Genomic DNA, 72,089 nt, shown 5'->3' with positions numbered 1-72,089 from the left:
GAAGAATGCGAGACTTGTTTTGTTTCCGGTTCTGCGGAAAACTTGCGCGAGTTCGTAGTTTTCACCAAAGCCTGTACATTTAATGGAAACACACAGGATTCGTATTTCTTTTAATGCACATTTCCCAATGATTCAAATGGAAACATAACTAGTTACAGTCCCTCCAGAGTAAAAAATAAATAAATAAAATAGAGAAGAGTGTGAATTATGTATGTAGATATAAAGTAATAAAATAATATAAAATAGAAATAAAAATGTGCATTATGCTACAATGCTTAACGCCAGTACTTAAACTAAACTCCCTACATTAAATTGGCTATTTGTAGTCATGTAGAAGCAATAGTCACATTTTTGTTTTTGTAATATTTAATGTCTTTCCTGTTATCCCTCCTAATTATTTTTTACATATGAAAAATATAACTTTATGATCTCACTGCCATAAAAACCAGTTTACAACTGGATGAAGAAATAAGTTTTTCAGAAATGTAGCTCAGATGAGTACAGCACATACTTAAGTGTAACCATATGTTGTATTGTATTTCACTTTGTCTGGATAACTGTACAGCGTAATTGAAAACAGCAGGGGACCTCATGTTGGGTGCTTTTAATTTGACATCAGCTGATGGTTGCTAACAATGGAAAAACTTAATCTTCGCTAGATTAAATATTTCAAAGGTTTCTGGTGTTAAAACACTTCTTGGAATAAATGTGACAGTGTGAGGCGTTTTGTCTGGAGTTAATAAAAGAAGCTTCAGCACATTTGTGTTGTTGAAAGACCACGTACAAACAAAAGACATGTGCTAAGTGTTTTTTTTAAGTGATGAGAGGCCTTTCAGGTATTTTAAATGCCTTAAACACAGGAATATTGGATTACATGTGATTCATGAATATTTTAAAAGTACATTTCAGTGAGAGGAGCGCAGGATATTTGGACATCTTTTCAGCATTTTAAGACATTCCTCTGCCATCTGCTTTTGATAGTCATTAAGTTCTGTTTTCACTCTAAATTATGTCTTGCTGTTTTGGTTTGTCTGTTGTGAGACTTGAAAGTTATGTAAATTAAACTAAAAAGGAGTGTTTTATTTAAAAAATGTGAATCTGCAGCTGTGATGTTCCTTTGTAACTCTGACATAAAACACTTGTGCAGATAAAAAGCCAGATTTTTCTTTCCCCCCTTTTTTTTAATTTTACTTTTCACTCACAGAATTCCTGTTTTATGTTATTTATGTCAAAGCCAAAATAATTGGAGTGACTGACATCTCTCTAAAGCCATTTGCTTGTGAACAATGACGCTTCAACTCTTCAAAGGTTCAACAGAGCATGGATTATGTCCAAATTGACTCGGGGTGCAAACAAGAATGCCCCGCTTCAAACATTAATGAGGAAACAGTTTTTAAAGTGTTTTGCTGATTATGCTGCTTATCCAAATGAGGAGTGGGACCTTTCAAAAGAGGAAGCCATTTATCTGTGCAGGGACAGCAGAGCTGGTCTGGAGAGCCTCACTGTGCTTCTCTTATCACGAAAAACTCGAGTAGATTCACTGCACAACGGCACTCATTTGATCTCGATGGGGCGGTGGACTGTCTACTGTCAACTACTGACCCTATCAGTTTTATACATCCAGAGTATTTCACCATTCTGCCAATGTGATAAATTGGACAATTATTATTTTGCAATATGCACACATGGGCCTAACTGTGAAAACGACAGGCAGATTCAAGCTGGAGGAGTCACTTGGCTCGCTGCGGCGAAGTTGTCAATAATAGCGTGAAAGGTTTTCACCCCATGACTAGCAGAGAATATTTCCATGAAATATTCTCCAGATTCAGAATAATAAACCGCATGCCTGCTCTGTCCCCGAGCAACAGCATGCTGTGATCATACACAGGCTTTCTGTCAGTGTAGAAATCATCGTTACCGCAACTGTGCTTCTAAAAAAAGATGAAAGACTGCATCTGGTCCGTCGAGGTGGCCTTTAGCAGGTCTGCTGCACCATTGCGTGCTATCTGCTTCATCTTCTAAAACCTCAAGGTGAAGAGGATGAACAAAAACACATGTGACCTGGGAGTGATTTCACACTGCAGAGCCAGGTCAGGTCATTCTCCATCTTCCTTTGTTTCAGGATGGTGCTTTGAACCCAGGGGCCAGAAGCCTGCTAACTCCATCATAAACACGACATGAATCTTTCAAGCCGTTCTGGTATGCGGCCAGAATATTTCAATAGCTAATACCGTCAGATTTGTAATGTTAGAAGATATTACTATAACTCACAATGCTGTAAATCAACTCACCTGTAAGCCAAAAATGTTTCTGGTGTAAAGAATACTAAAACATAAAAAATAAATGTAAAAAAGATACAGACGTGCGTGCTTTAACCCACTTACTGCAAATAACATGTGACTTCATGTCGCAGCCAAACATTTTTCAAACTCTGCTGCCATGTTTTACGTTTTTTAATGTTTTTTCCCACCTTTCAGGCAGCCATTAGTTTCTATCCATTTTTTTCCTCTTGATGTTCTTGATGATAGGTTACACAACTGCTGACAATAGAAAGTAAGAGGTGGGAGACTCGAGGAGATTTGCTTGACTAAAATTGATACAAGACTCGATTTGATTTGGTATTCAGGACTTGAGTCTTGACTTAGACTTAAGACAGATGACTCGAAAGGATTTAAAAAATATATATATTTGCATTTTCAAGATAAAGAGTGACATTTTGGTTCTGAATCATGATTAGGTGAGTTTGAGTGTAATGCGTGCAAACCTGGCAACCCACTTGGACATGGCAGATTAGCAGTGGCCAGCACACAAGGCAGATATGGAAGGGGCTCGTCAAAAAATAATAAAATCTAGATTCAAGAATTATGTCTTCGATGGCGGTGTAAAGAAGAGAACAACGGTTTGCAAAGTCTGCAGCTCAAATATTAGTGGCACGACCACCACGACATGTTTTTTTTCCTGTTGTTGAAGAACAAACTTTATTTACTACCACGTGTCTGTCATCCTTTCATTTGTGTCATCATCCACATCCTGGTGCAGAAACTGAGCACCACAACATAAACTTCATCCGTCACTACAAAATCAACAAAGAAAGGAACAGGAATATGTATTTTTAGCTAACTTATTAGCTTATTGGCCAGATAAATGTTAGCTACAAAGTACATTTGACCAGATCCTCAGAATGTCATACAACTTGACTTGCGACCTGCTAAACCTGAGCAATGACTTGACTCATCTTGCTTGATTTAAAGCAGGGACTTGACTTGGTTTGATTCTCTCTACAGTAACTTGGGATTTCCCTGAGACTTAAAGGTTAAGACATGAGAACTCCTTGTGAGTTGCACATGTGTGACTTACTCCCACCTGTGCGAAATTCTTAAACATGGCTGCAAGCTGAGTGGCTGACCCTCCATGTTGCAAGTCTGACATGAGGATGTTCCTGTCTGTCTTTCATGAGTGTGTTCTCTTTCTCTGGTCGGGGGGGCAGGTTTGACATGCCTGTAGAAGTGGCTTCTGTTCTCTTTGGAGGCTGATGGTGATATTAGCTGTTTGCTTGGCACACTTCCTCTGGCTTTTGCCAGTCCTGAAAGTGTTGGTTGTTTTGGACTGTTAAAAGGAGAAGTCCGGTATTTTGCACTTTGAGCACCATTTCTGGATTGTTTATGATGACATAGAGTGCCTAAGACCAAAATAGTGACGATTGCTCATTTTGGGAGAATTTGTCTTTCTCCTGCCTGGCCTAACACTGCTGCCTATGGCCACGTGTGGTCCTGTCCTAAAACCACCCTGAACATTTGTTTTCAAAGCCATGAAACTCACCGAGTGGTCAGTGGTGTTCGTAGCAAACTGTGGTTTCCGTTATGATTTATTTGACATTTTGTCTTCCCCATTGGTTTTCTATAGAAGCCTCATTGTCCGTTGGTAGTAATCCACCACCGGAAACGGAAAGGGGGTTGTTTACGTCAAGGTTGTAATCATTGTAGTGTTTTAGCTCAGCAAGTACTGGCTCAACAGTGCTGTGTGTGCTCCTGGAGGAAGAACGAGAACGAACGAAAAAGTTTTGTAATAAGTTTAAACAACTGCACGATGGATTACTCCCTTGTAAACAACCTTCGCAGTACTATGCCTTTGAACACAACGCCAACCTTCTTCTGCTTCTTCTCTGTGTCCCATTACATTCCAATGGTTTCCTGCTGGTTGGCGACACCCACATAAAGGAGCATTATGGCCATCTAGTGGGCTGGAGTGTATAACGCTTCAGGGTCAAACGTATGATCAAGCGGAAGTTTACACACGGGTGTGAGGCAGCTGAAAAAATAGTTCCACAATTGAGGTGAATAGTGAAAACATGGATGGAAACCACAGTTTGCTACGATTTCTATGTCAGAACATCAGCGAACACCACTGACCACTCGGTGAGTTTCATGGCTTTGAAAACAAACGTTCAGGGTGGTTTTAGGACAGGATCACACATGGCCATAGGCAGCAGTGTTAAGCCAGGCAGGGGAAAGACAAATTCTCCAAAAATGAGCAATCGTCACTATTTTGGTCTTAGCCACTCTATTTCATTAGCCTGGAAATCCAGACCCAAATCTAGAAAGATTTAGGGTCTGGCTATGAGCAATGCCAATGGCCCAACTTGAGGGGCAGCACCAAGCATGCATTTGTAAATATCACTGCACGCAATTGGATAACACTACGACCAATCAGAACAATACACGAGGTGACGTATCCAGAGCTTAGCTACCAGCGGAGCTAACTGGTAGATTAGACTCTTGCCATATCCAGTCGGCAAAACAGCAAAAACGTCCTTCTTGCAAAGGAAAGATTCGAGTGCCGTCTTCTGTTCCTCTTTTAGAGAAAAAGCCAAGTCTAACTTGTTCATTGTAGCGGCCAAAGCCGTTTCAAACAACTGGTGTTCATCCGTAGCCATCTTGCAGTGTTTACTGACTGATTTCGGACTTCGTCGTCGCAGCGCTGTCGTCATCTGTTTAGCTCACCTCTGGCCCGCCTATATCAGATACACCGATGTGACTGGTGCAGCTTGGCTTCATCGGCATGGGTAATGAGCATCATTACTGATTGCCAGAGTGACTCGCTGAGCAAATTCAAATTGTGCTCTCGCAATAACTCTGGATTTCCAGGGTACTATTTCATCATAAACAACCCAGAAATGGAGACTCAAAGTGCAAAATACTGGACTTCTCCTTTTAACATGGGAACTTTGCCTACATAAAACTCTTTCTTCTTTGTTTAATGGCAAATTACAACAAAGCTGAGCATCATTGCCACAAACTATTGTAAAGTAGAGTTCTCATATTGTTAACATACCTGTGTCTTGTAAATAACTACAGACATCAGTATGTAAAAACAGAATAAAGTCCTTAAGTTTAGTTCCTCTCAGACCATGAAATCTCCTCCTACACACACCCCACTCTAAAAGTAAAGGACTTAATCACAAAAATATAGATAAAAAAAACTGAATGTGCACAATTAAAAATGTACATATACAACATGCATACTAAGGAGGTAAACCTTTCTAAACCAGTGTCAAGATCCTGCACAGCTACACAGGTGTTTTCACTTAATCTGTCTGATTACAGCTCTGCTCAGGTTGTAGTTAAGTGGAGCTTCTGTATGCTGGAGATTGACTTCGTAGCCCAACAGGTGCAACTAATGGAGATGTCATTCAAACTGTGGGCGATTCTTAAACCCAAGATTGCAAAGAACAAACTTATGTTCTGGTTATGTTCCACCTTCTGTTATAAATGATGTTGTTTGGTCACTTGTTCTGACACACCTGGAGCACTGTACAGTCATCTGCTCGAGTGCTGCTCTAAAACACCTTAGAAAGCTTCAAAGTGCACAGAACAGGGCAGCCAGATTAGTTCCATGCCAAGGTGTGTGACATACATAATCAGCTATTTTGGCTGACTGTGGAGGCTAAACTAAAATATAGTCTTGTTGTTCGTGCATACTGTCATCTTATAAAATACACCTCTGGTTTTCTGGTGGCTCCAAGTCCACAAACAAATTTTATGATGAGAAACGTTATTTATAGAGGAGTCTCAGCCTGGAATGTGCTCCTTACCAGCATTAGACAGATTAATAATAGATGTTTCCTCAAGATGTCACTAAAACTAAAACTGATGAATAACATGTAAATATTGATATGTTTTGGATTTTTTTTTTATCAATTTTGTTTTATTTTTTACTCTGTATACATCACAATTATGTTTTGTTTTGTATTTGTCTTAATTTTGGGCTGATACTGAATGTTATCATCTTAATGATACTGCGTGTTGTTTTGTTAGTGAACCCCAGGACAACTAGCAACCTCTTTGTGGAAGCTAATGGGGATCAAAATAAAGAATAAAGATTATTCTTGAGAAGAACAACTTTGCTAGTGATTTTTGGAAGAATGAACTCGCAAGGTCATGAGCACACAGAACGCTGTCGAGTCCTTGCTGGTGTTGCGCAATACCCCCAGCACAGAGGCCACCTCACCTGCAGTGCTCCAAAATAACAGCCAGGCTTTATCACCAAAAATATGGTGTTGCACAATAGCCTACCCTAAGCTCAGCTGATTACTGCATAGCTGCACATTGACAATGTAATGTGTGTATATTTATAGCAATGAAGCAATGACAGTCCCTTCTATACTGATTGTTGTTGTTATTCTTTTCAAAGTGCTTTAAGTTACATCCAAAGTTTCACAAACCAAGAACTGGAGGTGACATTATGAACCAATACCGGGGGGGAGTAAAGGCTCTTGTTTGTGGTACATGTTTTATCTAAAGATGCATAAACAATTATAGCTGCTGCGCAGCAATGGCTTAGGTCCGGGAATTTTTAGGCAATTCTGAGCAACAAGCAGAAGAACTGGAAGACATTTAGGAATTTGCATCAGCTGAGGCTTGAACTCACAACCTCTGGGACTAAGGATCAATTTCTATTTCACTGAGCTACTTAGTCAGTGACAATTCATGTGTAGCTTCACAAACTGACTAAGCCAGACGTGCAGGTTTAGCAGCCGTCCATGCATGGAAAAGCAGATTTCAAACCACTGTAAAAAAAAATCAGTTATCGAAACAAAAATATGAAAATACACATATTGCATCTAGACAGCATGGAGATGTTGGTAATTTGTTTTAACAATGATTGATTTGCTTCATAAGTGAAAAACTGATGTTTAACTAGTTGAGCTATGTGCAAAGTGAGAAGCCTCAGATGGTTTCACACTGAAGTATTGACACTGGATCTTTGTGCAAAGTTTGGTTTATTTTCAAGCATGAGAAGGCAGATTTTCTAGCAGAAAAAAGACTTGTAGATGCTGCACAGTGATCAGTCACGCTCAGGCAATTTTAAGCAATAAGCTGGAGCACAAGAAGATGATTACATTACAATGTGGATTCTGCACCAGTTGAGGCTCGAACTCGCAACCTCTAAAACCTAAGACAGTCATCTACCGCTCTGAGCTAATTGGCAAGTAGCAACTCAACAGTGGCTTCACAAATTGAGTAAGCCATTCAGTGCTGTGTAGGAAAACAGCCATCCGTGCATGGAAAGGCAGATTTGAAACCACTGTAAAAAATTCAGTTATTAAGACAAAAATCTGAAAATACACATATTGCATCTAGACAGCATGGAGATGTTGGTAATTTGTTTGTTGGTAATTTGTAATTTGTTCAAATTAAAATTCAAAATGCTGTCAAAAATTCAGTTTTTGAGATAAAATTCTGAAATTTGCCACACATCATCTACTGTGACTCTAGAATTTTGTCATTTTTTTCATGAACATAGAAGATTTATTTAGCAAGAATTTGCATGTGTATGTTTACAGTACCGTTTACAGTCAAACATTTTGATGCACTGTAGGCTCAATTATTGATAAATCAAAAATCTGAGAAACGTAGTTTTTGTAGGACAGTCTGAAGATGCTCTGTAGCAAGTTTGGTGTCAATTGAGCAAAAATTGTGGGAGGAGATACAGTACAGGCCAAAAGTTTGGACACACCTTCTCATTCAATACGTTTTCTTTATTTTCATGACTATTTACATTGTAGATTCTCACTGAAGGCATCAAAACTATGAATGAACACATGTGGAGTTATGTACTTAACAAAAAAAGGTGAAATAACTGAAAACATGTTTTATATTCTAGTTTCTTCAAAATAGCCACCCTTTGCTCTGATTACTGCTTTGCACACTCTTGGCATTCTCTCCATGAGCTTCAAGAGGTAGTCACCTGAAATGGTTTTCCAACAGTCTTGAAGGAGTTCCCAGAGGTGTTTAGCACTTGTTGGCCCCTTTGCCTTCACTCTGCGGTCCAGCTCACCCCAAACCATCTCCATTGGGTTCAGGTCCGGTGACTGTGGAGGCCAGGTCATCTGCCGCAGCACTCCATCACTCTCCTTCTTGGTCAAATAGCCCTTACACAGCCTGGAGGTGTGTTTGGGGTCATTGTCCTGTTGAAAAATAAATGATCGTCCAACTAAACGCAAACCGGATGGGATGGCATGTCGCTGCAGGATGCTGTGGTAGCCATGCTGGTTCAGTGTGCCTTCAATTTTGAATAAATCCCCAACAGTGTCACCAGCAAAACACCCCCACACCATCACACCTCCTCCTCCATGCTTCACAGTGGGAACCAGGCATGTGGAATCCATCCGTTCACCTTTTCTGCGTCTCACAAAGACACGGCGGTTGGAACCAAAGATCTCAAATTTGGACTCATCAGACCAAAACACAGATTTCCACTGGTCTAATGTCCATTCCTTGTGTTTCTTGGCCCAAACAAATCTCTTCTGCTTGTTGCCTCTCCTTAGCAGTGGTTTCCTAGCAGCTATTTGACCATGAAGGCCTGATTCGCACAGTCTCCTCTTAACAGTTGTTCTAGAGATGGGTCTGCTGCTAGAACTCTGTGTGGCATTCATCTGGTCTCTGATCTGAGCTGCTGTTAACTTGCCATTTCTGAGGCTGGTGACTCGGATGAACTTATCCTCAGAAGCAGAGCTGACTCTTGGTCTTCCTTTCCTGGGTCGGTCCTCATGTGTGCCAGTTTCGTTGTAGCACTTGATGGTTTTTGCGACTCCACTTGGGGACACATTTAAAGTTTTTGCAATTTTCCGGACTGACTGACATTCATTTCTTAAAGTAATGATGGCCACTCGTTTTTCTTTAGTTAGCTGATTGGTTCTTGCCATAATATGAATTTTAACAGTTGTCCAATAGGGCTGTGGGCTGTGTATTAACCTGACTTCTGCACAACACAACTGATGGTCCCAACCCCATTGATAAAGCAAGAAATTCCACTAATTAACCCTGATAAGGCACACCTGTGAAGTGGAAACCATTTCAGGTGACTACCTCTTGAAGCTCATGGAGAGAATGCCAAGAGTGTGCAAAGCAGTAATCAGAGCAAAGGGTGGCTATTTTGAAGAAACTAGAATATAAAACATGTTTTCAGTTATTTCACCTTTTTTTGTTAAGTACATAACTCCACATGTGTTCATTCATAGTTTTGATGCCTTCAGTGAAAATCTACAATGTAAATAGTCATGAAAATAAAGAAAACGCATTGAATGAGAAGGTGTGTCCAAACTTTTGGCCTGTACTGTAGGTTTAAGAAGTTTTACAGTTTTTGAAAAAAACAGAGTGATGAACTTCATAATTTTAATAGGTTTAAATGTACAAAAGTTGTGAAAGTTGTAGCATGTATGGTTGATTTGTTATGAATTTTCAAAGTTTTGAACTTTAGACACTTGCTGTAGCGCCACCATCAGGACTATTGGCTTGAGTTTACAGCTGAGGATATCTGGCATGTGACTGGACCTTTGTGCAAAGTTTGGTGAGTTTTCACCCATGGGAAGTATGATTTCCTCGGAAGAAGAGAGAAGAAAGAAGAAGAAGAATACCTAGGATTACAATAGTGGCAGCTTAGCTGCCCGGACTCTAATTAATATAAATCAGCTATTAAAATTAAAGATGGACTGGGCAACATTAGTAAATACCATCATTATACTTTATCAAGAAGTAGAAGAGGAGGCTGCTGAGCTGAAATTACACATCTCTTCTGTGAGCTTGACTGGCCAGCTGGCTATAGCTACTCCCACACTAGGTTGTGTAGCTTTTGAACTTTGGAGGATATTTACTGATTTGCCATTCATTTTTGTAAAACTGCCAATATTCAATTCATCTGTGACTTTAGGGTTTAGGTAACATCCGAAAATTGTGAAAAACTTGCTGGCCTGCTTGCTGTTCCTTGCATCAATGCCAAAAGTTTATAGTTTGTACAAAAGTCAAGTTCATACAAGTTACCAACTGATGCAGCCTCTGTGAAATGGGCATGACTCAAGGAAATTTTAGCCATTGTTGGAGATATGGGAAAATATGTTTTGGGACAGGACTTGGGCCACAAAGGATGACATTTGGCAAGAATGCAGACTGAGGCCTGGTCCACACGTACATGAGTATATTTGAAAAGGCAGATTTTTCCATGCATTTTGTCCTTTTGTCCACACGCAAACTATGTTTAAAGTCACTGACAGTGTTGGGCAGTAACCCGTTACTAGAAAGGCATTACAGTAATCATATTACTATTTCCAGTAATGAATAGTGTGACTAATTACTAATAAAATTTCAGTTATAATATTACAGTTACCCCAAAACCAAATGACTTGTACAACATTACTTGTTATCATGTCAACACTGACTTTAAATACAACAATCACATCAGTGGAGTCGTTTTCGTAATCGTCGCACTGTGCAGATACGTCAAAAAGCAGCAAGCTAATTTGGAAGATGGAAACGCTTAGGCTGGAAATATTCCCACGACTTTGATTTTGTCGGGAGGAAAGATGATAAGAACACTGTTGCTGCAGGTAGTCATACTAAGACTCTTTCCACTGTGAAAAACATGTACTCAAACCTCCAGTCTGAAACACCTCAGTTACTATGACCAACAGCCCAACAATGTGAAGCTCCAGGAAATACACCCCACCAAAGGTGAGCCCTCCTATGCTGTCGACATTGGCTGTAGCTTTACATGTACACTGGCAAAACAACCAAAACTGGTTTTTAATGGTGGACAGCTGCACCTTAAAAGCAGTAATGAAGCTTGTGGATAAAATGCTGCTCTACTAGTGGCACTCCGTCTTTGAGGTTGAGCCTTGGGGAAATAAAATCCTTCGCATGCTATCTAGCCTTAACTACACTATCTTCCGATTACCCTGACATTCACGCAGAGGCACATCTGATTTATGGGGAGATACGCAACTACTAATTTTATTGGGTGTAACAGAAAGGTAATATACGATTAGTGCAACGACTTACTGTCAGCAGGGAGTAATAAGTAAATTAATATTATTACTTTTGAAAAGAGTAATGAGTAATGAGTAATATGTCACATTTTTAGAGTAACAAGCCCAACACTGAAAACAGATGTTTGTGAAATACCAACAACTTTGGATTCTTGTTCAGACAGAACCACCAACCCAAAACGCCAGGTTGACAACCTGGGAATGAGACTTAGCAATCAACTATCTTTCCCCAGAATTACATGTTGCACCTTCAAAGTTTCATCTTCCATTTCCTTATTTTAGAAAAAAAACTTCAAAAAAAAGCCCAAGAGATGCAGTTTATAATAGTGGTTTCCTACAAATGTTTGTTGTTGTATAAAAATCACTTGAGCACCTCCAAGAAACCCTAATGTGTTTAGGAAACTGGCTCTTGCCCTTCATATCTCTGCTGGACTCCAGCATCTCTGATATTACTTGCTTTCGTCCACTGTATGCAATCGTGTTATCTCTGACGAGCCCTTCCTTTCCCAGCTGGTTGGCAGAAGCAAGCTTGTAATTGTTTGATGAAAGGCATCCAATTAAGAGGAAACATGTAGGTCCTGATGTTAACGTTTGTGTCCTGACAACGCTGGTGGTCATGGAGGCCTGCTGTACAGCAGACTCTCATAATGTGGGAACTCGACATAACCCTTTGAGACATGGCCGTGGCTCAATATTAATTCCTCCAGTCATTAATGGCCTTTGCGCAAAGTCTTTCGTATATTGTTTTAATAGGGGAGCGGTGCTGACGTAAGGAGGGAGCAGTGTTCTGACTGCTCAAAAGGGAGGGGAGACCAAAAGGTTTCCATTGTCTCAAATGAAGTTGGCAGTGAGAGTGGTTTACTTGGATTCTCCCTGCATGGTGTAATTTGTGAGTATTATATTGATAACCTGCATTCAGCTTCACCCGTGTGTTTGTCTGTACTCTGCTGTAATAAGAAATGATGCCATATGTAACTGAGGCCAAAGGGAATAAGATTTCAGCCAGACGGTTAAGTGAATCACCAACTGTGTTGCATGTGAAGTGTACATTTGCGTGACTTGTTGTTTATTGCCCACATTCAGCCTCGTGACTGTCCTCCATATTTGTGCCAAGTCTGGGGCCATGTTCCTAAATCTCTCTTCATTCGTTGGTGGAGAAAGTGGCTTGTTTTCTATGCTGGATGATTCTGGTCCATTTCACATCCACTATATGTCCTGGGACATATAAATACAGTGCTTACCCAGTGAAGGACTAGAAATCATACCAAGAAGATTTGATTTCTTCCTAGATTCTTCTCCTTGTGTAACATCTTTTTCCTTTTATTTTACGCTCTCATTGTAATAAAAACAGCTAATTTATTATGTCTAAATTTGATTTTCTGAAACATAAGCATCTGTTCCTGATAAAAGCATAGCCTACTAGGACATTAAAGATACATGTAGCTTTTATCATTACCTATTATGACCATATCTTTCAACCTGATCAGGTGCAGAGTGGAGGTTAGGCCTAGAATACAGGTAAAGTTTGGTAACTGTGTGTCTGCAGCTTAACTTCACATGTTGAAACTGAGGAGAAGCTTTGAACCCACTGACAGCTTCATTCAAATCTGTCGGATGCATTATTGTTAGCTGGAGAGCAACACACACGAGTGAAAGAGAACGAAGGAAGTGTAATAACCAAATAAAAGAGGATCAGTCATCACATTTATCACCCTGCACTTGAGTTAGTTAGAAATGTAATCGCTGCGTGAGTGGCTGGCTGATGGAAGACGTTTAGAAGTGCCAAAAAGTGCACATCTCCTTTTCATCTGTTTAATCCTTTCTGCTCTCACTGTTTTCACTCTCTTTCACAAATCCAGACAAAAAGAAGGTTTGTATTTACAAAGCATCCTGTACATTCTATTTTTGTAATAGCTGTTTTCTAATCTTTTAAGATTTCTTTGGGCTGCAGATGCGTAGGCCTCACTTGCACTCTTGTGGATCCATGTGTTGTATTTGGCACACTGGCTGAGCACATAAATGTGCTTGGCAGATCCATGGTGTAGTTTTGTGACTCATTCACAAGTGTTACATGTTAGGTTTGAAGAGGCGAACTTAGCTGGTTTACAATTTGTCAAAGGTGCCCGAGCCAATAGGTCTTTTTAATTTTATGGCAGTGCCAATCAAATTTACAGGAGGCACCTCTGAACACTTGTGTGAATTTAAAAGGGTCAGGCCTGAAAAATGCAGTGTCTTAAAATTTGATGACATGTATATCTTTCCTCAGAGGATTGTACTCTTTGCTTCACTCTGTGCCCTCAAAGGAGGAAGTGGGGCCACATGCCAAAACTAATATCTTAACGATCAATATTGCATGTTAGTGTTTTTCCTGTATATCGTGGCAATGAACAGCTGTTGGACACAACGTAAATACAAAACAATGGACTCAAGAGTGAAGGTGCACAAATACTGTAACTGCATTGGTATCCGTGGTGAGCCTACTCGTACTTCACATCAGCAAACACATTTTTCTTTTTAGCCATGCTGGCAGTATCTCGTCTGTCAGTCCACCACTTTTATGCTGACTGAAATATCTCAACGACGAACTGGATGGACAGCCATGAAATTTTGTACAGACAATCATGGTCCCCAGAGGATGAGTCCTTTCATGTCCTTTAATCATCTCCTGACTTTTTCCTCGAGCACCATAAAGTTCACAGTTTTGATTTAGTGAAATATCTCTACATCTATTGGATGAATTGCGATGGAATTTGGTTATGCTTGCTGGTTCCCTCATTTTACATTATACTAAAAGAATCAGCGCAACACTTTTGTTTTTGCTTCCATTTTTCATAGGTTTAAGTTAAAGACTTTTTTATGCACTCAATAGATCTATTTCTCTCACATTTTGGTCACAAATCTGTTAACATCCGTTTTGGTGAGCACTTCTCCTTTTCCAAGATAATCCATCCACCTGACAGGTGTAGCATATCAATGTGCTGATTAAACAGCATCATTACTACACAGGTGTGCCTTGGAATGGCCACAATAAAAGCCCAAGTGCAGTTTGATCAAACAACACAATGCAACAGATGTCACAAGAGCTGTTGCCTGTGAACTTAATGATCATTTCACTACCAAAAGCTGTCTCCAGTGTTGTTTCCGTGAATTTGGCAGTACATCCGACCATCCTCACCTCAGGTCAAGACCCTGGTGAGGACAATGAGCATGCCGATGAGCTTCCCTGAGACAGTTTCTGACAGTTTGACAGTACTACATCAGATGTTCTTGTGCCTGGTCTCAGATGATCCTGCAGGTAAGGACAGTTGGTTGTACTGCCAAATTCACGGAAACAACATAGGAGTTGGCGTATTGTTACTTACTTAGGCCTGTTACTCCAAGAAGGAGCATAGGCCACTGACAATATTTCTCCACCCCGTCCTGTTCTGTGCCAGCTTCTCCAGATCTTGCCATTTGTATCCAGCTCTTTCCATCTCGGCTGTGACACTCCTCCTCCAGGTGTTTCTTGGTCTCCCTCGACCACGTTTACCCTGTGGGTTCCACTGCAGGGCTTGGCGTGTGATGGAATTCTTCGGTTTATGCAATGTGTGCCCAATCCATCCCCATTTTCGTTTCTTTATGGTCTGCACTTTTCCTGCGATATGCATTGAGCGCACATTCCATGTTCCGATCTTTGTGACAGATTTAGGGTTAAGAAGCTTCCGCCTTGTGGCTTCCTGTCGGCTTTGACCACAAGGCTTCATCCTCCTTCCAGTTGAAGGTCCTCTTCCTAAGGTCCTCTTTCTAAGGTGGTTCTTTTGTTCAGTGTTTCTGTAATCCAAAAAAATTTGACCTTTAGGCGGGGGATTGGCCTACCTAGAGGTTGCTTTTCGGTCGGGGTGTGCTCCCTTTGCCTTATCCCTCCCAGGCCACAAGGCAGTGGTTGAACCATTCTTAGTCTGTTCCCTCTCCCTAGACCAGTTTGCCAAGGGAGACCCTTCCAGGAGCACGAAGCTCCAGACAACATAGCTCTCGGGTTCCCCAGGACACACAAACCGCTCCACCACGATAAGGTGATGGTTTGCGGAGAGTAGTTGTAGTTACATGAATATTCAGTTAAAGGGCAACAGCTCTGGTGGACATATCTGCAGTCAGCTGCCAGTGGCACACTCTCTCGTAACTTGACATCTGTAGCTTTGTGCTGTGTGCAAATAAAATTTGATCAAATGTGTCTATTGAGATATGGATATTAAATATATCTATTGAGTGCAGAAAAAAATCTTGTTTTTTAGTGTATAACAACTTGTCTTGGGCAGGAGCAAGGGTTCTTCAAAGGAAGAATGTCCCGAATATCAAGAAGGCAACAAATTTTGTCGCTAGCCCAGGTCAGGCCTTGATTAATTCTCCGGCTAGCTGCTAGCAACTGTTCATTTTCCGCCTCTTGCTCTCGACACAGACTGTTTAAAGCCCACTCAAATGAAATTGGTCAGTACCACTTGGACCACAAACAGAAACCAGAACACTTCCGATTCCAAAATCTTGTCTAGTTGCTCACAAATAAGCTGATATTTGTTTACATAAGAAACATAACGGATACCAACATTCATGTGTGTTTCTTTTCTTCTTCTTTTATGCTACTGACCGAACATCTGGCAAAAGAAAGGTTTGCCTATTGATAAAACATAAATCAATGCTGTGCATTAGCCAGTCAATTTAATGACAATCTAACTTTAGGGATAAGATGGCGCACACTCTACTGTGACAGCTCAGACTGTACCCTGTTTGAGTTAATGTTACATCCTGTCTTGTAGTGTTGAGTGTTTTATGTTAGTCGAACTCAGCTGATCGAACATAATCAGACTTTACAAGATGATCATCATTTTGATGGCAATGGCTGCAGGTACAGAGCACTGAGATGCAGAAGGGCTTGCTCTGGGAAAAGCCTCAGACAACAGGCCTCGCAGAACAGACCGACAGAGTGTGTGCTGCTGTCTGTCATTGCATGTTGTTACTGTGAACTGTTGTGTATGCTGTTGTCTATAGTGTACATTGCTGGGACAAGAAATTTCCCCTCAGCGATAATAAAGTCTAAAATATGTACTGCATATTTCTTTAAACATGCAAAGTTATTGGCTCCATCTCCTTGCATATAGAGAAATGTGCATAGTTACTGACTCTGCCAAGGAACTTTCTGTGACACATCGGGCTTGTCCTGTTCCACAGCCAAGCAGCTTTGTAACTTCTGGAGCTGAGGGACCACAGCGCACATCAGCAGACGATTGTTAACAGCATCAGCGTGTTTCAGACGACAGTGTCTCTAAGACTGGGAGGAGGTGTTCAGACAGCGACAATTAGAGTCCCATCTGAAGAGTGATCATCATTTCAGTGCCACTTTTATATACTTTCCCACAGCCTGTCCCCTGCCCACTGGGACTGCCGATGCTATCTCCTGCCAAGTGTTTACATAAAATGTTAAAGGAAAAACATCAAGAAAAAACTGAAATGATGTTGACCACATGCAACAAAAATATGTTACTGCATTACACTTAAGCTGTCATATGTCATCTGTAAAATACCAGGTGATTGTTTGGGTTTTGCAGATTTATGGGAGAAAATTAGATGCCACACAAGTCCATATTATCTACAAACTGATACAAGTGGAGCTAATCCAAACACTGACCCACCCTGTGATTGAATATAATTACAGATGGCCTTCCAGACATCTCATTCACTAAAGTGGAATTTGCGTCACATTTTTACCAAGTATAATTAAAAAAGTTAGAAAAGTTGTTTATCATTTATACATTTGATTGGAGGTACTGAATGTGGCTTAGATGACCCAAGTCTCTTTTTTTTTTTTAGGGATTACAGTTTTGTTCGTCAACCCAGACTGACCACGACTGCGAGGTAAGCTTGAGTTCAGCTCGGATCAAGAGGTCACATCCTTCAGTATTTGTCAAGTTGATATACTGCTGGCAGCATAATTGAAAGGCAGGAGGTTGTCGGGCTGGCGGCGCAGGCACTTTACAGAGTGTTGTTTTCTTTGGGCGCATGGTGAATCTTGAACTGCATATTTTTCTTTTTCCTGTATGGATTTCACATTTGCATGGAAAAATCTTTCTTGTGTGTTTGGATTTCCATTGTGTGGACAACATAAAGGGCTCTGGGATGGGATGTGGGAAAAGGGAGTGTGCAGTTTGCCTAAGTGCATGTTTTGATGTCTATTTGACAGCCTTGGTCAGTGGCTGATGTCAGTACATACACAAAGTTAACAGCCATCCCCTTTCCTACTCTTAAATTCACTGAGGGAAACCAGTGAAAGGCTGCTACTGCAGATATCCCACAATATAAAAATGTGGAGCACTTCCAATACATACAATGTTCAATCATTATGCTAAGCCTGGAGCACTTTAAACAACCGAGAAATTAAACATCTGTGGTTGCGATGATATAAAATAACTTGAAAGCTTCAAATTGATCAAGAATCTCTGTAATGTGGACTGTAAACGTGCTTGCCCTTTAATTTGAAAATAAGGGCTGATTTTCGTATTTCAGTGGTTCCTTAAACACTATTTTGAAAGGAAGTATCTCAGTCATAAGATTTGTCCCGACAAATTGTGGTCACGAACCAATTGGGCAAACAATCACTAAAGTATTTTTTTTTCAAACTGGAAATGGATGTCTGCTCAAAATGTATCCGATTTTATCCCCACTGCTAATTATTTGTATAAAGCTCAGATTTTCCCATGACTGCTCTTTGGTCAGTGCTGCAGACAGTGAATCGAATGTGGATATTGGCATTAATTTAAAATAAATCAATAAATTCATATTTTTTTAACAAGCACATCTGTCTTCCTCAGTCATCTGTGTCTTGGCTCTGTGCAGTTGAAGAAAGTTTGCTATGGCTGACCCTCGTGCAAGAAGGAGAGCCTCGTTGCCTCATCTGAGCATGAGAAGTACCTGAGCACTTTGTCACCTCATCAAGTCTGCATCATGACCTTATGTAAAGCATTTGACAAATGCAGGGTGTTGTCTCCAGATTAAACTTCCGAAAAAACTGGCACACTTACTCTCCCCATTCTTCTCTAGGTTCCCCTCTTTATTGCTTTTTCCGGCTTCTTCTCGTTGTTGTACAAATGTCCTGAGCGTGAGGAGTTTAATAAGTGTCCACATTTCCTCTTTAAGAGGAAATAATAAATCCCAACTCACTATTTCAATAAACAAAATGTACTACTATCCCTCAACAGCTAATGAGAGAAAAGTGTGTTTGGCACATGCATGTAACAATGATATGCCAGGTGCTGCTATTCTGTTATTGAGACGGTCTGGCAAAGACGGTTTCTTGGCATAAACCAAGGCAGTCATAATTTTGCTTGACACTTAGCAACTGAGCGTGAGAGTTTTTTTCTGGGTTATAATAGGAACTGACCTTATGGTCATAACTATGGAGTCATTGACTAAATATGGGAGCATGAGGTAAAGAAATGTCAAGCTTACAGTAAACGCCATCAGCCCAGTTGTTCCTGATCATTTCTGCACACCAGTAACTCAGATATGACGAGTTACCTGCAGCCAGCTAGCAGTCAACCCTGACGACATCAAAGGTATGAGGCTGTTGGCTTGAAGGACTGAAATACCTTTCACATCACTGTGACTGATGTCACCTCCACAGGCTAAATAAAGCCATCCTGGGTCTTGTTACACATGCAAGTTATCTGACCGATTAAACTTCATACTGCTCACAAAAGTGAGACGGACTACAGATGACAGTTTTCAATGAGGATATTGCAACAGACTAACTTGTCATTACTTAATTGTGTGTACTGAATATGCAGCAGTGATGGACTCATTACTCAAGAAAAAGTAGCAGTATCACATTGTTAAAATACTCCATTACTGCACAAGTTAAAGTGCTGCATTCAAAATGATACTTTCAAGATGGACGCGGCTGAGCTGGTTGCTAGCAGCTAACAGTGTTAACAACAGCAACAGTGCTGACAAGCTAATGGTGGCACAGAAGGGTGAGCGTTATCCCTCTGCTATGACGCCCTCTGGCCACAGTGGGTTGGGATGGTTATAACGACGGTTCCAGCTGTATGAGTGCAGTGCAACGATTAGCTAGCCAGTGGGATACACACCCAGGGACTCACATGCACTAACATGCATGCACAGCTGGATCGTCTGCCACAACAAAGAACAGAGAAGCTATGATTACAACATACAGAGGGAGCATGACTTCAATCTCTGCTCAGGACGCCATTACTCTATCACTATACCTTTGCATGTTCTTCCCATGTCAGCTTGGGTTTCCTACAGGTAGTCCGGCTTCCTCCCACAGTCCAGAGACATGCAGGCTAGGTTAATTGGTGACTCTAAATTGGCGGTAGGTGTGAATGTGAGTAGACTGGTCTGGTGACCTGTCAAAACAAAACATTTATATTATATAAAAAATGTGAATCTGCAATGTGACAAGCAACGACAGATATCAGATGAATAAAAATTTGTAAATATTTTACTCTGAAAAGTGGTGAAGTAAAGTAGCATAAAATGGAAGCACAATATACTGTAATTGTACAGTTACTTTGTACCACTGTGAATGTTTTTTAGCCATTCAGTCACCAGGTGTGAGCCCCAAGAAATCAGCAAATCAGACAAAAACTCAGACCTTTCTTTGTTCTTGCCCCTCTTCACAGGGAGGTCAACATGCAGAGTCAGCAACAGAGGATTAAGTGTCATCCTCAAGGACTCTGCAGCAGGGTGGATGTTTGCCAAAACCAGAGCCTGGCTTCTCCAGTTAAAGGACAGCTGTCTCCCTCCTAACCGCAGTAACTCTGGCAGCAGCGCCAACATGGGACGGAAAGAGAATCCCTGACCCAAGTGCAAAAAACAATAGAAAATATGACATGGGAACGTCTCAACTCTCTGGTTCTCCAACACTGAACACCACGAGTCAGACCAGCGAGGGGATCCCCAGTTTCAACCTGGGAGCCGTCGTTTTGTTGAGGGAACTGCCCCTCATCCTGTTTTTCCTTCCTGTCCTCCGGGTGAACATGGCCAGGGATCCCCACGCTTTCTTGAAAGTGGAAAATGATGGTCCTGTGTCATTTGTCTGGACAATGACTGACAGTTTCTCCGCGTACTCCAAAGCTGTGAGGGAAAAGGAATTTCCATGAGGGTAAGCAGACATGGGAAGCTCTGTTACAAGTCGGAACCAAACTGGGGAGACGTGGTCACTTAAGCTCACTCTTGAGGTGCTGACTCCCTCAAAACATCTCAATTGTAGGAAAAATTGAATTAATGGATGTCGTAAATCAATCACTAAATTGCTAAAGACATATCAAAAATGTGTTTTTGTGAATAACGTTATGCAGCTGGGATTCTGGATTTAACCCAGTCCTTGCCACAAATTTAACTATTCAACTACAGTAATAACCTTATTCCTTTATGTCTGATTGAAATATTCATACCATTTATCACAATTTGCATAAAATTCAAGCTCAGTTGATGTCAAATATATAGCTTAGAGCTTTTACACATAAAAAGAATTAAAGGGGAATTCTGGTATTTTTCAGCCTGGATTCTGTTTTCCCAATTTGTTGTGTCTTAGGGTGCTTTCATACCTGCCCTGTTTGGTTCGGTTCAACCAAAGTGCAGTATGTTTGGGTAGGTGGGAACACAGGAATCACACTCAGGTGCGCACAAAAAAGAACAAAATGGACTGAGACCTTAAAGGGATAGTGCACCCAAAAATGAAAATTCAGCCATTATCTACTCACCCATATGCCGAGGGAGGCTCAGGTGAAGTTTTAGAGTCCTCACAACACTTGCGGAGATCCAAGGGGAGAGGAGGTAGCAACACAACTCCACCTAATGGAGGCTGATGGCGCCCCAGATTAAAACGTCCAAAAACACATAACTGAAACCATAAAATATCTCCATACTGCTCGTCCATAGTGATCCAAGTGTCCTGAAGCCCCGACATAAAAAGCTGTTTGGAATTTGAATTCTGTTTTGGCCTCATTTTAGACTGTAGCTCTAACTGCTTCTTGTTTGGACGTTTTTCCAAAGTCCACGGAAAGTTCTTGTTTTTGCCACTAACAGAGACACTACAGAGACATTAAACATTTTTAATTATCCTTGTCTCGTACTTGTCTGTTTTGTGTCCAAGTCTTGCTAATGAGAAGTTTTGATCCGAAATCTCACGAAAGGTGACTTGTTGCAGAGTGCCAGTAATATTTTGCTATGTTGGAGCACAGAAAGCGTATTTTACTCTTATCTACAAGTTTTTCAGTGTTCAGTTGAATGTTTAGCTGATTTCAACAATATGAAAAAGTCTGTGAGATTTCAAAATGAGACTTCACCTTTAGCGAGACTGAGAAAACAGAACGGAACGCTAAAGGTAAAAAAAAATCTTTACTTTTTCCGTAATGTTGTCAGACACTTACAGTAACAATCTGAGCTGCTTACTGGCAAAAAAGAAGCACTTTTAGTGGAGCTAAATTGACAGGGCGCACCTGCCCCGAGTGGAAATAAACTAGCTCATAATACCTTTTGTTCCACATCTAAAGGAAAAGGTGTTTATACCTGTTCTGAATGGCCACACTTGGAACCAGAGTAAAAAACCTTGGCATCATAGCCTCCTCCTGCATCACACTTCCTTCCTGATCTCTCTCCAAGAACCCTGTCTCTTTTGTGTGTCTTTGAAATGTTAGTGAGACGATTTATACAAATTGTGATAATGGACAGTCTCTCTTCAGAGGCATTTACAGTGCTGCACTTGGTTTTATGCACAAAAAGCAACAGATGTGGTGAATGAAAACAGAGAGAGAGAAGTAGCCTCACTCTCACACCTGGCCTATGCTGCAGGAAGTGGGCGAGATTATATGTTGGGGAAAATAGCCCCTCACACTGTTTTCAGCATACTGAGGCCTTTGGTGGTGTGTTCTTTGTGTTTTCTTGTGACCTATCTGACTAATCTCCATTTGAGCCCTGTACTCAGGATTTTGCTTTGTTATTTGGAAAGTCTTCCATTCCTCCAATCTCCTCATCATCTATTTGCATTGGACTCCATGGCCGTCTGTAGATACTGGCCTAATAAAAACATAGCTTTCATCATACCAGGGGGTCAGTTCAATGGTCAGGTCACAGGGGTGGACACAAACATCCCACCCCTCAAACCTAATTCTCCTGCCGTTTTCTCTTCCAAGACCCATACAAATCCCACACCCAGCAGCCTCCCACAGTCCTAAAATACGTGCTGCAGGAGCGCAAAAAAAGGAAAAAGAGCTGCCTGACCAGTGGGGCTCTTTCTTTTGTTTATCGAGGTTGGCATTCTTTCTCCCAGCCTGGGCCTGCTCTGTACTACAAGGGTGCAGCTCCAGTGGCTTAGGCCACTGGTGGCACCTGTCTCCTCTTCAGCGCCAGGCCGGGGAGACTGCCCTGCAAGCCTTGATCCCCGCGCTAATTATTTTCAAAGCAGCCTGGATTTATATCACACTCATGCAGGCGCCAGTGGCGCTGCAGCTCCCCCAGGAAGTAGCTTTTCTGGCTTTTCTCTCTTGCTTGGAGGGCAGAGATTGTCACCATGGACGCAAGCAGCTTTTGGGCACCACAGAAGCATCTGGCCAGCTGGTTGGATTTGGATGTTTTCCAGATTGTGAGTGCTTCATGAACAAATAGTCTCAACAGTCATTCCTCAGCAACTCAACAAAGTTATTCAGTAACAGAAATAATTTCTCCTTCTCAGAGAAATGGACGTGTGTTTGCCAGGTATACACTCACACACGATATGGGAGGAGCTACACGGGAATATTATGGTGTACTGCAGTCAAAACAACAGAGGCTGACGTCAGTCATCCGTAGACCGGCAGTCATTTCTTAGTTGTCCATTGTACGGATGCACCCAAGATGAACTTTTTGGTTGCCCTGAGTGGGCACAGTTTCACAGCAGCCTTAAGACTTTCCTGTACTAGACAGCCATTGGTTCTTGTATTAGTGAAGCACCTAATCTATCTTGTCCAGTGTATCTTTGAATCTCAGATTTCAGGGAAGCGCACAAACATGGCCCCTTCAGTAGAGAAATCTTAAAACAGCTCTATAGTGACAAACTTTGCACGGATCCAAGTCAAAATAGTCATGGTCAGACTTTTTTTAGGGACATAGGGAAGTCAGTGGAATCATGACAAAAGTCTAAGACAAGCTTTCTGATCAAGCACTTTGTTAAACTGGTTCTGTTACACAGATTTGTAGAATCAGTTGAACAATCCTGCTTATATGGAGCTGAATGAGAAAGTCAAGTCAGGACCAGCTGTTTAAAAAGAGTGTCCTCAGATGGTGGTATTTTTAATTAACATCTGTCTTCACAAAAAAGTGTTGGAAGAAAAAGTTTGGAAGCAGAAAAAATAAAGTATGACTCTTGTGAATGGATTTGCAACATGTCCTTTAATTGTCCTCTCGGTAAGCCAATGTCAAATTAAAGAAGTTTCCATTTTCTTGGCAGGTGCTCAGATTCTTCCCAAGCTGACGCCACATCCAGGATGTAAAGCCTGCCCATTTTTAAATAGGTGAAACATTATGGTTCAGCAGATTGTAAAACACACAGGAACTTGAACTGTGACCTTCTTCATACAGCAGCCTATTCTCTCCTCTCTTTGTTTTGTGCAGAAGTCAATCTGGATCATTAATTTTACGGGCTCCCCGGGGCTTGCTGCATTCTTTGATGTTTTCTGATACACTGCACTTAACATTCCACATGTACCTGTCGTCACTCTCAGGCCTGACGTGACTGACAAATAAGTTACGTCCAATGCAGCACGCACTTATCTAGATGCAGAGGAAAGTAAGGTAAAAGGCATGTGTTCTTGGATCTTTGCCATCGTACAGTACGTCGCTGAGATAAGGTCTCCATTTGATGATGTTGCTTGAGGTATGAGGCCGACTTAGTGAGGTCAGTCTACTCTTGACACGCATGCAGCCGCACCTACACAGTATAATGGACCAATTGACATAGGTTCAGGTCTATGGTACAAGGAATCCCTTCCTTGTCCTGTGGCAAATGTGGAAGACATATGTTTCTTTCTTTGTCCAACCTGCACAACTCAGGCTGTTCTAATGCAGTGTTCGGACACATACAAACAAAAAAGTATGTATTTATCCCAAGTAATTATAAGCCAATTTGCGTATAACCCATGTAACTGGGAAGGCTGCGATCACGTGACCAAATTGCTGTCAGGAGTTTTTAAGACAGTAGTTGTGTAAAGAGCCAGGTGAGGTTAGTTGATGGGTCACAAAACACAGGGCTTTCACCCAGGAGACTGGTGTTTGGAACCATGTGAAACCAAGTGAACTGTGAGTTATATTAAGGTACGTCATCACCCAACACAATCTCAGTCCAACCTCTTCACATATCAACGTTTGGTCATGGACTTTCCAAGTCCAGATATGATGTGCAAGGTACCCTGGGTGCATTGGTTGTTGACGCTCTGGAACACCATGTCAGCGTCAGCCTGTTACATGCATGGTCTGTTTTCAAAATACACTTCTGTTTTCACAGGAAATTTACAGTTTGCAAACAGTCTCTTTAAGAATGAATGCACTATGGCGGTGCAAAACCATGAACATTACATTTTACATTTAGCCAGCACTCTCATGTGGTTCGGTTTAGGAAAAAAGGACAGGCTTTGGATTTGAAACCATACAGGAAGTGAACACTGGCCTCCTGGGTAAAAGTCAGTGGTTGTTGGACCCATCCACCAGACATCACATCTGCTATACTGGGACGTTCGCCCCCTTAATTTTTGTTGTTGTCCCGCCGCATTTCCTTCTGACGCCATCGGGGGGCTTTTAAACAATAACAGTGACCAACCATGTATCATGCTGTCGTGATATGACTGCTTTTTTCATCTGTGTCTAACACCGGAAGTCACTGACTAAAGCCTAGTTCACATTACACAATTTTCACCGCAATTTTGACGTCGCAGACGATCTTGAGAGCAACCTTGGTTCGGAGGTGAGTCTACAGATAGTCTGCCACAACGAGTCCTCATGTGTGAACAAGCCAACGAGCAAGTCGCCCCCTCGTCTGCGACTGGGACTGGATATCTGGCATGCTAGAAAACTGGAGAAGTCTGACACGACTGACAAAGAGCATCAGCCAATGAGAGGCGGGATACTTCCCACGTCAGCACGCAGGAGGACGGAAGAAATGTGAGGAGGACAAGCGGTAAAAAATGTAGTTTGGCGATGTCACCGCGTTATCTGGGGCTCTGTCGGCAAGTGCTCGGTGGAGAAATCTTGTGGAGTGCACACACAGGTCGTAACGCAGTTGGCAAGACTCCCGCTAACAGAAACACACGTCGCCAGGTATGAACACTCAAAGGATTACGTTTGTCTCGTGGTGAAAATTGTGTAATGTGAACTAGGCTTAAGCAGCGTTTTTTTTTTTTTTTTGACAACTTTGGAGTAAGACCAGGTTGCATCACCATGTTTTTTTTCCCTAAACTTAACTTATGTAACTTAATTTTGAGTATGTAACATCATTCATGGGGCACTAATCCGTTAAATATCACATTAGTCATCGTATGTGCATTTTTATAAGATATACAAACTGATGTATCAGGATACATTGCATAATCAATGCCTTTCATAAAATAAAAATAAAAATGGAAATAAGGAGCTTCTTGAATGAATAAAAGACACCACAATGAGAAACCCTGTTACAGTTTTGACCAAACATCTACAAAATTATTTCTCAGCAAAATATGATAAATAATTTCAATTTCAATTTGATTTTAAAGCACAACTGTACCTGTTTGCTATTGGAACGTGACTTTGAACAGTATGTGATAAAGATCCAGCTCTTTCTCCTTTCTGTCTCCTCCTTTTCCATTTTAGCCATTGTTATGAAATGTTTACACTTCCCAATCTGGCAGCTCCATAAAGACATGTTTGTCTCTAATTGACCAACTGGCAGGGGTGCTGTTTCTCCTTATTGCCTACAGGTAAAAGGCCTTAAAGTTATTCACTCTGCATCCCAAAGGAATCCTAGAAAAAACAAACCACCATGTTTGACCTTTGCAGAGACTCTTGTAGCAACAGGCTCCTCTTACAACTCATATCAGCTTCCATTGAAGTACAAACAAAGGCTCAGTAATAGTAACCAAATAGACAAGCTGAGCAGAGGTCTGGCACAGGCGGGGGAACATTATGAACGTGAGGCAGATCCAGACTACATTTAGACACTTATTATGACCAAAACCAATAAATAATAGTTTTAAAGTGGGTTTGTATGCCCAGTATTTGTGGACAAGTGGTCTGTTAGGAGCAGCAGTTTGACCATTTTCGTTTAAAAAAAACTTATTGTCTAAATGTCATGGATAAAGTCTGATGAATAGAGGTTCACATTTGACATCAAAAGTCACAGTTTTACAGCTTATATCCACAGTGACACTGGACAGGATGGTACTGCCAGGTGAGTAGCCCATTCCAACTGATTTTATAAATATTTAGGCTTAGCCACATTAAGCTGATTTGGGTACTTTACTCTGCTGGTCTGCCGTGAACACTTGAGTCTAAATCTGCTTAATTTGTACTGTGCCACTCCGCGCGAGTTTTGCATTCTCTTGAGATAATATAAATGCCTGATTTTGCTGTTACGTCACCATGCATTTCTTTAGATTAAATATGCAATTCACGAATGCTATGAGGTTTTTTTTACGTAGTCGCTGATGACTAACTGAATTCGATCTGGTGTTTTTGGAGCCTCTGAGCACAAAGACGGCTCCCGTCATCAGCTGGGAAAGTCTGAGCAGATCTGTGATAATTGATTCTGGAAGCCAAAGCCCTTACAAAATCCTGACAGTCATAAGTTATGGGTGAGTAGGTAACCAATACCAGGTTATTGTGGCGAGACAGCGGAGATGTTGTGGTCAAGGGCTAGGCTAAACTCTGTGGGTGAAGGGTAGTGATCCCTGTGGTTTGACTGAAAGAAACAATTACTGGAAGATTAAGAAGGGGCTTTGAGAGAAAACATGATGAGCATTGTGAAGAGCTGAAATAGAGATGTTTGTTTTTCCACTAAATGCTTCGCTTCATTTTAGATGTTAGACATTTTTGTGGAGCTCAATCAAAAAGGGGGATGCAGACGACAAGACTGTGGTTCATCTTTGATCCCTGGTCTCAAGGTGCTGGCTCTGACCACACTGCAAAAAAAGGGAATTTGATTCTGTTATAAAAATTAACCCCAGTGGGTGTGTTTCATACCAAGTATTGGATAATATATAAAAAATAACATAATTGAAATATCTTAACAAGACAAAGAGTCTAGAGCTATGCAAGTGGCTCTTTGAGGTTGTACTTGGGTAAATCAGTGCTTTTGCTAAATGCTAATGTCAACATACAAAATGCTGATGTTTAGCCATGGATTCATTGTTAGATCTGGATACCTGGAACCCAAGATGGTGCCTATTCAGTCCAATCAATGAGAACAGTTGGCTGTGTGCCAAAGAAGTTTCTAGCAGGGGTTCACTTCAATGGCATGCAGCTCACTGAATATGCGCAGTAGTGTTTCTGCCACTAACCCCACCCACAAGTTCCCACTCGGCTCATACACTTTACATTGTGATGATGTCACAGATATTTAAATGGCTTTTCTTGGCTCCAGGAAAGTTTTACAAATATGAAACCTCCATGGATAAAAAATGCATAATAGAAAGAGTCATGATTGACCTTGTTTGCAGTTCGAAGTGTCCTGTCAACAGTTTTACAGACATCCCGGAAAAAGTTTTTAGGGCTGCAGGGAATGTTTTTTTTCTGCAATACCACATGTGGCCACTGGGAAAATTATGGCTGCAAGGCTTAGCATTGTTTCTGGCGACCTGTGTTAAGCAGGTATAATGCTTACCCTATTCACCATCTTGGTTTAGCATGTTAGCATGCTAAACCAAGATGGTTTAAGGGGCTGATGTGTATTTGTTTTGTTTTGCAGGTATTTGGTCACAAACCAAACTGTTGGCACCACTACTTATAATTCATCCTGATGGGGGCAAGAAAGATTTGTCACAGATATAATGGGAATCCATCCAATAGTTGTTGAGACATGTCACTCAAAATGAAAAATGTCAACCAAAGCTCCTCGGGGAATATCTGTATAAAATTTTGTGTTAATCTATAAAGTTTGAGATATTTCACAGGATAAGTGGAAACTCTGACGTGCCAGTGGTGCTAGAGGAAAAGTCAGGGGATCACCAAAGTCATCAGGATTCATCCTCTGGGCACCATGAACGTCTGTACCAAATTCCACGCCAATCCATCCAGTCGTTGCTGAGATATTTCAGTCTGAACCAAAGTGGTGGACCGACCAGCTGACTGACCAACATTGCCGTCCCCAGAGCCACGCCTGTAGCATGGATAAAGCATTACCTTGGAATTAAATATTGCCTGTTTATATTTCTACGAAAAAGGTACCCAAAATATTTACAGTGATACCCATCGAAAGCCCCTCCTTTTCTGTGCATCAGCGCTGCAATCCGATCTGCGGAGAGCCCGTTGCCCTCACTAGCCTCTCCCTCACTGAATCTACTATCTTGGGCAAAATTCTTAACACAGCCACCGAAGAGCCAATGACAAGCTGGTCACACAAGTATTATGTTTTATGTTTTCCCCATTGCTGTCTAATGTTTCACATTGAGGTTGGGACCATCAAGCAAACTACAGCTCACAAAAGAATGGGCCCATTGATTCCCAGAGGAATAATTTTAGTGGAGGGAGTATTTAGCACAGGCCCAGCTAGAAAGAGCTATTAGCTGCTTCTCCAGCTCTGTGATCCATGACTGGAGAGGCTCAGTGTGAGGAGAGAAAGAGGACCCTCGCCTGGCACCGCATCTACACTCATTTCACCTCGCACAGGCAGTGTGCTGAAGTCTCATCTAAACATAAAAACACGGCCAATGTGGTTTCCTTCTCATATTATTTTTTTTATTAAGCAGTGCATCTAATTTCCAACAACCTCTCAAGCATTTTGTATCTCTTGATATGATAGCGGACAAAAACAAAGTGCTGACAATGCTCCGTTGCATCTGGGCTGCAAACTCTCAGAGATATAAAATAAACACTGTCAGTGAGCTGGAAACCGTTGCGTTTGCTTCTGTGTACATGCAGGTCTTAGTGTAGTCGGGAACCCTCTGAGATTGGGCCTGAATTCCTATTTCTCAGAAGAAACCAAAGTGGTCCATCATTACCTCCTCTAAACTCCCCCTTTTTCCCATTTCAGCACCACACTGAGCTAAGATATCAGCTAACACATTATCCTCTTAGCCCTGGAGACTGATAGCCAGTGAGGGCCTCGAGCCAGGAGCAGCCATACAGGTCAGGGAATAAAACAGGCGTCACAGTTACAGCAACAGTAAATTTAATACAGATCAGATCAAATATTGCTCACTTATTGATCTACTGACCCGTCGCAATGCAAACAAATTGCACATTTAATTTTCCCTTTATTGAAAGCAGTTTTTATGAAATGTGTTTTTCTTGTGATTGTACAAAACCTCCTACGCTGAGTATACACATCTTATTATTAACTTTTGGATTTAATAATTGTTGGTTTAGGTCTATAAAAAGCAGCAAATACGAGCATCAATCAGCAGTGTTATTTTTCACCGCAAATTGTTGTGTTTTAGTCATCAGCCCTCAGTAAAAAACAAGAAATTATCCCCAATTTTTCCAGGCTACACTAACACTACAGCCACCATTAATACGAGACAGTAACTTCAAACCATTATCTCAATATCACTGAATATCAGGTGATATTATCCTGTCTGTGTTGCCCACCACGACTGACTTTTTCAAGAGCATTTGATTGTATTTCTTGGCTCAGACGGCCTTTATGTCAACACAGGAAGCCAAACCCACAAGGTTTTTATGATTAAGTGGACAAAGTCAGAGGGGTTTTATTCCAGACTTCTTGCCAAGTCATTTTATATCACTTCAACAAGCCAAAAGCCGAACTTATGAAATTACATTAATAGCTGTCAATGTAAAAGAAACAAAAGCCCATAATAGCTGAGAGATGTTTTACAAGCAAATCTGGCATTCCTCAGGCATCGTGTTTTTCATCAGAGCTCGGAGGCATTTTATGTAATACCTTGAGCCCTAAAAGTGAGATGTCACGCCGCTAAAAACATTACGGCAGCCCCACATGCTGGCTGTGGCCCAAGATGCACCTGCACTTTCAATTACTCAGTGAGTGTACTTCTCGCTGCTAGTCTAGACACCCAACACCTGCTGCACATTAATCTGTAATGGTCTCCGCTGCCGGATATTCCCAGTTAACAAGACAACATCTGATTGCCACACCTTTCGCTCCTGCCCAGCAGGGCCACGCTCCTCGGTCTGTTTTGCAGAGACTGCCATGCGCCGCTTCACTTATAACCAACCCATACCTGTCACCAAGTGTGTGGTTTGGGGCTCGGTGGGGAAAGCCAGAAAGGTGGCAGACCCGCTTCACATGAATTTGCCTTTTTGGCAGAGGCATTGTCAACTTGGATGAAACTAAACACCTCCATACTGCTTCACTGGAAGGTTACAGTGCTTCTGGATGCGGTCCATGGGTTTGGTCCTCGCAGGCCACCCTCTTCACCAGCCGCAGAGTGACGTCATTATTCCCTGTAGTCACAGCTTAAAGCTTGCTACAAGTTAAAAGTAATCACAATTTAAACACACGTTTTAATAACCTCCGATTTTTAAACATCATTAAACTCAGCATGCATTCTGCCTTTGCACACATACCGCATATTAGCCACCCAAATGCTCTGGTTAGCCAACTGGAACTAAATACTCAGTCTTAAAAGGTACTTTAATATGATCGAAAGGTCTTTCAAAAACAGTGACCTAACATACTTTTTCAATAAAACACTATTCAGTTTCTCTCTGAGCTTTAAAGCCCAGCAGGAATACAGTGTAAGAAATGTACAGTTTTTAGAACAACAAACTGCTCCAGAAAGGAAAGCTCAGCAGAGTGTCAACTGTGCACTCTCACAGGAGTCAACACATTACTAGTGTATTTAACTCCAGTGTCAGAGGTCATTTTACAGAAAACACACCTGTTTTATAATTATTTGTATTCTTTGGCTGGACCCGCAGGTGGTTCAGTAATAGCTTGCTGCATCAGCACAGTGTTTAATAAGTTTTCAAAACTGGCAGACTCCAGACAGTAAATTGTTCTGTTCATTCCCCAGAATCTCAGTTGCACTGTCTGAGAGATTGCACTGACAAATGGCTAAACCCACAGGCTGTATAAAGTAATGGATGTCACTACTGTGACATCACCCATTGGTTTGTGGACTCCTGATAAGAAGCCTCAGATCTGGCATTTCAGCTGTCACCATCCTGGATTTTTGGAGCCAGTAGTGACCATATGTGGTTGAGAGGGTAGAGCCATGGAGGAGCGAGGGTTGGATCTAACTCACACACTGTAGTGACACCTTGCAGACAGCCTGTCGCTCAAAGTGGACTGCCTGTAGTTATGGGTAACTTTAAGCCTTAATAAAATGTAAATAGATGAGTAATATAAAAATGCCCTGTACAGTTGTCACGAATGTTGAAATTAGCTGTGGAGACTAAAACTGTTTTTCGTACCAGGCTGTAAACGTGTTTATTTCTGCTGTAAAGTTGGGCATTTTAACATTGGTGTCTGTGTGGACTGACTTGCTTCTGGAGCCAGCCTCAAGTGCCGTCAAAGGAACTGCAGTTCTGGCACTTCTGTGCTGGCTTCATTTTTCAGAGGTCACTGTTTTGGGAAACCAATGATGAAGCACCCTCTTACCGGTAACTATTGTGATTTTGAAAATGTGGGTGGAATGTTTTGCCAAGATGCAACATTCTCTTCATGTCACGGCAGGTTTTTTTTCTGTAACCACTTATCCTGTTGGGGGTCGTGGGGGGGCTGGAGCCTATTCCATCAGACATTTGGCAAGAGGCAGGGTTCACCCTGGACAGGTCACCAGACTATCACAGGGCTGACACATAGAGACAGACAACCATTCACACTCACATAGAGTGTGCCAGGGCTGACGTCAAAACCCAGAAGTTTAGCATCGCGCTGGTTCCCGGAAGAGAAAGTGAATGTGATTTTTGCATTGCGTTTTGGATTATGTCAGAAAATAAGCTCTGTGGCTAACACAAGTTTATGATACTTACAAGTTTTGTTCAGCGAGATAATCTTCACATATGAACACCTTTCATACCGCATTTGAAGCTTAAATGCGATCGCCAGAAGTAAAAAGCTAACGTTAGGCTTTAACGGACTACATGACTACTCCACGGTCGCATGACTCCTGACGTCACCGCCACTAAGCTTTCAACTGATTTTGGCCACTTTATTTTAAAGACATTGTATAATGGGGAAATCGGACTGTTTAAGCTAAATAAGAAGCTGTAATGGCGGACTGCCAGCACTCTCGCCTGTTCGGGGGTGATGACGTTTAATGTCCCCGACAGAGTTTGTAGTCGTATTGAGCAACTTGTTAGCAACCACCTTTTTTACGACACGTAAAAGCTTCAGCATTCACAAGTAGGGTATTTACTCACGTGTTTTATGTCGTAGAACAAAACCTGAAACTCTCTTAAGCTTTTGTTAACCACAGACCTTATTTGAGGCATTTTACAAAAATCTCATTCAAAAAACGTATTGACTTTTAGACGAGAAAACCAGAAGTGCTAAAAGCGCTAACAGAGTTCCGGGTTTACTGGCACACTCTATTGACACCTAACGTTACAGGTAATTTAGAGTCACCAATTGACCCTTTGCTAAGTCCCGCCCCCCTTAGTTACTGTTGCCACGTCCGTCAAGCTTTTGCTCCTAGCATAAGAAATATGGAGTTTTCAGTGATATCAGTGAAAGATATTCCAAAGGAAATAACCTCAAATTTCTGGAAAACTGTTCGGAGATATCAGAGAGAAGCCGACAGAAAGGTCTTCAATATGCATGTGAGAGCTACATTCACATTATCATCTGCTGGCGGAGTATAAATCACAAGAACATTAAAATAGAGGGAAAAGCTCACCAGTCGCAATGCAAGCGTCAGGCGCCCCATGTCTTCACACGTCACGTGAAGGACAAAGAATGTTCTTGTACAGCAGGGTAAGTCAATATATGGTTTAAATTTAAGTTAATGTTGAGTTATGTTCCCTCCTTGGGGCAGACAAAGGGAGAGCAGCTAGCACACAAAGCTAGCGTTAGCTAACGTTAGTTAGCATCTTAACTTGGAACAGACGTAGGTGTTTTTATTGATCTTTGCTGGTTTCAGCTGTTCGTGTGGTCTTCCACACTGTTTTAGCCAGGGGAGGGGAAAAATTCAACACCACCTTCAACACTTTTTGGGTATCAGGTGTCAGACTTGAAGGTAACGTTACTGTATGCATGCCGCTTCAGCATATTAGCTTCTGCTGAAAGCTTGACGGACCTCTTGGTTGCTACACACGGTTGCTAACGTAGAATTGGACAGTGACTGATTAAGGGAGAGGCTTAACAAATGGTCAGTTAACCTGCATGTCTTTAGACTGTGGGAGGAAGCTGGAGTACCTGGAGGAAACCCACACTGACACAGGGAGAACATGCAAACTCTGCACAGGGGGGCGTCCCCACCCTGGGGTTCAAGCCCCCCACTTTGGATTTAAACCAGGAACCCTCTTGCTGTGAGGTGACAGTGCTTAACTGCACCACCGTGCCGTGTTTCAGCCAACTATTTACGTTTTTAATCACTGTAAATTGAATATATTTGAGTTTTGTCACAACTCCAGTCAGCTCCCAGTGTTCACTCTGTCTGCTCTCTGTTATCCTTGCCATCTTACTACCTCTGCTATCATTGCAGATTCAGCCACTCTCTCTCTTGCCCTGCAGTAACCCCTTTTCCTGTGATTCCCATCACCTGATCTTCCCCACCCACAAACTCACCTGCTTCCCATTTACCTAATCAGCCTTGCAGCCTGTATATACCGGCCCATCTCCACTCATTCCCTGCCACATTGTCTGATTTGTATTTGTTTTGCCTGCCTGCCTTAATGGAAAAGAAAACATAAAGCATGTTGAAAGACTTAACACTACTTTGTGATCCAGAAAAACAATTTTTGTTAAAAACCAGAAACACAGACCTGTGCCAAAGCCAAATGCCTTGTGTTGCAATGCTGAAGGTGCAATATACAATAAGATCATTAATTTAGCCGCAAACTAGCTAACCTCCATTAACACTATTAACTCTGTCAGTATTATTGCTGTTGTTAGCACTGCACTGCTGACGCCACCATTTCCACTCAGCAACCTTTATGTCTGCTTGTGACGTCCATAGTGATGTCATTCCCTGCCATATTGTCTGGTTTGCATTTGTTTTGCCTGCCTGGTTCGGCTTACCTGCCCAACCCCCAACAGCTTGCAGCTAATCAGTCAAAACAAGCTGCACCTGAAGATGTCACATTGGGCTCTGGAAGTTCTGATGGGGATTTTACCGCTTTTTTCTGACATAATATAAATAATAGATCAGAAAGTAGTCCGTTGATTAAATAAATAATGACAATAATAATGAGTTGCAACCAAGTTTGGTGTGACATACTGCTGAGGGGTTTAAAAAATTCTGAACAAAAAGAGAAATCAATTGAAAGAGGCTGATCCACACACACCTGCTACACTTTCATTAAGGTGGACCAGCAGAGCACAATGCTAACTTAAGCAGAGCTGAGGCGTGGACCAATTCAGAAAGGTGAATTTGTGAACCCTGTCACCAGACAAGTACATCAATAACAGACATTTCTGCAAACTTTGAGGTAACGCTCAGCATGTTGGAAATTTTATCTGGCAGCCACGGTGCTGTTAAGGTCAGGAAAAGACAGTGGTTACGGTTAATAAAAAGGCAACCATTAATTCTAGATCTGTGACAAGACGTGAACTCTAGTCTCCTGTATTAAAGTCTGATGCACCATACGCCCATCTACGCCCATCCACCGCACTGACCTCAACACTCTAAACTCTCTGCTTCACTACAGAAAGAGCCCACTACTTTCTGAACTGAATGTTGGTATTGGATATAAATTAGTAGGTGCAGAATCATCCAATATGGACCTAATTCCTAGGATTACTGGGCTGAAATTTGACTGGTGTTTTGAGGAGCAGGATGAATGATAACGACCTGAGGTCACTGTGATCTGAGCCTGCAAGGTGCACTCATCCACCCTGGCTGGCTGCAGTCAAGGAATGGAGCAGACACTGACAGCTGCAGCGTCGTGTTGAGTAAAGTGAATGTAAGGAAACAGAGAGAAGGAGACAGTTGCTCAACCTGTCGACAGCTTCTCCATAATTCAATAAGTCAAGGTGGAGGACCATTCCTGCGAGGCTACAGCAGCTCCGTAAATAGCTGTCGAGCATGATGAGTGTTTTTTTCCATGGTAATCTTGCTTGTCTCTCTCAACAAGCCTGCTAACATAATTGAAAACACGGACGTGAAAAAACACAAGTATCACTGACACAAGGAATGTTTCTTTGTCCTGGACGGTTACGCTTTCACTGTCCTGTTTTAACACGTTCCAAGAATCTCTGAATCTGTCTACAGGTCAACATGTTCAACAATGCACCCCTTGTTCTGTTATCTCTAAAATGATACAATTCATTGCTGTTTTCATGCACGATGACAATGTTTCTCATGTTTACATTGCCAAGGAAATACTGCTCTGTCAGTGTGCTGCGAAGGGAAACATTTATTTAAGATGTTTGGGCTTGATTGTGGTGTTGTCTTTTCCGTAATTCAGCTCAAAGCAATTAAATGCTGCCAACAGGGCCCAATTTGTTTTGTGTGTGAAAAGTTCCTCTGCAATTTTTATGTTTTACAATCTCAAAATATTAGCAAAAGCAAATCACAAAGAGGAGTGTAGACAGTAGTTAAGGGCTTTTCAACAAACCTACCGCAGACTCTTGCTTCAATTTCCTCTCCAGATTCCCCTTTTTGTCAAAGAAAAGCAGCATTTCAACTTTCCCACCATCTCCTCTCAATATATCTGCCCCACTCCATTTGTGACTTAAGTCTCTGTTGGATCCTGGCCAGCGTGTTAACTCCAGCTAAATCAATGGATTAACAATTTAGCCCAACCCCACCGCACACACACACACACACACACACACACACACACACACACACACACACACCGCCAACACTAATCTTCAGAAACTGACCTCGGCCAACAAATGACCAAATTCACACAAAATGGAGACCCGCCCCCACCAACAATGTGGTCTTTCCTTTCTTCTGTCCTTATGAGAGGCTCCTATTGAGGCAGCCAGCCACACTTGTTGAGATCTTGGTGACAGATCCTCAAGTACCTCTCTGTTAAACGAAACCCCACTATCCTTTGGGACTCCATTTAGTTGGCAAATGCTTGTGACAAAAACAGCAAGGGTGGGAATCCAGCTAAAGCAAACTATCTTGCATTTGCAGACGGGATTACTATCTCCTGAGCTCATATTCCCACACCAAATTTGGGGTTGTAACGGTAGAAGTGGCGAGTGAATGAATGAGTCGCCTTCCTGTATGCTTACGACTTTAGCCTATTTGTGTTACACTGTCTTAATTTATAGCTAATAGCGATGGTTTCACTGCCTCCAGTGAGCAGGCAGCGCTGGTTGTGACCCATGAGGTCAGCGTTACTGTTGAACCCGTGCCATAGTGTCTGGTACAGTCAAGCGGGCAATGTGCAGCTGTGCAGTGCTCGGGGCTGGAGGGCTGCTCACACACACCATGTTGTCACACTGTTTGTCATTCCACATGTCAGTCATTCTGAGCCCTCCCAAGCCAACATGAACACATTTTAGTAAGAGGATGCAGGAGGAAAAGTATTGCCTCTTCCTGTGTTAGCATCAATGTTTCCCATATTTTAAAGCTTTCCCATGCTGTCCAGTGTAAATACGTTCCCAGAGCTACCATTCATGGCAGTTGGTACATGCATGAACCTCTTTATTTAGTTTAGGCATTTTTTATGATCAGCATAGATCATGTCACACCAAAATTACATGCTTCAATGGATGTCCAATGGGATTCAAAGAATGCAACATGTGGCTAAAAGCTGTAGTTGGTACCTTTTTAAAGAAAATCACTTCACTTTGTCATATTTGCTGAAACTGTCATCATGTTCCTCTGCCTCATTGTAGCGTCTCTATTGGCATTTGCAAGAATCAGCAGTGCCTGAACGAAAACCAAAAAAAGTGGAATTTATACTTAAGCGAATTGACGCTCTGAGTTAATGCAGAGCCTATGCCGTAACCTACACGTAGCCTGACGTGCGCCTCCCCAGAAATGTAACTATACATCCCAGCAACGCAGACCTCCTGTCTCTTTCTGTAAGCTGAAACCATTTCCCTCAGTGGAAACTAAGCTTTTATTTACTTTTTTCACAGATAAAAAACAATATATTGTAAAGACAATAAAGCCCCAACAAAATAGCACTGTAAGTTTTGTGTGATATTTATCCTGGCTTCATATGAGCAGAGGAAATCTCTGCTCGTCGCTAGGCTAATGTATACAATGTAAAATGCCATAGAATAGTGCTAATAATGTTAGCATGTTTGGAAAACGTGTTTAGTAAATGGACCTGCATTTGTATAGCGCCTTTCTAGTCATCTAGTGACCACTCAAAGCGCTTTTTACACTACGAGTCACGTTCACCCATTCACACACACATTCATACACTGGTGGCCGAGGCTACCATACAAGGTGCCACCTGCTACTCAGTTTTTAACACACTCACACACCGATGGAACAGCCATCGGGAGCAATTTGGGGTTCAGTATCTTGCTCAAGGATACTTCGACATGCAGCCTGGAGGAGCCTGGGATCGAACCGCTGATCTTTCGATTGGTGGACGACCCGCTCTACCTCTGAGCCACAGCCGCCCCGTTTAGTATAAGACAGTTGTTTGGTCGGTGAACCTTGTGAGTTGTAATGGAGCCATATTTTGTAACGCTATCTTTGTTAAATGTTGCTGTTGTCCCTTGCTTCAAGCTAGCCGCTAGGCTAATTTCTACAATGTAAAATGACATAGGCTTGCGCTAATAACATTAGCATGTTGTATTTGTGGGGAAAATGTGTCCAGATAAAGTGCTTTGTCTGTGAATGCTGCGAGTTAAAGTGAAGCTGATTTGTGTATTTGTAATTGAATTTGTCGCTATTAGGCCATGTTTAAAGTGTGTTTAATGTGTGTTTTGAATCAACAAAACTTTACAGAAACCCCACCACTGACAAATGTTTTGGAGGTGTAACTGCAGTGTGACGAACTCAACAGGGCACAAGTTGAAATGCTCACAACGGTGTAGGCCACATGCATAGGCTACGGCACAGGGTCTGCATAGAGCTGACGCTGCTGTCAATCATGTCAGTCACTGCTCATGAACTCAACGGCTCTGATTGGTTGTTTTTGTTCAGGCGCTGTAGATTCTTGCTGATGCCATTAGAAGCGCTACGAGGATGAGGACGAACATGATTTTTTCACAGACTATCTGTCTCATGCACTACTGTCTGGTTATAGTGAGTTACAACAAATATGAAAAAGTTACAAACTCCAGCTTTAAGAAGATTTTATAACTGCATTAAGGGGTTACAGAGTACCTACAATACCTTACATGTGTGGGTTCTGTAGGTACATCATACAGTAGCTGATGTGCACCTTCTCAAAAATCTTACTTCATCTGGGCTACAGTGTGTGGAGAAACCACTTGGAGACCACAAGAACTGCCTAATTCCACATATCTGTTTATACTTAATCATTTACTGGGAAGTTTCCCAGCTGAAAATACATTCATTTTTGGGAACTTAATTTGATACGATACAGTACGATACGATGCAATACGATGTGATACGATACGATGTCATATGTTTTATTGGCCTTGTAGGGAAATTCGTCTTGGATTCAGGAGCTGAACAAGTATTGCTGCATTACAATAATAGTCAAGAAGAAATGAAAAGCATACACTATAAAAAAACACATATTACACGTAATAGTATTGCGCATCAGCTATTGCTGAAGCCACTATTTCGACTCAACAGCCTTCATGTCTGCTTATGATGTCCGAGGTGAAGGCTATGTGTGATCCCGGCTGAGATCGTGAATGTATTGCAAAGTGAAATACACAATTTATGTACCTGTCCAGAGATTCAGATCCGCTCCAGATTTAAAGGGTTCTTCCTTGGCCCATGCTTTACCCTTCCTTCAAGTTTCATCATCTAGATTTCCTGCAATCCTTTTGGCCTTTAACACAAAGTGAATACAATTATATGAGCTCTTTGGCTATCTTTGGCTAACTAATGCTCCTGTTCCATAACATTTACAAGACAAACCTGTACATCAGATCTCACAAAGTGGCTGAAAGAATGAAAACGCAGTATGTTGCGACCTGTATTCATCTTGCAACGGTGCATCAGGGGGTAAGATCTGATGTTAAATTAGAGGCAAATATTGACACACAGGTATAGGTCCAGCTTTAGGAATGAATATTAAGAGTCAGTTTTTGAATCTATATCTTATTATGTCACAAAATACTCTACTGCCTCTCATACCTTCAGTAAACAATGGGCTCATTTCCCTCTCATGCACTCAACAATCCAAGCTCTTATGTTAAGTGCTCAGTGTTTGTGGCCTCCGCAGCATCACCCGTCCATCCTTTTTCCTCCCATCTCATCTGATTCGACATTCTCTGGGTCAGAGGCGCCTGGTCTAGCCGCGGTGCCATGTATCCTAATCACATAAGCACACAGGCTAATCCGAAGGACAGCTGGGGAATCTTTACTGCACAATTGAAGCATGAGCTGGACAGCAGCTTCATGGTTCATCTCTGTAAACCCCCTCGCTTTCATCAGCCTCCCATTGTAACCCCCCCTCCGCCCACCAACACACACACTCACACAGTCACCACAACTACAGCTAATTTCCCAACCGTCACCCCACACACAGGCACAAATGAGTGGTTGTAGGTCAGCGCAGCTGCTGATAGAAACTTCCAGGTCCTCCTCGATTCACTGTTGTACAGCTTTCCCGTATGTGCTTATATAACATCAACATTTTGGGAGAAAACAAAACCCACAATTTGTCCCAGTAGTTAATATTTCATACATCCCTGATGCACAAAACAGGTGGTGACCTGGTTGAAGAAAATTTCTCCTTCACAATTGTAAATGGCTGTTCTACTCTGACATTTAATGCTGTGTAGTTATGGTATTGAATATCCATTCAGCGATCTCCAAAGTACTTACTGTCCAAGTAAATTGATGGACTGAGGAGTATATGTCCATCGCATACATCCTACTGGTGATACATCAAAACACTCTCTTGTCTAGGATATCTACCATGATGAACTGTTTTCCTCTGAACGGCCTCTGCTAGAGCAGTTAGAGCATCCATCTCCTCAGAGATTCTGATGAATAATGGAGTAATAGGAGGAATTTCCTCAAGAATAAAATGTTTCTAACCCTGCACCTCTCCTGGCAAGCGCTCCAACTCTCCTGGTGCTGTTGCAAGTGCAGCAAGCGTGCCAAAAAACCCAGGCGTCTACACAGATCTATGTTTATCCCATCCCCCTAGAAGCCCCGCTATGGGGTCTCTGGGGCTTTCCCCCCTGTCCAAGCATGTTTGCCAATGAAAGAAACACATGCTCCATTATTATTTATAGAATAATTTGTTTGTTTATTATTCTATTTTTCCAGAAGGAGAATGTCGACTCAGGTCCAGTAAAGATTTTGTACAATTTATGGACTGTATTGAATTTTTCATTTGGACATGGGTAGGCGTGCAGCGCATTATAACAGAAGGAGAGCTATTTGAGAAGTGAGCTCTGTCATGTGAATCTGACATTTTTATGATTGTGAGCAAGTGTTGAAAACCTCCTGAATCAGTTATCATCATTATCCATCCCATCTTATGCGAAGGCCTCGGACATGGTCAATGAGCGGTCTCCCAGCGGAGTAAAGAAAAAGTGCAGAGACCTCCAGAATGGAGCAGTTCACTTCCAGCAAAAAAATAAAAAACACTGATAGTTTTCACAGCGCATGTATCACAAGACATATTCAAGATATATTACACGTGAACGCTCCTCCTGGTGTTAAATCATTTGAGCAGCCTGTCCTGTATTAGTAACTGAAGTGATTACTGAGTTAATATTGCTGTTACCCGAGGAGTATATAAATGAAATGTGTCTGTGTCACTAACAGGACCATAAAGCTTTTCACTCAACTTGACTGACAGTCTGCACACTGATTCACACAAAGCCATCCTTGTTTGAACAGCAGATTCTCACCACCAGATACTATATAAAGTACACTAAGTATTTTTCCTCAATGCACTGCATTTTCTTAATTCGCTCCTGTTTTGAGAGATGCTGAGCTCACATGTTTTTCCAGGCACGAGGGACAAGCGGGAGCTCTGACAGGTACTTAACAACAATCAAAAACAGTTATAAACAGGGTAAGCTATTGGGCAGGGCGCAGGAAGGAGGCGAGGAAGGCACATACCCTTCAGACCCCTATCACACTTTCCAGAGAGGAACTCGCTTTTTCCCAACACACTGAAAAAAATCATAAATCTGTGAGTTCCACAGACCTGCGGCATGAGCTAAGGTGTTTTCATAGTGCTCGGCACATATGTTTCACCCACTGAGTCTGTCTTTGAGGAGCTGATGCTTGGATTCTCATTAATTACCATCAAGTTTCTCACATTTTTGTTGTTCAAGTATTCAGCATTGAATTAAAGTGAGTCTCCATAACTTTTGAAGGAAAAAAATAATACATTCTTCTTAATGAAAAATTTGAATTCACAACCGATGCAGCGTACCCTAGCTTAGGTTAGTTTACTCAGCAGTTTCACTGCTTCAGCCTTACTTGGTCTTTTATTACCAGTAGCTGCTAATATTAGCCAACGTTAGCAACCTTTAGATATTGCTTTGCTCCACTTTGCTAGCTTCTTTTCTTGTGCTAGTAGGCTACTAAAAAACTCTGGGTCCATGTCATTGGTCCGACAGCCCATTGGTCCGACATCCCATTAGTCCGACGGTCCGCGGTGCTGAATGGCTCCCGGCGGGCGTATTTGTACCTTGATAGTGCGCCACGACCGGCTCTGGGTCAGCTGGGAAAGACTTGAGGCGAAGCAGGCTCACGGCTTATGTGTTTGTCACTTTCTTTTTCATTTTAACCCACACCATGATCTTTTCCTGACCCTAACCAAGTGGTTTTTGTGCTTAAACCTAACCAGACCTTAACCACAGGGCATCATGATGATTTCGGAACGGACTTCAGAACAATGAGTTTAATATGGTCGGAACAATGGGATGTCGAACCAATGGGCAGTTCCCAAAAACTTCAGGGCCATTAGCTGCTTACTGTTTAGCTACTAGAAACAACAGGATCCTACGTGAACACAATTTTTTGCAAAAAAAAAAAATGTTGGCATTATATGTTGAAAACCACAGACATGTTACATTTGCACGATAGTATGTAGCAGATACGTTTCAACAATGCTGTGATTAAGGTGTGGTTAGGTTTAGGCACAAAAAACACTTGGTTACTGTAAGGAAAAGGACACATTTTGGTTTAAAATCCCCAGTTTTGGGGACAAGATCCTGGCTGAAAAAGCAGTGATATCTTTGTAAAAAAAAAAACAATTGCTTTTCATGCTACTATCTTTGTTGGAAAAACACAGACGGATCGCAACAGAACACCCACATTTAGAGCCTAAGGTGTCTTGTCTAGGTGACACGCCATTCGGCATGCCCTCCACATCCCAGTGACAAAGTCAGCTTATTTATTACATCACTTTCAAAATGATGACATAATGCGTATGAAACCTGCTAATGTAACATATTTGTGGTGTGCAGAAACATACTTTTCCAACATTTTCTTCTTGTTACTGGGCATTTTCACATGAGAGATTTCTGTAATTTCTGTTTTTCTTTTTTCTCTTCTCACTGGGTTGAAGTGGGATGGTTTCAGTTGGAAAACGGTGATGTCACATATTTCTAGTTTAGCAACATTTAGTTAGATTGGCCTGTTCTGGTCTATTTCTTTGCCTTGCACAGTAACTTCCTGTAGTTTTCACTGTGAGGTTGCCAGGCTTGCAATCTATCTTTGTGCTAAGCTAAGCTAAGTGCCTGCTGTTTGTAGCTTAATATGTACCCAACACAGTCTCACTCCGACCTCGCCACATATCGACGTTTGGTCATGCACTCTCCACGTCGAGATATGACGCACAAGGTACCCTGGGTGTGTTGGTTGTTGACGTTCTGGCACACAGTGTCAAGTTCTGCCTGTTACGTGCATTATGTTCTTTCAAACTCACTTCCATTTTCACAGGAAATTTACCGTTTACTTACAGTCTCTTTCAAAATAAAAGCACTACGTCAGCACAACTGCGTGAATTGATGTTTTTTTTTCTTCCAACAACTAACGCACGTGGTTGGGTTTAGACAACAAAAACACATGGTTAGGTTTGCAAAAACAAAACCGGGTTTGCAGGACGTGAACACCACTCTCCCGGTAGAAGGTTGGTGTTTGTTGGACCCATCCACCACGCTCCCACCTGTCCATCTCATTGCCTTAACTTTTGCCACAACACCCACCGGCTGCGTATCATGCCAATGTTAAAGGAGAGCTTTTTCGTCACAGTCTGACACTGCAAGTCACTGCCCAAGCGCCGGATTTCGATGACTTTGGACTGAGACGGGGTTGATTTACTATATCAACATGAGAGTAGTGTGGATCTTCTCATCCAACTCTCGGCAAGAAAGCAAATAAGAGTATTTTCTATACTATTCTTTTAAAGGCCAGTTCACATGTCTTTTTTGCCGCTGCTTTCTGTGTTACTGAGTCGGCATATTGAGCTATACATTCAGTGCCATGAGGTCTGCATACATGATCCAACACAACGAGACCACAATCAACACCCCTCAGCAAATCCCCCACAAGACAGCACACATACATCCTGTGCAGTGGGGTGATGCTGGAATAACAAATCCTCTGCCACTTTCAGCAGTTCAAGAATTATCTCACTATCCACTCTCTCTGCCTGACAGTCTCGTGCATGTCCGAGCAGACCAGGAGGATGAGAGTGGGAATGGGAGGTAGTCAGGAGGAGGTGGGGCAAGTTTGCTTGATTTTTTTTTTTTTTTTTTTTTTTTTTTACCTTTTTTTTCAGTATGTGCTTTAGTTGCTCCCACTTCCTTCATGGTAACAGCTGTCAAAACGTTGTCGGATTACAGCGCACCGCAAAGTTACAGCTCATATTAGAGCCTGGTACAGGGCAGGATGTTAGGAGGAGTCCAGCAAGCGGGGTACATTAAAGCCTCTCAGTTTCTCAGAGCAAAGCAGCTAGGACCCAGGGGAGGAATAGCTAACACCAGGAGGGTGCTACTCCTGCACTGCTAATTTAGGTACACGTGTCAGGGATATGGAGGGCTTTTCCACTGATGTTTTAGGTATTAGAGGAGATACACTCAGTAATTGTGTGTTGTTTTCGCAACCGGACGTGAAGTTCCTATTCAGCCTGGGATCACAAAGCCCCTTTTCTCTTGGATTAGTCGAGCTTCGGGGCTTGTATGATGAGGTCGCAAGGTATTTGCGAGATTGTTGAGAGAGAAAACTCCCTGAAATCTCTACTCATCTGCTGAGGGAATACAGCCTGTTGAAATAATATCAGTTCAGCAGGGTAATTCTCCGGCACATACGTACGTGGAGGGCTGTAAACCCAAAACAGAAATGTTTATGTCTCGCACTAATGACTTTCATAGTAACTTTGTTTGACATTAAAGTAAAAAAACAACACTGCCACGGTACTGTGCAGTGTAATATGACAGAGGCCTTGATAATCAGTTTACACTAAATCAATATAAAATGTCATAGCAAAGTGAGGGTGATCCTGCATGAAACTGTGAAAATCCAACAACGTCCGTATCAGATTCCAAAAACACTTAACCTCAACAATGACGTCTGATCACATAGAAGGAGGGCTTTTTTCTCCAGTCACTGTTTTATCAAATGGTGGTTTGAACAGAAGACTTTCTGGTCACTTCCAACTGCCCTCCCATACTATTTGCTGCTGTAGCAAAGGGAAAAATCCCTCAGTGACAGTGTTTCATTGGAGCTGTTTTGCTCAATTCTTTTGAGTTGGAAGCAGAAAATGTAGGAACAACAAGCAGTCCACAAAAGTTCACATTCTGTACAATATATTTTAGACAAAACAATCTCAACTCAAGCTCCACTTAAATGCTTGTGCTTGAGCTTTTGACTGCATCATTTATGAGTTTTCTATGATATTCAGACAGAATTATCAACTCTTTACACTACGTCTTCATTCTGACATTGCCTCAATTCAATTTACCCTGATCAGTCACCAGAGACCACGTTTCTAACATCATTTCAAGTCCACACTGATGCGTTACCATGCCAACATATGACTTTTGCTGGGGTTTGAAGCGTGGAGCAGAGCAAAGTAAATACAAACTAAGACGTTGGGTGATATTGCAAGAACGAGGATTCATACCATTCTTGAAAGCTGCGTCTATCTTAGTGTCTATCGTGGTCGCCATCGTTGTTTTTACTGCTTATTGGTTCCAGCATATTGCTCGACAATGCTTTACAACAGCTTGACAATGGTGTGAGTCCCACCTGTGGCACTGATTGGCTAATCATTAGTTAGCCAATCAGCAAGGAGATTGTTTTGTTAGCTGCTGTTTTCAATGACTAGGGGATAATCTATTCCATAAAAATGTATTATTGATCATTTAGTCTATAAACTGTCAGAAAGTTATGAAAAAGTTTCGTCATATTTCCTAGAGCCAAAGCAGACACTCATGTTTGTATGTATACTGTTGATTAATAGGCAGAGGCCTAATGAGGCTTTAGAAAAAGTTCAGTCAGGAAGACAATACTTGTGATGTTTCTTTCTCACCATGCTATTCACTCCTTGCACGCATGCTCACTCTCGTTGATTTTAGCGCTGCTCATCGTTGACTATGTTGCTTGCATTGTTCGTTTTAGGCAAACCATACAGTTTGAAAACGAGGTGCAGCTCCAACTAGAAAATGATGTTTTGATGCTTTGGATGTGCTGAATTAAGGCAGTACAGGAGGCTCACCAGAGTTTGTTTGGAACCAGACCGAGACCTTTATGGGGAGTTTTTCCTTATCTGCTGTGAGAGTCCAAGGGACAGATGCTGTAAAACCCTCTGAGGCAAATTGTGATTTGTGATATTGGGTTTTATAAATAAAACTGATTGATTGATTGAATCAACTGACCTCTTTAAGAAGGTATCGGTCCAGTTGTTTTGGTGTGCACCTGAGTGTGACTGCTGTGTTCACACCTGCCCAAACGAACCGCACTTAGGGGGCAAAAAAAAACCTTGAGTTTGATTGAGCCGAACCAAACAGGGCAGGTGTGAAAGCACCCTAAGTCATCAGCTGTGCACAATCAACCAATAGCACAGCGACCCAGCTTCTCCATTACCCTGTCATCTCACTGGTTCTTGTTTTAAATATGGCTCTTGTTCTGCCCAAAGTTCTTTCTTGTTGCAGCCATGCGCATCTTCCACCTCCCCATTATCATCTAGTCTCCTTGGATTCATCATCCTCAACTGCCTCATCAGCCATCAGCCTCAGAGTCATCAGCCACCATCGCCTCCACCAGTGTCTCCAGTGTCTCCCTCTGGTGTCCAAGCGCCAAAGAGTTCTGTTAAATCTGTTCATCTGTACACTTATAGTCTGTATTAAACATTATCATTACTTCATTCATCCATCTCTTCTGATTGAAATGGTATTAAAGGGTGCAGTTTGATAAATGATTTCAAAAACTATTTAATTTTAAAATTTGTTATCCAGTAATTTTTGTTGATTAACTAATCAATAAATCAACTTGGTTAAGCACTACTACTTACTAATACCTTATAGTAATGAACTGATTAAAGTGAATGCTCAGATCGCCACTCAAGAATGAAGCCACACATGAAATAATTTAAAAATTCATTTATTATTTCAGATTTTTTTCGCCTTTGTTATACAAAGATGTTAAATAACTTAAATACATTCTTACCAGTCATTTGTGATCTGTTTATACCTACAAGCTATACACATGAGGTAGAGGAAAATAATTTAGGGTTCCCATAAGACATGAATAAGTGAACATGGACAAAGCTTTGTTGGTGTAATATCATCACAAAGGGCAATACATGGTTGATGTGTTTTGTCTTTGTTTTACAAGCACAGCACAAATCCTAACAAAAAGTACATGTACATGTAAAGTGATCCAAAGAGTATAAACTAGACCACGCTGATGCAATCATGAGTTTATACCGCATCATATGGTGATAACCAACATTACAAAGTCTTTTCACAGAAAGAGTCGATTATACAAACAGATCAAATCCTATAAAAAAAATATGGTTGATGACTGTGATTTTGTTTGAATACTCGCAAAAATGTGTCATGATCGTGCACATGAGTAAAAGACAGCTAAAGGTGAGTTGATTCTAAATTTGTTAGGATTTGTTAGTGCTTAGATAACAGCGAACTGTGAGATATGAAATGAAATATGCTTAAAGTATACACTGCTTCTCGAAGCCTCCACCCCAAAAAAGGAACAAACACCCAAAAGAAAAAAACAGAGTAAAAAATACAGGATATAAAATCAATTTAGACTTTGACGTTATTTACACTAAACACATGCTCATAATATATTTAAAAATAATTTATCTTTTATTTTTTTTCTACAAAACAGAATTTTGTACATGATCCACTGACGACTAAACAGTGCAGAGTTTTGGATTTGAAAATATGGACTGACTGTGACATCTGAAAACCGACTGGCTGCTGCATCATGCTCCTCCGTCTTGGGAGAAATTTTTAGGCCTATGTACAATCTATAAACAAACAAAAATGCACTCGCTGTGCATTTGGTATTCCTGTCATGCCTGTTTTGAATCTACTCAATAGTAGAGAACCTCAGTGAGTTTGGGCCGAGGAGTGTGTGTGTGTGTGTGTGTGTGTGTGTGTGTGTGTGTGTGTGTGTGTGTGTGTGTGTGTGTGTGTGGAGAACGCACACACCAAAAGCTGTGGGAAGCAGGCATTTATGCTTCAGGTCTCAGCATAGCTATTATGGTTTCCATGTAGCGTGCAAAGTTCTATGTATATGTTTTGACCAGTCTTTATTTGGCATGCCTTCTCATATCAAAATGCTTGGAATTCATCTCCTCAGGACAAATAACCCATGCGAGGCTCCCCTCCTAAAGCATGATACTGCTGTCGAGGACGGTGCTTTAATTTCAAATATAGTGATAATCATCTTTGAAGTATAAACCATCTGTTAAAAGGTAAAAGCCACTTTTAAGGACGTCTGGCATGGTGCTGCATCGCTGATTACAATCTGTAACCGTCTTGTTCAACAGCTGTGCGCTGTTTCTACAAATGTCTCTTGCGTTTCGTACTGCTACCAATTTCTGTTTCAGTTGCTTGTGAGAGTTGAACATGTGCCTCACTTTTGTCTCTATACCACAGGAGAAGAAACCTTTGCTATTTACAATTTATTAGAAAAAAAATCTGCACTGCACTGTATCCATAAATACAGATCTTAAAATACTTTAAAGGGCTTTTGGGCTTCAGTGCGTGAATGGCGCTATAATACAAAGCTGGGTCCCTCACTCAGTAGTTAATTCACACCCATCTAAAACAAGGCATATCTTATAGTATATAACATAATGTTCCCAGAGGCTACGAGCTGAGAATACGATGAAATATGATTGTCTGCATTGTTTGTGTGTTCAGAGGCATTTGTCAGAAAATTAAACCTTTGATTTCACGGTTATGTCTCAAAGTAAAAGTTTGACATTTTGGGCAATGGGCTTATTCACTTTCTTGCCAAGAGTTGGATGAGAAGATCAGTACCACTCCCATATCTGTCGGGTAAATATGAAACTACAACCAGCAGCCAGTTAGATTAGCATAAATACCGGAAACGGGGAAGCAGCTAGGATTGCAAGTCTGAAGGCCCTGACACACCATAGTAGATGTTGGTGAGCGTCTGCTGCCTTCATCGGTGTGGCGTGTCCCGCGCTTTTGCCCCTTGTCGGCCCCTATCAGGTTTTTATTTAGCCAAATCAGCGACGATGGAGTGAAATCACTCTGATTGGCAGTTCAGCTTAGCGCACAAGAGTAGAAACAGAATTCAGGAAAGTTAAAAAAAAAAACAAACAAACAAAAAAAACAGCTTAAGTCAGGGGAGTGAGACCAAATCAAACTTGTTAAATAAAGTAAGATTATTTTTCCTTAGCCACTGTTATGTTGCTGTTATTGTTCACTTGCACGCGGTAAATATGCTTAGATTGCATTGTTAATGTGCTAACTAGCTAACTAGCATAAGACGGTCTTCCAGCTCCCCTTTTCAATGAGGAATACAGACCACAGACGTCTGCTGGTATGGAGAGTTACTTCCTCTCAAGTAGGTGCAGAACATACATGCCAGTTGGCCGTTGGCTTTAGTCTTTGCAAAGTGTCCATGTGCAACTTTTTGGCCGAGACACAGGCAACGTGAGGCGACGGTTTGGTGTGTGTCTGGGCCTTAAATCTCACTGGTTAAGAGTGGCAAGTCCAAAGTCAAGACTGGGAAGTCCCAAGCTCTAAATTTCATGAGTCAAGTCCCGAACAAGTCATAATGTAATGATCATCATCATCATGAATGCTTTTTTTTTTTTTTTTTTTTACTTATTTGTTAAAACAAGTTTCTTGGAGGTTGTTGCATTTCCATCTGTAATTTTAGACCCACAACTTTGCAGAACTGTTAGTTCCTCGTGGTTCTTTCCTGCAACTTGATTTGGATACAGTCAGATTGGCTCAAACAAAGTGAATGTGGGAAATTCAAGCATCAACTTGCTGGGAATGAACAGCGCTAGCATTAGTTGATTCAGTAAATGATGGGAAATTAATTCATTTGTTGGTTTCTTTTAAATCTTTGGGCTTGGGGGGAAATTATGAGGTATTTTCAAGTCAAAAGGCTAAAGTCCAAATCATGAGGGTCATAGTCCAAGTCAGGCCGCAAGTCTTTTTTGATTTTGTCATTTGATTTTAAAGTTGAGTTTAAAGTCGTCAAATATGTGACTCGAGTCTACATCTCTGTTGATTAGCATGTTTTATCTTGTGTTTCCAGTCTTTATGCTAAAGTAACTGTTCTAGCTGTAGCCTCAAACATTGGAGCGGTATAAACCATATAACTGAAGAAAGTGAATGAGTATTTCACAAACCGTCTAACTGTTCCTTTAAACTGTCACCGTAGTTGCATGGCAGGGTGTGTGTGTCAACTGTGTCACTGTTGTGCCGAGCAACAATTGAACAATTTCACTGACTTCTGACATGCAAAACCCCAGTGTTTGCATTCAGACATCAATTTGCCGAACATTACACAAATATTAGTCTTATAAAATATATTTATATTAGCTATGAGACTTGCGCATTCATCTTCACTTGAGCAACTCTGCAGACACGTCAAGTTAGATTTCCGTCTCGGTCGCCCCATACTGTTTGGACTGACCGTCTCCATGTGTTGAATATGGCTCAATCAAATCATGGCAGCTGAAGAGGAAAGAAGGATGTGAAATGGTAGGGGGCTACATTCCTCCAGTTCTCCACAGTTTTCTTTACAACTTCAAAGTATTAAAAGTTAAACAAACAAAAAAAAAAATAGATTTAAGCTCTGCGGAGCTCAACAATTTCTGATGTGAGTCACACGTGGACCGTTTGCTGGTCAAGTGATCACCTGTTGCAATGATGTTGGCTGTACTAACAAGGCCACTGTCATCTCCAACTTGGATATTATTTGTATTTGCACTTTTCCTCTCCTATTTTATCCAAATACTAGTTATAGTGGTTGAAGTTATTCCCTGAACACTGGTTCGCTCAAGGCCGAGAATAGCCTAAACTGACTGGTTTAGTTATTTTCTGTTAATGCATTTACTAACAGCTTCATATTATATTATTAAAGAAAAGAGATCTTATTTTTCTCCCTGTGAAGGAGTAGTCCCAAAGGATCTATAAATTATCCACAGCAAGACAACGGACACAAGTGTGCTGCTTTCCAAAGGGCCTCGTCGACATGAATCAAGAAGAAAAAGGAGCGCGAGCACACAAACAACAAAACATTTGTGTGGTTAGTGGTTTGTTTTAACATAGTTAGATAAGTGGCTTGTATAATATCATTACAATATAACTGAATTTATTTACATACATATGCAAACACACAATGTGTGTGAGTGTAAATATGTGCGTGTAGAGTAAATCTTACACCCTGTCTTTTTTTTTTTTTTAGCAGTCTCTGAATATGGTTTTCATTGCCATAAAAGTCGTCATTTGAAACCCCCACCCCCCCAACTATCTACCACATGCTCACGTACAAGCACACACATGTAAAGATTGACAAACACACACACACACCATTCTTCTTTGGGATAGACCCCAGAAACCAGTCTGTTGGTGTTACTGTCCTTGTGTTGGATCCTTATTGACTGGACGCTAATCTCTTGTGAAAAAATTTGATTTTTGAATAGGAAAATAAAAGCTTCTCTCTTCAAGGCAAAGCCGTGATAAAAAAAAAAAAAAGACAAGAAAAAGGCTTGAGATGTTGACCCAGTTGTCTGAGAAGGTTTTTATGGATCTGCAAACCCCAGACACACACAGGGGCCACAGGACCTCTGAAACCCAACCCACAGAAATCCCTCAAAGTGCTTATTGCTTCTCCATCGGCTCACTCCTCTTTTGTTTGCAGAACACTGTTCCGACAGTGGAAGCAAAACCTTATTTGAGAACATAACAGCCACTCCTCTTCAACACAACCATCTTTCACTTGCTCCACTGACCGCAGGGGCTGACAGGGTTTACCCTTTGCAGGTATAGACCTCTTCTCTCTGTGTGCACTGCTTGCATTCGACGTAGCAGCACCAGCGCACCTGGCACTGGCAGGGCCGGGTCACCTCTCTACTTTGAGTGTTGTGGCCTCGCCCGCAGCAGATAGCGTCGCAGTTCTTGTCCTTGTAGCACTTGCGGGCCGCCGTGCCCGACGAGTACTTGCTGGGTCTACAGAAACTGGGCGAGTCCTCGATGTGGAGCAAGTCCATAGTGCGAGGGATCTGATCGTTCAGGCCAGGCAGGGGCTGCTGCTGCTGCTGCTGTTGCTGCTGCTGCTGCTGGCTCCGCCCTGTGGAGATCTCTCCCTCCCCCGTGGCCTCGTTGGTGGAGCTGCCGACCTTAATGGAGGTCTCGTAGCGCTGCTTCAGCTGCTTGCCAATCTCATGGAAGGGCAGGAGCTGCCTCCAGCAGGTCTGGACGGTGCAGGAGCCGGAGACGCCGTGGCATTTGCAAGTGGTCTCCACTCCGGCCTTGATTACCTTGTTCGGAGACAATGAAATATTGTTAACTGACAGGAAAGATTAAAGGAATGTGATGAAAGCTGTGTCATTTCATGAGCCTTTGTTTAGTAAGCAGCATTTCAAAGAGCCAAATTACCCAAACATGCTCATAATCAGACGGTGAGGGTGGAGGGCAGTGGTTTGGGAGGAATGCAGAGACAACATGGAAGATTATTACATTCACTGTTCCTTTTTGATATCACAATAAAAGGGATAAAGAGAGGCTTAACATATTGCATGTAAACTATGATTAACGTAATTCAAAAGGAGAACACTGTTACACTTTGTCTAAGCCTTCATATAAAAGACTAAGAGAATATCAGTTGGTGGGAGGATTGATTTTGTTATGATAATCACGGATGACATTTTGATCAAACTCAATAACTGTTATTATGATAAGTGAGGGGAGGATATTGCTAAGAGAGGTGCTTTCAGATACATAATCCATCCAGACAGCCATGGGAAAGAGGAGACCTGTAGAAGCTGAGCACTATTCTTACCCATCTACTGTACCTGTGTTTTCTAAACCCACAGCTGATCAGCCCGAAGTTCTAGTGTGGTAATTATGTCATTATCTAGAGAATAAGTCGTGCGAACGGTTGAAAAGAGCGAGACAATAATAAAGACGGTCCTCTCTATATAAAATCATACATAATTGCAAGTGAAACACGGAGGTCGTCAGCAGAAGTGACCACAGACACGTTTATTTAACGCTACTTGACCTCATCGCAGTCAGCCAAAGTTCACTTCAGCATCAACCGCGACGTAAAAGCAGTGTGTGTGCGAAAATCAATGACAATAACACATTGTCTTAGATGGAGTTTGGATAGCATACAGTTCTTTTCTCAGACTGTGAAAGAGATCGGGGAACAGGAAGTGCATATTCATCACACCAGCAGGTCAAGAAAATTTGATAGGTCAGCTTTTAAATGTCGGGGGGATGCCGAGGCTAGCACATTCCAGCTCTGTCCTCCGTGTGGGAATTCATCCCGAACGACTGCGGTGTACCTCACTACATGTGCAAATCACACACACACCAAAAAAAAAAAAAAAAGAGCAAAAACAATGTTGTAAATCTTTTATCACAAATGAAATCTCTGGAGACATTGGATTTTGGAGAGCCAAGCTGAAAAGGAAGAGCCTGCATTGGTCTTTTGGGAGAGTTTTGTGTCTGCTAACATTTGGGAAGTGTGCCTCTGCTATAATTCATTTTGAAACCAAAATGAAAATGGCTACAATATGAGAAGAGCCGAGTAAAAGCAACAGATTCCAGACCTTCAGTTTGCTTTGGCTTGACAGATTAAGACCATTCCCTCTTTTTTATTTTACTATTAAAAACACTTCCAAGATGAAAACCCCATATTTGCTCACCACAAACAATTGCTGAATTGTGCCAGAGCACAAATGTGAGTCGCTGCCTATCTAATCTGGGAGAGAAAACCAAATATTGACTAATGAGCACTTTCAGATTTCACCAAATTTACAGTGGCAATTACTTTAATCAGTTTAGGTTTCTTTTTTTTCCCTTCAGATTTCTCGGAGATGCCTGAAACTCTACACTGTGTTGTCAGTAATTCACTCTCCCAAGCTTCCCCATGTATAACTCTATCAATATCATTCTCTCTGGTCGTATGAAATTCCTCTCTGGTCATTCTTAACCGTATATTTGGACAGCATGTTTTGTCTTGGACAGCAGTCATTTACCAGCGCTGTAATGTTTAAACTCCAGCATTACAAAAGCAAAACCAAAGATATGGTAGTACAGTATATCCGGGATAAGGCGCACAATGACTTGGCACTTCAAGCTGCTGTTTGTCGACATAATTGCACAGATCTCAGTCTGCATTATATTATCACAGCTTTCCCACAGTTTAACTGATCCATGGGAGCAATTAGCCAACATTTCTGTTTAAATACTGTCTGTGACTCCAAATGAACTCTTTATGAATGTGTCCTGGTTGAACTTATTACTTTGATAAAAGGCAAATTACAGCGACAGTTGGCGTAAAGATAGTGCTTTAAAATTATTGTTTAATTTACTTATCCTTTTCTTTGAATTTAACTCCCTAAAATGTAACATCACTGAGTCACTAAGTCACAGTTTAATTATGAGCTTGGAAAATACTGTTGCTGTCAAAGTCACAGATGAGCATGATAATCTATGGAGGAGTGAATGCTGAAAGATAGAGACTTCCAACAATTCAGTGCTGCACTTCCATGACCTTTTGGCACTCGCAAGAGTCATATTAAAGCGAGAACGGTGAAAATCGATGCAGCCGTGCCTGAGATATTCAGACTTTTTGTCCCTAGGATGGGTCAAGCTCCAAAACCACTGCGTCCTACACTTCCCATAGTGCAACTTGATAGTATCTTGTGCTTTCTGCTTGGTAAACCTTCCACATTGTTCACGACAAACCAAAACAATTAACAAAAACTCTCCATAGGGCCGAGGGAAACTGCAGCCTTTTCAAATTGCTCATGTAAATTAGATTCATTGATATAAAAATATCTACTCGAGCAGTTTAAGTGAAAGAGATGTCATTTAAATTATTGTCTAGGCTGCGCCCAGTATTATTCCCCATTACTAGTAAAATGACTTTGATGCGTAAAGTCAGTGGAGTGGCCCATAAATAAACCATCTCTATCTTCTCACTCTTACCTTCATGCCCACATTTGTGTTGTGCATGTCCACGCGTGCACGCAGGTCCTTGTTGGAGCGTTTGCCCAGGAAGTCCTTGACAAACTTGTTGGCGTATTTGAGGTTGTCTCCACAGCCTCCCCACTGCCACGCCTTGCGGTTCTCCAGGTCCGGGGCTTCGTCACACGTGCAGCGCTCCATGCGTCCCGCGCTGCAAGCTTTGGCCATTGCGTGGGTCAGGCCCGCCGAGGAGATGGCATACAAGAAGGCTGTCTCTTTAAATCCTGGGAAAGAGCAGTGGAGAGTGACAGATGAGAGGCAGGAAAATCTAGCGTATGTAAAGGAGTTTTAAGCTCTTTTAATTCTATTTTTTATTTCCTACGATTAAAGAAGCTCTATATGACATTTAGGACATATCTACGATTAAGAGTCTGATTCTGATTCATGCACTCGGTTCTCAACATAATGGCAAATGAGCCAGAGGCTAGCAGTTAACGTTGCTACCAGCGGCAACAGCACTGACAGCGGCAACAGTGCTGACAGAGCTAACTTTAACCTGGGGGGGAACCGGTGGGTGGCTGCTACACTTCTGTGACTGTCAGGATGGCATTATCAGTGGAAACCGCCATATGAGCACAGTTTAGAGTGGCGGCGATATGCTAGCCAGTGGGATACACACATGCACTAACATGCACACATCGCTGGACCATCCATCACAACAACTAACAGAGAAGCTTGGATTGCAGCACACACACAGGGAGCGTGACTTCATTCTCTGCTCAGGACGCCATTATACCACCATATCTTTGCACAGCAAATAGTTATTTGCCGCTATATTAATGCTCAGAAAGTCGTACACAGCTCCTTTAAACACAGGGTAGTAAAATGTACGGATGTTTCAGTTGCCTTCCTCAGTGTGAAATATTTGAGAGATACAAGGTTTGTTTTGAGAGTTCATAAGCAAAAGAAAAGACTGTACCTCTTTTTAGTATGTTGGCTCGGTGTCGGCCCTCTAAGGTGCAGTTCCACCTCTCAAAGCGGAATTGATACTGGCATTCTAGGGCGCTCATGGTGATGGCCTCTCTCAGGGTCTCCGCCACGCCCGGGTCTCGTCTGCACATCCTGCGCTGCTTCTTTTCCAGTTTGAGCCGGTCGCACAGCTTGTAGTGGGCCCTGCCCACGTTCTCCTCTGGTAAAGAGTTCAGTGGCAGGATAGACAACGGTTCATTACCTGTCAACCTAGAGGGAAAGATCACAGACGCACTCAGGTCAGTTAAAACAGCGCACAGGGAGGGAGCGGATTCATCTTGATAAAGGTTCCAATAAAGTGCAGGATGCCGACCTTCCTGGATAAACAATAAGAGTTGCAAAGATATACTACATAAACAGCACAGGAAGCACAGCTGGGGCATATAATGCTCAAAAGTTTGGTTAATGTTCAAATGAATTCAGCTGTTCAGTGGTTAATGTTCAGGGGAATTCAACATTTGCTGGAGATTGAGATCAACCTCCAGCGCAGGCGTGTCTGTGTAGAGAGCAAACTCTCTGCAGAGGTGGAGGAGTTCTTTTCAAAAGAAGTTCCTGACACCGTTTTGTCCCTGTTTTAGACACAGAACCAGCGGCGCTACAGAGCTGAGAATCTGTGATTGATCTTATAATTTGTTTAAGCAAGAAGGCATTCAGCTGGCATGGAGACATATTTTAAACAATGGCACGCGGTGAACATGACAGTCATTCTACATGCATGTGAAACAGTAGCCAGTGGATAGATAGTGTATAGATTTAAACATGATCACACATCACAGGATTCATTATAGAAGCCCTGTTTTCAGGATCTTAAAGCTGCGATTCATTTGAAATATAACAAGCAGAAGTTTCAGTTCTAAACATGGTATGGAGAACATGTGGTAGACTCACACTCCTTTTCGTCAGTTTATTTAAGGGAAGCGTATATAAAACACACAAAGCGGGGACTGCCACATAGCTGGCAAAACCGACGACCAGCGTTCTGAGGTTGTGATGGGGAGAGCAGAGCATTACTTTCATAAACACACACAGGGGACATGACTGTCAGCCTGTGACCATTTTGGTCACACCAACTGACAGGATTGGCACCATAGTTGTTCATTATGTGGAATTGCTGGCCTCCTTTACACCCTTAAAGTGAAACTGAAGAATAAATGGATTTACAGAACTCACAAAAGCACAAATCTTCTGGCCAACGTGACTTTGCAGACGGACTCAGGACACTTTTGTGCACTGGTTGACACCTCACCTAATACTTCTACTATTTTCACTGATGATGGAAATCTTCAGTTTTAATCTTTGTGTCTCAACTGATGCAACACATTCTTACTCCGACTTCATCACTTATCAGCTTTTGGTCATGGATCTTTCACGTCCAGACACGGCATGAAAAGTACCCTGTGTGTGTTGGTTGTTGACGTTCTGGGACGCCGTGTCAAGTTCTGCCTGTTACATGCATTGTCTACTTTCAAAATACACTTCAGTTTTTGCAGGAAATGCACAATTTACATACAGTTTCTTTCAAAATAAAGGCATTACGTCAGTACAACAATACAAATTGACATTTTTTGTCCTCCAACAACAAACGCACGTGGATAGGTTTAGGAAAAAAGAGCAGGGTTTAGCTTTCTAATCTTATGGGACGCGAACACTGCTCTCCCGGCTGAAAGTCAATGTGAACAATCCACCCGCCCTACTCTGACTTTTGCCACGTTTCCCCCTGATGCCGCAGAGCAATGTTAAACTATAACAACTTTTTTGTTGTTGGTGTCTGACAACTTTTTGGAGTATTTGTACTTTAATTTGACTTTTTATATTTGCGTTAACTTTAATTTTTACTCTACTACATTTACTAAATAAATACTTTCGCTCACATTTCCCCAAATCTTTTTTGTTACTTCATTACAACAAAATAAAACTGGAAAGCTTGGCAGATCAGTAGTCCTAGCTTGCATGTCAGATCATAAGTTAATCACGTAAGTGCAGACAAGTGCTCTTGAAGCTGCAAATAATTTTTGATTTCCAGTCACATGCAACACACTCACAACTACATGAGTGCAGCTCCACTTGTTGATGAGACTGACTTCATGATGGAAGCAGAAAGTCCCACAGCAGAGAGGGTGAGTAATGACTCAAGGAGATAAAGATTTTTTTCAGATGACTGTACGGTGATTGCTTCACTGCAGTGTGTCACAAACCTTCTTTAAAGCTTTTAAGTTGTAAAGAAGTGTAAGCCTCCCTTTTTAAGGTGGTGTATATTTAAGGAAAAATAAACACAATTCTGAACATGCTTTTTCCATTAACAACATCCACTTGTACTTTAAATTTCAATACTTGTATCAGATATAGATATCAGCTACTTTAAGACTTTCACTCATGTAGTATTCTAATAGGTGACTTTAACCTCTACCAAAGTCATTTCCTGGTAAGATATCTGTACTTTTCCTCAAGTGTGACGAGAAGTGTGTGAGAAGTCCACACAGCCAAATAAATCAAAAGAAATCCAACCAAGAGTAACCACAGCAAACCTGCCACATGGCTGTATTTAACCATGCAGTGTAAAAAATGATTCCACAATATTGTTGTAAAGGTGCAGAGCACCTGTTGGATGTCCACACCAGTTTGGTTAATGGAGCAGAAGTGTTGACCGGTGATCTACATTACTTACATTTTTGACTTCATTACTGTTTTTCAGAGATGATTCTGTCACCACTCATATTCACTTCAGCCTCGAGCAGAAGGTCACAGGAGTTCTTGAACAACAGATTTGTTTTAATAAGTCCAATAACTGACTGAAACGTTTCCCCCCGGGTCCTCAGTTTCATACCAATGGACTTAATAGCTCACATATGCTATACGATATTGTCTTTACGATGCATTCACGGCCTGGTTGAAAATCAGAGCAGTCAAATCAAAAAGGAGGCGTTGGGATTTGCTTTCAGATTGGGTCAAATGGTTTCCTTTTTACAAAGTGTGTTTGCCTTTCCCTAACTTGTCTGACAGCTATGAATTTTCAAATGGAAACCTGGCAAGCTGTGTCTTGACAGAGATTGCTCTCCCAACACACTTAGAGAGTAAAAAAATGTATGGTTTGAGGCGTACAGAGCGAAGCATGCACGATGCACGAGGACTGTCTCGCTGTGAATAACATTTTCCTCTTATTTGCCTCATGCTTTGTTAAAATACACCCAACGAACAATGCCAGGGAAACGTGTTCAGAGTGCCAAAACAAACAATTCCAGCTGACCCGGGGTGTTACATATGACTGACAACCGTTCCACAACATTTCTATGGCAAGCAGGCAGTCAGGGATTGAATGATGGCGCCACGTGGAGTACCTGCTTAAGTCCATTTGAAACACCAGAGGGGAATAAAAAAATCACGTGAATTCAAGATATGTCTCAAATTCACACCACAACAGGAAGCTTTACTGCTGAATATGTCTGCAACTTAAAAAACAAGCAAATATTATGGAAACTGTGTGGTGCTTAGCAATATGATCCAACAACAAACGGTGGTCTTAATTTACTCAATACCACCAACATGACGTGCACATTCCTCAGTAAGGCATGCATAGTAACACGTATCAGCGTCAAATCTTCCAAAAGCCCACAAGCCTGCCAAAACAAGACACCATTAGAGTGACAGGCCTCAACTGTCTGTGTGACGTCTGCCTGTCTGAGACAAAAAGATGGTCTGAGCAGCGCTGGAGGGAGTCCAAAGATGACATGACACTGATCTCAGCGCTACTGTCTCTGCGGCTGTTTTACACAAAGGCATATTTCTAGCTAGTTACAAAGACAGCCCGGAGGCAAAGCGTGGAGAGGAGAGATTTGAGAGCGGAGAAACACTTTACGTCTCCAGAGAAGAAACTACTGGCCAGGGCTCGCTCTTGTGCGTGTTTCCACTCTGCGGCAGACCAGAGAATAGTCAAATAGTATCACAGATGTACACTGATTCCATCTCGCCTGTCTACTGATAGATGCACTTTTTGGATATTTTTTAAGATTAAAAGCATTTCATGTCAATCATTCGTCTTTGATTCAACTTTGCTGGAAATTAAAGATAATATTTTCCCTGGATGCAGGACTGTGACCCCTGCTGTCACACAAAAGGGTCACACATTCCAATATGGTGATCTGCAAAAAAAAAAAGAAAAAAGAAAATATCACTCTGCTGTTTGCGAAGAGTGAACTCATTCAACTCACTTAGAGGAAAGGAGAACTGGAAAACAGCGCAGTGGCTGAATCACAAAAATCATTACCGATGTGAACTTGAAATCTTCGGTCAAAAGGAAGTCAGTTGTGTGTTTTCCCATAACGATGACCTCTTTTATGAGGAAAATTGAAAAACAACCACGCCATCTCTGACGACTTAGTGAAGCTCAGTTATTTTATAAAAATACTGGCCATCACTTTCTAATGATGGACTATTTTATGAAGGGTTTAACAGTCATATTTAATGGTTATATTGAGGGTTAATAAACTGTGTACTAAAGCTTTACAGGCTATTAATAAAAACTTTTTCAGTCTGTGGAAAATCTCTTTGTCTGATTGAACCACATTACCACTTTCCTTCTACATTCCCAGGTCGTCAAACACATCACATCTCACCCACTGGTGTCTGATAGCGATGCACAGGACGCCCTTCAGCATATCTATGTTGCGCACAGTTGAAACAAACTGTAACACGTGGGTTATGTTGTCAAACATTTACTGTTAGGTTTAGGTGACAAAACTAGAAGTTTAGAAAAAACATCATGTTTAGGGCCAAAATAAGTAAGCTTCTTACGTCAGTGCGCAATGACCGTAATGTAACGTTACATTACGCTACAACACCCTGACTTTTGGTTTCACATGGGACACAAATTGGTCTCCTAGGTGTAAGTTTTGTTTTGTTTGACCCATCCATTACACCAGCTCTCAGCATCAAGTATTGCTGTGTATGGATTCACACTGGAGTTAGCTGAAAGCCTGGTGCATCTCATAAAGACGCTAGAGGGTCACACTCCAAGGGGCGTGACAAAGCAGCCTGGCACTTGGGCAATGACTTGTTGCGTCAGACACTGACAAAAAAAGCTGTCCTTTAATGTGTGCATGATACACAGCCAGTTGCCGTTATAGTTTAGGGGGAAACATGGTGAGACAGTAACGAAAGTTGAGGCGAGTAGGGTGGATGGGCCCAACAAAGACTGATCTTCACCCGGGAGAGCAGTGTCCGTGTCCCGTAAGATTGTAAAGCCAAACCATGCTGTTTTTTCTTAAACCTAACCACGTGCGTTAGTTGTTGGAGGAAAAAAACAACATGAATTTGTGTTGTTGTGCTGACGTAGTGCGTTTATTTTGAGAGAGACTGTATGTAAATGGTAAATTTCCTGTGAAATCCGGAAGTGTATTTTGAGAGAAGACATAACAGGCATAACTTGACACGGTGTCCCAGAGCATCAACAACGAAGGCACCCAGGGCACCTTTAACATCTTATCTTAACATGGAAGACCCATGACCATGAGCTTTGATAGGTGACGAGGTCAGAGTGAGAATGTGTTGGACAAAGCATCGGTATCTGACGACCAGGGAATGAGAACAGGCTGCACTGGATCTGGATCGAAATCCATTTAGTAGCAACTTACTGACTGGCTGCATCCGAAGAATCCAAAGATCTTCATTCACTGATTGAATCTGCAGATAATTTTCTCCATTATTCAATTAATGTTTGGTTTATGAAATTTCAGTAAACTGTGAAAGAGCTCATGGTGACGTCCTTGCTTTTATTCAAAGCAAATTCGGGGTGTTATTGCAAGAAAAATGTGTTAATGATGAATCTTTTTTTTTAAATTATTGCCCATTAATTTTCTGTTGATTGGCTTTTCCATTTATCAGCTAACCTTCTCAGCTGTACAACACTTATGACAACACAAATACAAGATATGAAATAAAACTTCTCACACTGGTCACGTGACAACTGATCTATAAAATTCATTTTCTATTCCCATTAATAAGGCTGCTGGTTACAGCTTTATTAAAAGGTAGTGACAAATGCAAACCGCAATTTCTTATCACTAAACATACACATTATTCAAACAGTAGGTGAACCTCAGGGACCTACACAGTACCTCCGCCACACTGAATTACAAACTCAGAACATGTAGTCTGTGTTTTCACATCATGGACCATTTCTGTAGGTGTTTTTGTTTGAGGTGTTGTTTGAGGTGTTGGCACAGCAACACCAATTACACGTGGAATATAACACCAACATATAAAACTCATTATTATCCTACGTGAGGTGGGATTCTTGCTGATGTTTGCTCAGCTTTGCTTTTTCCATTCACACACTTGCCTCTACACACTCTTCGCAGACACCACTGACCCACTGCTACGCCGCGCCTCCTCCTCCTCCACTGTCTTTCACTTAGTTAAACTGGAGTTTGTTTAGTCCTTTCTCTCTACCTGTCAGCACCTCCCATTGCCCGTGACATTTACTTTATATACATTTTCCAACGCAGCGGGTTCAGTGAAAACGGATCGTTTCACACCGTGGAGCCTCAGTGTCAATCCCTCGAGGAAATCATTGACCAGCACTAGACTTCGCCATCAACGCTCCCTCTCTGGCTTTACATTACAGGCCTGGAAGTGATTCTCAGCTGGTGATTCTGCTCTCTGCTCGTTTGGTATGTCAATAGTTAAGGAGAGATAATAAACTGTTAGATAGCAGTAAACAAATTATATCTCTTATTTTAACTGTCTTTACCTATTGAGGTGCCTGCTCTGTCGGGTACAAACACACATAGCTTTGTAACTGCTGGTGTTATTCATATACTCACACAACCATATATAAACAAAGGTGGCTCAGTCCATGTGGTATAGATTAATCTCAGGAGGCTGAAGCAGTCCACACAAATATTAAACAATTCCTCACACAATGAATGAATCACTGCTTCCAGCTTTTAAAAAACATAAAGATTTGCTGCTGTTCTCTGTTGTAAATAATTGTAAAGTAAGTGTCTGTGGGTTTTGGACTCTTGTTCAGACAACGAATATCAATCTGAAGGAAAATAATAAACATCACATAACTTGAAAAGTAATCAGTTGGTAATAAAAACAATCACTGGTCACAGCTGGAGCATTAAACAGGATGATATATCAGCCAGTTTTATCTTATCGCAGATATATTAGAACATGAAAACAAGAAAGTGAAGCAAAGAGATGCCAAAGATATGTCTGAGGTAATTTAGGGACGGGGTCACTTTTGTCCAACAGAGAGTACTGAGTTTGTTTTTCAACTGTAAAAAATCCCATTTATTACAACGCTTGAAAAAAACTAATTTATGGAATCGTTATTAAAGCTGTTTTTCTGTTTTGTGTTGGGGTGTTTTTTAATTCCAGCTCTCAAAACTCTGCCAATTTAAATGTTTTTTACTTATCAGAAAGATTTTTGCAACCTCTTCAGACATTGATGTTGTGTAAAATATATTACAAATACTTGCAATAATCCATATTTTCCAACTGTTGAACAAGTCATTGAAAATATTTGATTATACCACAACAAGTAAAGCAAACATATTTATGGCCCAAATTTGGAGATAATGAAAAGAGAAAAATGTTGTGGCGACTTCCAGCCACTGTCTGTTTATCATCTTCACTCCACAAGGCTAACAGGTGCTGGCTACGTTTGTGTATGTCGTTACTATGCACACATGTGTGAGCATGCGCCCATGTGCACATGCATACGGGCACTTACTACCTTAAGTCAACACCTATGAGAGTCAGTCGTGGCTGAACGCGCCCAGGCAGAAAAAGCACAAAAGCCACCGTTTCTCCATCAGCCTGAGCTTGCAGGTTGTGTGGTCTGGTGTCTCCTAGATCACAACTTACTCCCCTCCTCCTTCTCCTCCTTTTTCCCTCTTCTCCGAACTTCCCCTATTCCCACTGGTCAATTACTCTAAACGAATGCCAATCATTCCGTCCAGCTGTTGGCTCAAAACAAAGTCTCCCGTAGACAAAACCACCGCTGTCTATGGACGTAACCTACACAAGACAATGACAGACATGAACATGTGTCCTGGAACTGTTGAGCTGTCATGAAGACAAACTACCGTGCTCACCTGAGATTAATCTGTGCATATTTTTAACAAATCAAACACTGAGTTTTTGTAGGAAATTAAACTCGCCAGTGCCGATCTCCTTTTCTCTCTTTCACTTTTTCCTCCTGCCTCTCAGTGTTTAAAATGCTCCTTTTGGGGGGGGGGAGTGTGTGCTTTTCTCAGAAATGTTGGATGAACTTCAGACCACCCTGCCCAAGTCCCATCTGGTGTATCACAGCCCAGGCCATGCCAGAGGTTGTAGGAATGTGAGTGTGTGTGGTGTTCTCCCTCTGGCCCACTCTAACTATAGCTGACAATGTGCTCCACAGCTTAAACTTGAATAATTGAAGAAACCATGAATCAGTGTCGAATGACTCTCTGCTACAGGGAGTCTCCAGGCTATTGTCCACCTCCAAGAAGACAAAATCCTGCACTGAACTCAGATATTTTCTCCCATTAAAACCAGAAATAGGGGAAAGAGTAAACGATTATGTATGAGGCTAAGATAAGATTAGTCACTGGTTGAAAGCACTGTGTGTTGTGACTACTCCTAACAAGCTGTGGCTGACACAGTACAGTAACATGACAAAACGACTTTGAAAACAAAGAGGTACTGGCCTGGGACTTAGTAAGTCATTATTGGTTGAGTAATGAGGCTTTCTGCGTTGCTGGGATGTCATGCAACATCTAGAAGCACTGCTGTTCACACTGTGAGGGGGAAAGTCCGATATCTTGTATGACTTAACAGGATATGACCCAACGTTATATCATCTGCTGTCCCTTCTGGTCATTTACAACCAGGACGTGTCTGACTACTCCCACTAATTGACTGATCCGGTCAGTTCCTGTGCATGTTTTCTCTTGATATTTTAAATGCGAATGACACGATGCATGAGACATGTTTTCTTTTCACTCAGTTTTTCCACACAAAAAGTTGCACCAGAAAAATATCTTTCTCTTTCAATTCATAAAAAAAGTTACTGTTCAGCCTAATTTTTTAATCCACAGCCGTGAGCGCTGGTAGCTGAGCAGTAGGTCTACAGGCCCTGGGTTTGGGAATGGGAGTGTGGGGCATGGTAAGAGGTTTAACTGCTATGTGAGAACTCAAGGCTTCTAAGGTCAGCAGCTCAGTTATAGTCACTGTGTGACTGGCACAGATTGGGCGCGCAGCAGTGTCCGCATGACTCCCCTGTTCTAGCCTACACCATGGCACAGAGCAGCCCTGTACCAGCGCACCGACGCACCAAACACGTTCAGGCACACATACCGTACTCGGCTCTCACCGATTCGCACATGCTGACACAAGACCCAGACTACGGTAATTTGGTGAGAGAGCAAAAACAGTTTGACTATGACCTGTAAAGCAGATATTTAAAAGTGTGCAGAGAGTGGAAATGTCAGGTTTGTTGGTTCCTGTTACACTGGGCAAAAGCTCGCCTGTGAATAAACTGAGCATGCAAAGTCAAACCACAAAATCCAAAACAAAACAGTCGCTGTTTTGAATCATTCATGCCTCGGTACCTTCAAGTGGCTGAGTTCATTAACAGTTATTTACTCCTTACTACTGAAAGATTATGTTTTCCTGAAAAGCCTACAGAACCTGAATGCATAAAACAAATATGTCACCTTATCGTTTTTAATCTTGTTGTAACAGTAATTTCCAAGTTAAAGTTTTAATGTGTTATTAATTTGCCTACACATGAGAAATACTCCCAAAGCATGAGTTTCTGTGCATGTACACACAGCTCATTTATCGCCTGGAGTGAGAAGGTTTGACTCTTGACAGTTGGGAGTCATGCAAGTGGGCCATTTTCAACGTGAAACAAAAACTTCTTCAGGCTTAATTGCAGCACAGATTGTTTGCCATGCCTAGGCCCATTCATGTCAGCGTACATCTGACTGTGTCCATTCTCAAACTAATGCTCAGGCTTTATGGATAAATATGCCTTTTGGGGCAAACCTTAGTCTATGCAATAACACCCATTTGGCAAACACACACTTTTGAGTGGAGTATCTGAGTGCATGTCAGGTCAGGCTTCTATAGGATTGTGTTTATGTAAGATGAACATACTGATAAAGTGCAGTGAAAGTCTAACCCTGCAGTTTTGAAAAGGTTTGGTCAACTTTCTTTCATCCCTTATGAAATTATTAATCTTTCAAGCAGGTGCATGAAATTAAAAGTAGATTTTTATGTTGGTTGCTTCAGAAAGATTTAGATTTAGATTGTTAAAATGGACCATAAAAAAAGTTAGACATGAGAATTTCTCTGGGAGACCAAAGCCTTAAGTGAGGGTTTGTCAATCTGCTAATCTTGGCACACGTGAAGTGCAATGTCTCTTCTATCCCCACAAACCAAGCAGAGAAAACGCCTGCGGTCAAGGATGGAAAACACAGGACATAGCGGTCACACTAACTAGCATCATCTCATCAATGCCTGACCACTAAAAGTATCTTGAGTCTATATTAGTTTTCCTGTTTTGCAAATTGTCCATGTCTCCAGCTCCATCTGCAAAGATCATCACGCGTTACCAACGAGAGTTTCCTTCAATGGGAGTTGCCTCCCCATATCTTCTGACTATCCACCAATGAAGTGCGCAGCTGACTGGTGGGACAGTCCTTTTAAAATCAAATATGTCTTCGCTGCGGTCTCCTCGGCATGCCGATGACACCAGAACTGTAGGTCGTTAGGATGTGAGCAGGCCAAACACATTTTAAAAGCCTTACCAAACCATGTAATCTTCAAAAATATTCAGAAGAACCATGTTATTATACAGTATGAGCCCCATAACAACCCACTACGGACACCGCTGAAACCTCCAAAACAAAGGTGCAATTTTTGATGATTCAACCTGTAAAATAAACAGTAACACTGAGCAACACTTAGTTTAGAGAAGACATGATATTCTGTGCTGAGAGGGGGATTTTTCCTCTGTAAACTGGAGCTGAGAGACACTTCGTACATGTCATGCAGGTTGACCACAACTAAGCATACGTAGGACTGTTTTCTTTTCCTGAATTATTTTTACACAGACTTGGCTGCCTGTGCATTTGATGTTTTCACATTTCATTTCCCACTCTCCTACTGTTACACCAAAAAGTTACAAAGTGCTGATTGAGGACCATCCTGCGCTCTCAGAAGGCGCTGCACCACCCTGTGGCATCCACAGGCATAGCAGGCCCTTTCCACAGGGATGTTATACAGCAGAGCACTCAAAGCAAAGCACAGCTTAGCTCAAATCCGGATGTATCAAACAGAAATATAAAGAAAACAAAGCTCTCTCTTTTCAGAGGCCATGCGGTCTGTTATCTAAGCCTCCAGGTTTGCGTGATCTCACCACCCTACACGGTCACAGCGCTGAGAGAATCCTATCTTCTTGGCTCACAGTAAAGTGATACCCTTTGAGGTGTGGCTGTAGCCACAGGATATCCTATGAAGTTGGGAAATCCCTCTATCAACGGTGCTCCCCGCCCTGCTGCACGTCAGGGCTAATCAGTCCTTAAGGCCTGGTAATGAGACGCCCGCCACCACTGTCTGCCAGGCATCGCCAGCCTGAGCCCACACTAACTCTGCTGCTCCTAATGAGTGGTAATCACCCAGCAGCTCCCCACAAACCACTGCAGGGATGCCGGCACGCACATGAAGCAGGCGAACCGAGGAGATGGGAGTGGAGAAAGAGGAGGGAACCAAAGGAAATGTTTACGTGGGGCCGCTTAAAAAACAACTTGTAACATTTCTTTGCCGTGCTAAAGAAATGTGGCTTCTTTAAAGTTTAAAACACACGGCTGTTTGATACACACCAGGAACTAATTCAGCACAGTGATAAAAACCTTTTACAGCAGCAAACTGAAAAATCCCTCCTCCTCAGTAAATTTACACACATCCCATTTGTTATCCTGTTGTTTTTGGCATCCTGCCTCACCTAATGGAGTGCTGAAAACAATAATACCATTTGAAAGGGCATCAGCTCTGCTTCAGGAACCAACTGATGATAGAGTGTTTAAGTATATCGCAGTGATTAAATAGCAACTAATAGCACTATATTTGCTTCTTCCGGATGCTGCGGTGCTGCTCTGATTGGTAAATCCCAGCTGCATGACTGTGGGCAGCCTTCCTGTATATGTCGCACATGAACTAAATAAAAACAAACTCTTGACTCAGTGTTAGGACTCGCATTCAGCACGGTTTACAAGACCACAGAATGACATGCCTTTTACCAAAACTCAAATTTAAACCAACACAGTCGTCTCAGAGAGCCCTCTGAGCCCGGACAGGGTCAAGTGAGCAAACGAATCACTTCCTGCTCTGACAGTTTACACAATATCTCAACAAGGTGCTGTAACCTATTAAGTCAGGTAAGGAAAGCGCAACGATCATCTCCAATTCGAACTCTAGTGATAACGGATTTAGCAGGACCAGCACCTGCCACAACAGGCTGAGGGAGAGAAAATGAGTGCTCACATTCTTGTGGCAAAGGATGACAATTTAAGCGGGTGCTTGACTACGCCAGGAATCCCACCCCACCCTCCACTGCACAGACTATGGGCAGGAGAGATTGTGTTTATGTTACACTTACGCTCCACCGCACTCTGGAAATTGGGTATGCAACATTGACCCTCTATTTTGAGTAAATCAGTACTCAAGAGGCCCTAGGATGCCTCGTGCTCGTGGAATATTTATTTGAACAGGTTTGTGTTAGTGCGTCCCACAGTCAAAGCCGAGCAGGACTGTGCCGGAGTGTCACCGGTGTCGAGTTTCTGGGAAGTTGGCCACGGGGCAGTCACATTTTGTATCTGTGTCACCTGTGCAGGCTCTTTCAGTGTGTTTCATGTTCCTCAGCTGCAGGGCTAAATCATTCACTGACACTCATTCATATTCCCTCCTCACAGAGCGGCGGAATAATAAATCTGGAGTATCGTAATACCACATGTCTCTCTGCACTACACAGGCCACAGATAGAGAACAGACTGACAGAGGGAATTGAAAACAAGTGCTAACTGAATAAGTAAATATGCATTACCATTAGGACCATTAAGGCTGATGTGAGTGCCAATTTGGCACGTCAGCTTTAATACATAAAGCCTGCCAAGGGCGACACTGCTACAGGGAGGGAGACAGAAACAGAGAGCAGGGTTACATTTGTCCTTCTAATGCAACTGTAGAGCTGAAACCAAAGACACAGACAGGGAAAGTACTTGATATGTGCATGTGCATTACAGATGATGACGTTTTGCTGAATAGGGGTTAGATGTTTCCATCATACAGAGCTATTACAGGTGCCATACAGCATGCTTACATCATCCAAATGAGTGCCAACACTTTGTAACACCCAAGAGAACAACATTTACCCAGACATGTGAAAAACTGTTAATGACAACAATCAGGTTAATGCCGAAAATGATTCAGTACTACCAAAAGTGCTGTTTTTCTTTAAGTTTTCCAACATTTTTATGTAAACATACCGTATTCAGACTCGCCTATACATCCAGGAGAAGGTCGACAGGTCTAACACACGAGTCTAACGTGCCCTTAGGGGACACTTCCTGTGCTCTCTTGCAGATTCACAACAGTTCCCAGATCAACTAACACTCCTGGATCCCGCACAACACCCATACCTATCATAAATTTGACTCTGCTGGAAAGGCTTCAAGTGTCATCACTCCACAGTCTACAGCCATTTGTCTCTGTGCACGTCTGCACTGTTTGCAGCCAAGGGGAGCCCTAACAACACCCATCAACACAGATATTTGTAGATACTGCTGAAAAGCACCAAGATCTTGCCTCTGCTTAGCGTGACATGCCACCTCAGTAGATTTTGTTGTTGTTTTTCTGAAGATTATGGGGACTTTGTGGATAGGAACTCTTCAGGTGAAACATGGCTGCTCTCCCACCTGACATGCTGACCTCATTTGAACGACCTTGGCTTCCCTGCAGGGTAAATGCTCTTCTGTAACTAAGACAGGGGGGGAGAAAAAACTAAGAGTGCAGTTCATGTGAGTAGGCACATAGTACATTAGCAGCCACTCTGAAGTGGAGGTCATAGTGGGCTACACCTAAAATCCAAGGCGTTCCCTGGGAACTTTGAAATATACACCCTTGTGCTCTTTCTAAATTAAACATTATTGTGTATATGACATGATTCATGAAACTCTAAATTTTTCAGATTAATTTCCTAACACGTGTTCCAAGTGTTTTTTAAAGCTGATGGAGGCAGCAGAAAAAAAGACCCTGCCAGAGTTGTGTGATGTTTATGCTGGATGGGGGGAATTTTCTGTGCGAGCTGAGCAGACGTTTCGGCCACCAGTTCAGTCAGTCAGATTGCTTTATTGTTACCAGCTGTTGAGTCTGAGGCATATACACTCACCTTTCGCTCCGCGGCTGTTTTCAGAGTCGACTAAGGATATGATTTTACAAGTGTTTCAGCAAAATAATCACTCGACCGCTACCTGCCATTCAAACGTGCCAGGGGTTACTTTACAGTGGGCGCTGGCTCAATTGTCGGGGAAAGAATGGGGTGAACTCTCCTCGGCCAACATTACTCCGAGCCTGCGTCTATCTACCTATAATAGATGCTGTGTTTACGGGGTTGCAAAGATACTCCTTCACCCTGCTTGTCACAGAAAAAAAAGTAATTGTCAGCAGCTTCAGTGAGGCCAAATCGTGCGCAGTCAACCTGCTGCTGCAGCCACCAGCTGCGAGGCCGCGGAGCGCTGCGCAACCGCCGCCAAATGACACCTCAGTGACCCGCAGATAGTAAAGCAACCAAAGCAACTCAGAAAACAAGTCAAAGTTATTGTTTGGTTTTTGGTGCAAACACGCTGAATAAACTCATTTTAAAGAAAGTTTTCAGTGAGTTTAAAAGAGTCAAAGAAAAGTTGTTACCTGCTTTACATTTCAAGAACCAATCAAATCAATGAAAGCAGCATCATGGACATAACTGTGTGTCTGTCAAGTCCTTACCCGAAATATGCTGCGGTTGGTCCAGGCAAGTTGAGAAGATACACTATAACTGTGAACGATAACCATCCCAGGAGTAGGTGTCCATCCAGCATTTTGCTGCGGCTCCAGGGCAGATCATTTCGTTTCTCCTGAGTAGCTGTGTAAAATCCCTTGTTGAACGTTCAACACTTCTTATACAGAGAGGAGCTGCGCTGCGCTCCTCCCATCAGCGCAGAGAGAGCAGCACAGAGAGGGGGAGAGAGAGTAATATGGCAATACATACAGGGAGCTGAGCTGATTCACAATTCACTCTCAGGTTTCAGGCAGATAAATCTTCTCATTTATGATTGGCATGACAGTTTCTCCTCTGTGGCTGTTTTAAGCACACTGTTTGTGCAGACTGAGGTCAGTCTGAGCTGGCCTGTATATGATCAAATTCTTGTTGATCATCAGTCAGTGACAGTTTATTTCCAGAATGGCAAACCCTGCATTTGTGTAATCCAGCAAAAGCAGGATAATACAGTAATACTAGTCTGCTGCACTATAATGAAGCGTAAGTCCATACTGACTAAAAAAAGATGTTGTAGCGAGACTTTGCATTTTGAAATAGTTCATTCTTATAACAGCGGTGGAACGTAACTAAGTATGTTTACTCCACTA

General features: G+C 41.9%; 1 protein-coding gene across 1 annotated transcript; it reads right to left on the bottom strand.

Annotated features, from left to right (window-relative positions):
• Nucleotides 1-47,342: 47,342 nt before the first annotated feature.
• Nucleotides 47,343-71,606, bottom strand: wnt9a (wingless-type MMTV integration site family, member 9A). Its single transcript, XM_049597641.1, has 4 exons — nucleotides 71,451-71,606; nucleotides 56,365-56,624; nucleotides 55,407-55,669; nucleotides 47,343-52,726 (listed from the first exon to the last, which is right to left on the bottom strand). The coding sequence occupies exons 1-4, from the start codon at nucleotides 71,540-71,542 to the stop codon at nucleotides 52,217-52,219; spliced, it is 1,125 nt and encodes a 374-aa protein (XP_049453598.1). The 5' UTR covers nucleotides 71,543-71,606; the 3' UTR covers nucleotides 47,343-52,216.
• Between the last annotated feature and the right edge of the window lie 483 nt (nucleotides 71,607-72,089).

This window comes from Epinephelus fuscoguttatus, linkage group LG15 (genome assembly GCF_011397635.1).
Source record: "Epinephelus fuscoguttatus linkage group LG15, E.fuscoguttatus.final_Chr_v1".
Lineage (NCBI taxonomy): Eukaryota > Metazoa > Chordata > Actinopteri > Perciformes > Serranidae > Epinephelus > Epinephelus fuscoguttatus.
The sequence above is the reverse complement of the archived record's forward strand: the minus strand, read 5'-3'. Positions and strand labels throughout refer to the sequence as shown.

What these genes read in the sequence shown, in the direction of transcription:
- wnt9a (XM_049597641.1), bottom strand. Translation starts at nt 71,542, where the DNA reads ATGCTGGATGGACACCTACTCCTGGGATGGTTATCGTTCACAGTTATA. An exon ending in CCAACCGCAGCATATTTCGG is followed by an intron (nt 56,625 to 71,450) that starts GTAAGGACTTGA and finishes CTTTCCCTCTAG; the next exon opens with GTTGACAGGTAATGAACCGT. An exon ending in AGCCAACATACTAAAAAGAG is followed by an intron (nt 55,670 to 56,364) that starts GTACAGTCTTTT and finishes GCTCTTTCCCAG; the next exon opens with GATTTAAAGAGACAGCCTTC.